This window comes from Brachycentrus maculatus, unplaced genomic scaffold, assembly GCF_059751285.1.
Source record: "Brachycentrus maculatus isolate JH-2025_06_01 unplaced genomic scaffold, ASM5975128v1 h1tg000429l, whole genome shotgun sequence".
In the NCBI taxonomy this organism is placed as follows: domain Eukaryota; kingdom Metazoa; phylum Arthropoda; class Insecta; order Trichoptera; family Brachycentridae; genus Brachycentrus; species Brachycentrus maculatus.
The window spans coordinates 117,697-184,431 of record NW_028281177.1 but is presented as its reverse complement, the minus strand read 5'-3'; the positions used below and the strand labels follow the sequence as shown (position 1 = coordinate 184,431).

The window sequence follows — 66,735 nt, the reverse complement described above, 5'->3', positions numbered from 1 at the left end:
TCCAAACCATCTCAACGCACCTTTCTTAATTTTATTGATAATGGTTATCTCCGCTTTGCATTCCTTCCTTATTTCACTATTCGAACATCTATCATACATCGTTTTGTCGCACATTCTTCTGAGAGATTGCATTTCGACTGCACTCAGTCTACTTTCATCCTTCTTTTGCCAACTCCATGTTTTACTTCCATACATTAGAGTTGGAACCAGGACTCCGTTGTGCACTGCCAGTTTAGCTTCCGCTGATAGGCTTTTATTTGCCATAACTGATATTATTAGAGGGTATTTCTTTTTCATCGAGAATTTTAATGACTTCCTTTAATCTGACTCTATCGAATGCTTTAGTAAGACCTACAAAGCAGAGGTAAGCTGTCTTATTGAACTCTATTGCTTTTTTAACTAATTTGTCTAACAACAAATGTGTTGAACTTATTTACGTCCGAGTTCACTCGGTTTCTCAGCGTCACATATTTAGCATATTCTTCTGGTGACGGTGAGCTTCTGTATTTCAGATGGCTTTTCTTCGGCGAGTTCCTTGACTTCATCAGTAAACCATTTTATCAATAATGATTATCTCAGCCTTGCATTCTTTCCTTCTTTCACCATTCGAACATCTATCATACATCTTTTTGCCTCACATACAAATAAAACTAACTAACCATCACGCCGCTTCGCCGCAGGGGTAGGCAGAGAGAATCGAACGCCACACCACTCTGTCTTTGCAAACATTCTTTGCCTCTTCTACATTCATGCATCTCCTCATACATACCCGACGATTATTACGACTCTTGACCCGGCCGCTTTCAAGTATTTGACATACCTGATTGTGCCAAGTTTTCCTCGGTCGTCCTCTGCTTCTTTTTCCAACTACATTCGCTCCATAAATTTGTTTAACCGTTCTTTCTTCACTCATACGCTCCACATGTCCAAACCATCTCAACACACCTTTCTTAATTAATAATGTAATAAATAATAAATAATATATATAAATAATAAATAATGTATGTAAAAATAAAAATAATAGATCAACCTGGCTGAACGGTGATAATATGCGTGAATAGCCTATAAATAAAAAAAAGACATTCATAATAACAGCAATGGGGGCGCGAGATAGAGACAGGCATGAATATAGAAAGAGGTAGAAAGACATTCGCCGGAGCTAGCGGTTGAGTTCGGCTTCGTCCACAGAACCAAAGATCAATTAACGAACATCTATTTACTTATATTTCTTCTTTTTTTATGGCTATTCACCCTTCTAGCCAGTGCGAGTTATTTTTTATTTATATATTATTATTTTACACTTTTTACAATTTAAAAAAGATAAATGTTTGAGTTTTTATTATTTACAAAAAAAAACTTCAATTTCATACTATTTCTGTGAGCCTGAGCGGCTCATTATTAGAAAGTGGTATGAAATTGTGGTAAAGTCACTGACTCACAAAGCCGGCGAATTGCCGGCTTTGTGAGTCAGTGACAAATTGACATTCTGATTCTGGAGAAGGGTGATTGATGCAGGGGACAGAAGACGATTGAAAGCACGCGTGGAGAAGAATCATTAAAGATATCATGAAATACATTTAAAAAATAAAAAATATAAATTATACATTTGTGGGTTACAATAGTACATGTAGGAAGGCTCAATATATAAATACATAGAAATAGTATGAAATTGAAGTTTTTTTTTGTAAATAATAAAAACTCAAACATTTATCTTTTTTAAATTGTAAAAAGTGTAAAATAATAATATATAAATAAAAAATAACTCGCACTGGCTAGAAGGGTGAATAGCCATAAAAAAAGAAGAAATATAAGTAAATAGATGTTCGTTAATTGATCTTTGGTTCTGTGGACGAAGCCGAACTCAACCGCTAGCTCCGGCGAATGTCTTTCTACCTCTTTCTATATTCATGCCTGTCTCTATCTCGCGCCCCCATTGCTGTTATTATGAATGTCTTTTTTTTATTTATAGGCTATTCACGCATATTATCACCGTTCAGCCAGGTTGATCTATTATTTTTATTTTTACATACATTATTTATTATTTATATATATTATTTATTATTTATTACATTATTAATTAAGAAAGGTGTGTTGAGATGGTTTGGACATGTGGAGCGTATGAGTGAAGAAAGAACGGTTAAACAAATTTATGGAGCGAATGTAGTTGGAAAAAGAAGCAGAGGACGACCGAGGAAAACTTGGCACAATCAGGTATGTCAAATACTTGAAAGCGGCCGGGTCAAGAGTCGTAATAATCGTCGGGTATGTATGAGGAGATGCATGAATGTAGAAGAGGCAAAGAATGTTTGCAAAGACAGAGTGGTGTGGCGTTCGATTCTCTCTGCCTACCCCTGCGGCGAAGCGGCGTGATGGTTAGTTAGTTTTATTTGTATGTGAGGCAAAAAGATGTATGATAGATGTTCGAATGGTGAAAGAAGGAAAGAATGCAAGGCTGAGATAATCATTATTGATAAAATGGTTTACTGATGAAGTCAAGGAACTCGCCGAAGAAAAGCCATCTGAAATACAGAAGCTCACCGTCACCAGAAGAATATGCTAAATATGTGACGCTGAGAAACCGAGTGAACTCGGACGTAAATAAGTTCAACACATTTGTTGTTAGACAAATTAGTTAAAAAAGCAATAGAGTTCAATAAGACAGCTTACCTCTGCTTTGTAGGTCTTACTAAAGCATTCGATAGAGTCAGATTAAAGGAAGTCATTAAAATTCTCGATGAAAAAGAAATACCCTCTAATAATATCAGTTATGGCAAATAAAAGCCTATCAGCGGAAGCTAAACTGGCAGTGCACAACGGAGTCCTGGTTCCAACTCTAATGTATGGAAGTAAAACATGGAGTTGGCAAAAGAAGGATGAAAGTAGACTGAGTGCAGTCGAAATGCAATCTCTCAGAAGAATGTGCGACAAAACGATGTATGATAGATGTTCGAATAGTGAAATAAGGAAGGAATGCAAAGCGGAGATAACCATTATCAATAAAATTAAGAAAGGTGCGTTGAGATGGTTTGGACATGTGGAACGAATGAGTGAGGAAAGAACGGTAAAACAAATTTATGCCGAGAAAGACCAAGAAAAACATGGCACGATCAGGTATGCCAAATACTTGAAAGTGGTCAGGTTAGGAGTCGTAGTAATCGGCGGGTATGTATGAGGAGATGCATGAACGTGGAAGAGGCGAAGAATGTTTGCAAAGACAGAGTGGTGTGGCGTTCTATTCTCTCTGCCTGAAGCGGCGTGATGGTTAGTTAGTTAGTTATAAAAGATCTAAACGAACGAGCGAAGAAAGGATTGTAAAAGAAATTTATGAGGCGAATCTTGTTGGGAACATGAGCAGAGGATGACCGGGCAAAACTTGGCATGATCAAGTATTTAAAATAATTGAAAGTGGTCAATTCAGGAATCCGAATAATCGGCGGGTATGTATGAGGTCCGCCTCCATAGTGTAGCGGTTAGCGCTCTAGGCTACCATGCTGGAGGTCCCGGGTTTGATTCCCAAGAGGGTCGCAATAAATATTATTGATTTTTCAGTCAAATATATATTTAATATGACCCTGGACTGGTACCTGAAGCGAAAGGCTGATCACCTTTCCTTCGTGTATTTAACGATCAAGATAACACTGCTTCTATATAATGCAGTGCCCTATGCACCTTTGGGGTGCGGAGAAGGGTTGGGAGGAGGATGTGTGAGGGGATGCGTAAAGAAGAATGTGTACAAAGACAAGAGTAGCGTGGTGTGGTGTTCTATTCTCTCTGCCTATCCCTGCGGAAGCGGCGTGATGGTCAGTTAGTTACTTTAGATTGCATTTCTGTAAAAAATTAAGGTCAATGTTGTAAGATCACAGAGAGCGGGATAGGATGATACTTTTCAAGGATCTCGGTCATTAATGAACAAAATAAAAACATATTTAAGAGCATAATATGTTTATTTTCAGGGGGGAGAGTATACATATATATTAGTCACGATGAATAACTCCCAAGAAAATTGTGCAATAACACACGTTTCATGGTTATATCATCTATCTGCCTATACATATCTGCAAACACTAAAACAGTAATTACTGGCTACACATCCAAATAAAACAATGCCGAATCGTCCTCTGTAGTTTATATATTCTGATCCAGCGCTAGGAAATGAAACTGTCCAAAGCGCCAACACAATGGGGGAAATGGAACCCTTCTGCCGCGACAAGTCATTTGCCAATAGTTGCAAGAGTCTGAAAAGGTAACAAAGTTACAGAATTAGTTTTTATGTTTGAAAAATAATTGCTAGCATTACGACCCACTGAGCGATCTCCGATGATGAGGATATCAGACACCGGTATACACTAAGATGGTCTTATAAGGTATACAGTGGCAGGCTTCTCGGAGGGGTTGATATGAAGAGTTCCAACCTCATCATAAAACTACTCGTGGAGCACAGATGGGGGCTGGAAATTTGTCAGCAAAAGAGTCCAGTCCGGTTTTGCGATTGCAAGCTTCGTCGGGCTGGTCTTCTTACATCATATATCCAATATTATTTATTAATTATCATCCATACCTATTTCTTTGTGAACAAAACATGGGCAAGCATTGCACCCACTAGTAAATTGACATTTGTAACTGTATAAGTAAAACTGGAAAACCATTTCAAAATCTATACGCCACGTGCTGTAGCTATTTTTTGAATGACATCTTTTGTGTTTGTTGAATCTTATTTTATATGCATATAGTGCAATAAATAACATTATATGACAATAAATGTGCTTGTAACTATGCCGGTTGTCCGTACTTTACCTAAAATATAACATAAAAACAATAATAAAAACAGACTCGCTGTCAACGGACTGTCAAAATGACATTTCACACAAAGAAGATTGCACAGTTTTTCAGGCATGAAAAACAACAACAAAAACAGTTGATTACCTGCAATGCTGTTGATGGGGTCATTCCGGAGGTTATAGAATACATATTTCTTCTAATTAGCGCTTATTTGAGCAGCAGTCGAGACAAATTTCTTGCGTAATTTGTTTGACAGCTGTTTAGCAAACGGCGGAATGAGAGGAAACGCCTTACCAATAATGAAGTACTCACATTTCCAATATATAATAGTTATTTTCAACACGAGATCACCCGGCTTGTCATTTATTGTTTACAATGAATTATATAAATTAGTTTGTGCAATGAATTCATAACGGCCGCCCGGCCAGACTCGAACGAAGCTTATATACAAACATTATATACTAATGATTTCGCGTCATATCGCCAGGTTGGCAGTGAAATCTTTTGTCTTTCCAAATTTCGTACTTGAACGTTAAAAAACCAGAGAAAATGTAACAAAATCTACTATTTTCCTCGTCGTGAGTGACCAGCATCAGGGATATCTCGAATCAGAATAAGTCATAGAAAGTTACCACAGACTAATTGTGAAGCTACGAAAAAATAGAAGAATAATTTGTCGATGGCAAGGGTTACATCAGTGCCTCCTTGATTCCAAATCGATTGTGAAAACATACTGTCAAATGGGGTAAAATATTTATTTACCTGATACTGGGTGTGTCTACAGCAGATGGCTCTGAACATTTTTGAAGCCTGGGAGTACTTTTGATCATAAAGAAAATTCTTAGTATACCAAAACCAAGGATCCAAAAACATACAAACATAACTTTTATTAAAAATAAAACAGATTTATATTACAGATAAGTTAAAAATTCCAGTATTAAAAAAAATATTGACGAAATAAAATAAAATAACGCATTAACTGATTGTATTTTAGCCTATCGTGATGTGGTTATCACTACTTGTAGGCTATAAAATAGAGTAATCATGTGCTATATGGGTATAGACAGTGGCGTGCACATAGTTTTTAATCAGGGTAGGCAGTAGGGTTGGGTAAGGATAAAGTATAGTAGGCACTGGTCGTATTTCTATATTGAAAGCGAGTAATCCAGGGTAGGCACTGCTTTTCTGCCTGTATAGAATGCACGCCCTAGAGGCGCTAGGTACAGGGTATAGGTATCATGTAAAGACTGAGGATTGATTTTATTTAATTGAAACAATTTTTCATATTTTATAAAATATATTTATTTTAAATAACTTGAGTAGTCCTAAACGTAAATCAACAACCGATAAAAAAATATACTTGGCATAAAAAATGGCTTAAAGTACACTTCTTAGGGGTAAGCCTTTAACAGAATATACGTATAAAAATATATATATATATATATATATATATATATATATATATATATATATATATATATATATATATATATATATATATATATATATATATATATATATATATATATATATATATATATATATATATATATATATATATATATATATATATATATATATATATATATATATATATATATATATATATATATATATATATATATATATATATATAATATATATAAATATATATATATATATATATATATATATATATATATATATATATATATATATACATATGTATACAACTTAAATACAATAAAATTAGTTTAAAATTTCCCTACACAGTAGGAATAGAGATCACAGTGATACAAATCTCGGTAAAATTCTTTGAATAATTATAAAAAGACTTTCCCATCATAGTAAGTATTATAATATATGGAATTTAATTTTTAAAAAAAATTGATAAATGCAGAATGGATCCGAAGACTAGTACAGATATATAAAAAAAGGAAATACATTATAATTAATATCATTTTAAAGAGATAATGTGAAAAGTGACTATAAAACTATGTATCCAGCTGCAACATTGCAATAACGCTTAACATTATCCAGAAGGTAATTTGTAAAATTAGTTATTATCTCGTACTACAAGAATCATAAAAGTTGGCTGATCCTCTATTAGGGATTTCTGCAAATTCCCGTTTGGGGGAACAGAGTTTGTTCTTATAATCAATGTTGCGCTTTCTGAAAAAAGATAATACAAAAATATTTTTAATAACGATGCATACTGAGGCATTGCTTTCAAAGTCATATTAAGGTTTAATGCTTTGTAAGATATAAGTAGAGAAAAGGAAATATTGTTTACCCTCTACTTGGTAATTCCATCTCATCGACGCCAACCGATTTTACGTACAGATGATCATTGCACCAGAAAAGACATAGAGACCTAGGTTCCAAAACATTCATATCATACTCCCATGAAAGTTCCACCTAGAATAAAAAAACTCTATTTAAAATTCTAAAGTAATCATATATGCTCCGCTATATATATATATATATATATATATATATATATATATATATATATATATATATATATATATATATATATATATATATATATATATATATATATATATATATATATATATATATATATATATATATATATATATATATATATATATATATATATATATATATATATATATATATATATATATATATATATATATATATATATATATATATATATATATATATATCGATTTTTAAAGAAGATTAAATCTTCTACCGATTTGATTTTTTTTAGAGATTTTTTAATATGAACTGTCGATCGGCATAACGAGTTTGGCAAGAGTAATGATTTTTCTATTCCATTTTATTCCTAACTTAACGAGTTTTGGAAGATTACATAAAACATGGACGTTGATATTTATATTCTTTTACCGAACTGGCGCCATTGCAATGCTTTGGCTTAAAAACTGATTTTTTAAACATAACGTGGTTTGATGGTGAACTACTCATATGTCAGAGTTAGCGATAAATAATTTTATAATCATAATTAAGCACCCCGGAAGTAGTATTTTGCGAAAACGGCGCTGTGAACATTATCCAAAATTCTTATTATTATTATACATTTTTAGGTCCTTCAGATTTGCATATTTAGTTTAACTGGTTTGTCTGTTTTTGATCACTTCAGCTGTCTGGTTAATATAGCCGAACGAAATAAGCAAGGTCAGAATGTTTTGTGAATAATTTTTTCCTGAAAAATATCCTGTATAAAACGATAAAATCATTTTAAAAAAAGTACAGATTTTCAGTACCTTTCTTATTTTCCCTCCCATATCCATCGGATGAGTGACTACAACAGAATGTGTTGTTCCATGCTCCAATCTGCAGAATGAAATTTATATAAATACGATTTAATTATAAATTCAGTCCAATGCATAAATGATTTATTTTACATACTTAACGTAATTATTAGGGGTGAGATCAAGTCCTCTGATAACGCCCTTATCAGAGTGAAGTGTTGCCTTCAGGAAACCCTATAAAAATATTATTTTTATTACATGTATCCACATGAATATTTTTTTGTTGTTTCTTGCAAGGAACTTATGTTGTTGTGTTTTAAATATTTTTTTGCTTATCAAAACTTTAAAAGATCACCTGAACCCACTCTTCAGCTCCTTTGGGATGTGCGAGGTGGATAGTTATTCTATAATGCCTTTCTGGAAAATAACAATAAATTGAACATTGAAATTATTTTACATCTTCGAAAACTGTACTTTATAATATATCGTTTTAAATATATGAAATTAGGTTTCAAATTCGTAAATATTTTTAAACTTTCGCATATGATCTTAAAATATCAAAATGTAAGCGATTTTTTTAAAAAGTAAAAATTTGAATGTTGTTTTGGAAACTGGCTACTGAGCCAACATATTTATCCTTCAAAATCAAAAAGATGTTACGTTACTTACGTCAAAACATAGTCAGTAACATAGTAATAAGCTACATTGTAGACTACGAATACGTTTTAAAACCTTCAACAAATAACTTTAAAAAAGGAACGAGTAAAAATAATTACATTCTCAATATTATTAATATTTAAAGCATTTACTTTGTGGTTAGTCATTTTTGCTTATTTATTTTTTTAACAAAAATGTTAATAAAATTAGTATATAACCACTCACCGAGATTTTTACGTCTACCGGTTTCGAGACGTACCCGTCTCTTCGTCAGGATGGTCACTAACACAGCATGCAAACAATACTACCCTTCACCACCATAGCACCATTTACACACTCAAAACTACGCAAAATGTCTAACACATGCTTTTTTTGGTCGACCCGAAGACCAACATGCACTATAGTTTTCAAAACAGACATGCGTTACGAGCCGAGGTATTATATTGCACGTTTAACCTCGGCTCGTAACGCATGTCTGTATTGAAAACTATAGTGCATGTTGGTCTTCGGGTCGACCAAAAATCGCATGTGTTAGACATTTTGTGTAGTTTTGAGTGTGTAAATGGTGCTATGGTGGTGAAGGGTAGTATTGTTTGCATGCTGTGTTAGTGATTGTCCTGACGAAGAGACGGGTACGTCTCGAAACCGGTAGACGTAAAAATCTCGGTGAGTGGTTATATACTGATTTTATTAACATTTTTGTAAAAAAAAAAGTAAAAATAATAACATTCAATACAGTAAAACATGAAAATGTCATCATCTTGGACTTGACTTGGCACCCTTACTCGTTGAACGACCTCGATCTTCCCAAAGATAGATAATCGTTTATTTTTCTCAACCGTATTGTTTCTTAACATTTTTAAGAAGTGCCTAAAATTCAGAATTTGAATGATAGATAAGTTAATTTCGGTCGAATTATAATATATATTGATATTTTTAATTAAGTACTCACGGCAGTAAGGATAATCTTTTCCTGTTGACATGAAATATTTGGCCCCAACTGTTTCTCTATTAACAGGAGGTGCTACTTCATTTTCTGATTGATTCGTTTTTTGGGCTATAATTCCTGGAGAACTGTCGGAATGAAATCTATAAGAAAAATATGACTTCTAAATCACAACGCTAAAAACAAAATACACATACCATAGTAAACATATTGTAATTTTTATTTTTTTATTTTTTTAAACCCTTATCCGCACCCCAATGGTGCATAGGGCACTGCTTCATATGAACACAGTGTTATCTTGATCGTTTACACACGAAGGAAAGGTGATCAGCCCTCCGCTTCAGGTACCAGTCCAGGGTAATATTGAATAAATATTACAGTGAAAAAATCACTTATATTTATTTGACCCCCCTGGGAATCGAACCCGGGACCTCCAGAACGGTAGCCGAGCGTGCTGACCATTACACTACAGAGGCGGACAAATTGTAATTACATATGTAAAATATTGTAATTACATATGTAAAATAATAAATTTCTTATATTTTTTTACTAATTATCTAATTGGGTTATTTGAATATTTTTTATTATTATATGAATGTAAAATAAGTAAATATTGTATTTTAATGAGCTTTAAAAGGCTCGACATTGTATCACCGTAGAATATTTATTTGCCAAAATAATAAGAACAATCATTTCATGGCAGCTGAAATAATGTATGGTAATTGTTGTATTTACAGATAAATAAATTTTCTTACCCCATAATCGCACAGCCGTTGGCACAATTAAAACATTTTCCGGCCAAAAAATGCTGATACGAAGGACATTGATGACCTTAAATAAAATATAATAAAATTAATCATTTGGTATATAGTAAATTAAAATACAAGCTATATATGTACGTCTGCGTTTTGTCTGAATATATTGTCTGTTGGATATTTTATGGACAACAAAGTGGAAGGTTGATAACATTAAAACAAAACTCTTCTCATGAAAAAAAGTTTATTTTATTTTTATTTTGATCACTCTGTTATGAAATCTGTACTTTACATGTCGTTGTATTTGATTCAGTATATAATTTTAATATTTGTATCTTTAGAATTTATTCATCGTAAATCTGTTACTTTCAAATGAGAAAAAGCAATAAGGTTGGGAACCCCTGAGTGAATAGTTACATTGTATGTTACTTGATTATGATTTTTATCAGTGCTGTATTAGAATATAATATTTTGATTTAAGCAGAAGGTATAGGTCATTTACACGAATATAGAAGAAGGTATACTTATGAATAATGTATTTGGCTGTAAAATGAATTGCCTCCGCCTCCATGGTGTAATTAATGGTTAGCGTGTTTACCTATCGTGCTCGGGTCCTGGGTTCGATTTCCAGGGGGGGGGGGGGGTGAAAATAAATATGAGTGATTTTACACTCTAATATTTATTTAATATTACCCTGGAATGGTCCCTGAAGCGCAACAGTGATCACCTTGCCTTCATGTAAATAATGATCAGGATAACACTGCGTCAATACGATGTAGTGCCCTATGCACAATTGGGGCGGGTAAAGGTAAGAAGAAAATGAAATGCGTGGAATTTGGATCTCGAGTAAGTGGGGAATAGTTACCAATATAGGGGCACTTCCCGTTGATGGAGTCCACGAAGAGCTTGATGGCGCGCACGTGGTTGCAGGCCACGAGCACGCGCGAGGCCTCCTCCAGCCCCTCGCGCACCAGCGTGAGCGGCACGAGCGGGCCGGCCGCCAGGTCGCAGCCGGGCTGCTCCTTGCCGTCGTTGGGGTAGAAGTCCAGGTGGCCCACCGGCTGAGACATCCCATAGCCTGACAGAGGAACAAAGTCTGTGCCTATGTCTATCAATATTATATATTCAGCTGCGCACTTTTGAGATTTGAGGAATGCGCTAATAACTGTTATAAGGACAGAGAAACAAAGTCTGTGCCTATGTCTATCAATATTATATATTCAGCTGCGCACTTTTGAGATTTGAGGAATGCGCTAATAACTGTTATAAGGACAGAGAAACAAAGTCTGTGCCTATGTCTATCAATATTATATATTCAGCTGCCCACTTTTGAGATTCGAGGAATGCGCTAATAACTATTACAAGGAGAGAGGTGATAATCGCTTTCAAAAGCCATACAATTAGAGCTCAAGATAACGGTTTTCATGAGGTTTTAAAAAATAACAGCCGAATATAACATGAATGTGTAACTGATACATCAAAAGTGAGCGAATTAATCGTTTTTTACTCGAAAACAAGTGTTGAACACCACTTAGTAAAAGAGATTTATTTGAGATTGGTAAAAATGTACAACAATAACGAATTAGTTTATATTTATATAAAATTCTTCTGGGATCAATCCTCATCCGGGTAGATATTTGATTATATTAAGGTCAATCTTGAGATCTTTTATATATATATATATATATATATATATATATATATATATATATATATATATATATATATATATATATATATATATATATATATATGTAATATGAATAACGATATTTGATTGTACCTCGGTATTTTTAGGATTTTATCATAAATTGAATAGAAAAGTGAATAGTAATTTACCCAACAAGAAGATGCTTTTCCCGTCCGTGTGAATAATGTCCACGAAGTTGGCGTCACTCGGGTCAAGTCTCACGAGGGGTCCCATGCCTTGGAAGTAAGGCTCTGCGGGATCCAATCCTGTTATTCTACCTAGACCCTGGGTACAATCAAATCAATAAAAATATGTATTTAATAAGGAATATTCGCGTATGCAAGAAAACAAATCTCAAATGGTCAATGCCAAAACCACAATAATGCAAATTAATTGTCCTAAGTAAAAATGACTAATAAGTAGGGGTACCAGATTTCTGAAATGTTCAACCAGGACACCGGAATGCCCCCTGCGTACAGTACAGTTAAATTAATGACAAAGTATTTAACATAAATAATCCTTCACAGTAAATAATTTTAAGATTTGTTATATCATCTATAATTAAAGTGATTTGTTAATGGGACGTGAAGTAAACCAGCTGGGACACCTCGATTTCGTCTGAAAATCGAGACTGTCTCGGTCAAACCGGGACGTCCGTGCAAGCCTACTTATAAGTATTGTATTATCATTTACTTGCACAAAGTTAATTGTACGTTTTTTTAACCTAACTGAGTAGAAATAACAGGTCAATATTGGATGTAGTACAATTATTTATTATGTGCATTTAACTTAAAGCCACCGTCAACTGTGACGCGTGTTCGTAGACTAAATTAATGTTTTATAATAATATGATTATTTACTTCAATTTTTTCGCCAGCATATCCAGCCGTGTGAGCTCCGAGTGAATGTCCTATTATATGAACATCGCCAGGGTTCAAATCATGATGTTTCTGAAATTTTTGTGTTGTTGATTAGTGTCATTTCATATTTTACTTTAACATATACACATACATTTGTAAACAGTTAAAAACCGTGTTTCAGGGGATGACCGCGAAAATTCAAAGAGAGTATTTTTCCAAAATAATCATACCATAGATGGATACTCCACAAGGCCGCTAGTAAACATTCTCCGCCAAAGCTGCTTACCTTTCTTTAGTGAGATGTGGTTCAAAAGTAAAGTTACATCTACGCGAAACATGCTTTTATTTAAGGAAAATCTACAAGAAATAGGATTTAAAGAAGATAATGAAAAGAGGAAATTCATTTCTCAATTCAAGTTTTGCAGTCTTCCCCTTAAATATTTATTTTAAAGAAAAAGGGAAACATTTGAGTAATTAAAAAAAAAAAAATATATATTTTAATATCATACTATTTTATGAGCTTACGTGACCATATTTAAAAATAGGTATAAAATTGTGGTAGGGTGGGTTCGTAGAAACTTAGACTTCGCGCCTTAGTCCGTGACACTAACCACGGGACCCACAACACGTTTTTTTTTAATTAATTTATTTTTCGTGATTGCAATTATAATTAACTGAATTCTAATTTCTCAAAAGAGCAAATCTAAATTTTAATTACATACAATATTTATTAACAATCGCTCCTAAAGTATTGTACACATTCCCAGAAAACGGCATACAGTGAATTTACATACATATCATGAACGAGTGTAATATCGTTAACTTGCATATTGTATGTATGATTTCAGCACAATAATTCAAAAGGCTTTCAAACCACATGCATAAATATTGACGGTGGAATAAATGTACAAATATTTATTTAAATTATGACACCTTTTGCATCAAATTCTCCAGTTTTTTTTTGTAATTATTGCACATATAATGATTTTAGCGATATAAAACATACAAAATTTGGATGTTTTCGCACTTGTCATATTTTGTAAAAACCAACCATTCATTATCTATTTTCATAAACAAAACATAAATGTTTAATAAATCTTACACAATCTTGTTTTGATTTTGTAATTAACCTGTAGTCAATCGTTCATTTCTAAAATGCTTAAAATGGCATCCGAGGTTAAATGGCTTTCAGATCGCGTCGCCTGCCGGTTAGATTGTGATCGTGAAAATACAAGAAGCCATGAAGAGAACTTACTATTAGCTGCTTGAGAAAGTAGGCCAACTCGAGTCCCACTAGGCGAGTGTTGGCCGTTGCCTGCGTGTATAGGGGAAGACTTCCTCCTGCCCAATCCACTATAATTACATTATGGTCTCCATTCTTCACCAGTTCGTCTTTCATCTCACTTACCTAAAAAAATTAGAACATTAATTTAACTTCTTAAATTTTCCATCTTTAAAACCAATTAACTGAAAAGTTGAAAACTTTTTTATAAACGTACCAGCATGTTCTTTACATTGATTAAACTTATCTGTCAAAAAATATTTTTTAAATGCAAAAAGAGAGTATCCATGTAAATAATGGAGCTAAACCAGAGATTCCCTAACTTTTTTGTCTCGTAGACCTCTTGCCATGGTTTTCGATTTTGGGTACAACCCTGCTTTACCTGATATTGATTTTTAGCAAATCCATTAACTTCAAGTTTATTTTTGACAGCTGGTGTATAAAGTGCTGTTTACTTTGGAAAGTTTAAATTTATGACGGTAGTGAAGTGAAGTGAAAATTAAAAATCAATAGTATGAAGATGAAGCCAAAATTCACTACGATATCAATACTCAGTCCAGAGAATTTAAGGTCTGAATGTTAAGGACCGACAAGAGAATGAAAATAATATACAAACAATTATGGAAGAATGTGATCCCAATGGAGAACACATACCTCAAGTGCGTAGGGCTGTCCATAATAGTACTTCATGTTATAGAACTCTCTATGAAGAAATAAAAAAATAATAATAATACAAGTAACTCTTGACAAGTTTATTAAGAAAATATAATTTATATTCAGACGTACTGTGTATTTTTTGGCAAAAGTTTTAATTAAAGTACAATTTTTAGTGTTTTCATAATATTTTTTTACATCCCTCTATTTTCGAACATTTAACTTTCGCATACATTTTCAGGAACCAATCATGTGCGAAAGTTGAGGTGTAGAACACTTTGGGAATCACTGAGCTAATACACGCACGATATAATAATGAACAAGGAGAGGAGTTGAAGGTAATCATTCTACATGAGAAGTAATTGGACAGGTGAATAGTCCGGTTAATGCTTTAGATAGTTGTTATAGTATTAAAGGGAAAATCACCAACTTCGTGTCACAATTATTAATTAATTTCTTGTTTAAAATACATTTGCCATATAATAATACTCAATGCTGAGTTCAATGCTTAGATACAGAAAAATGCAATCTTATTATGCTATTGCACAATAATTATTAACATTCGAACATAATTTCTTTTAAAAGATAAGGTGAAATGATTGCACATAATTAAATTATATTCTAAATCAGGCATGGTCAACTGTTGAATAACTAATTGACGGATTACGTTAGTTTAGAATGACGTTAAAGGGATAGTCTTTATTTAAGATCATAACGTTTGAAAGTTTTGAAAAAGTCACCACGAAAAGGCTCCTATTTATAAGCAGAGGTAAACATTGTACAATACCTAGGCTTTTAGACACATGTCAATCGGCCTGGCAGGACGGACAAAAATCTCACGGGACCAAAGGTTGCCCTTGCCTGATTTATATCCATGTAATCGAACTTTCACATATAGGAATGTATGTATCTACATAATGCTGGTACATAATATAATATATACGTTGGTTAAAGTATTTCAACTTACCCAATTTGATAACGGCGTATCTATAAAACCATGAATGATTATTTTCGTCAACCTTTTAGCATTAAAATTCGATTTCACTATTGTTTTGTTGCTATTTGGATTCATTATTTGACCTTCCAATGGATTCTTTTGAGTATAAAGAATAAATCTGTAATGAAAAAAATTCAATCAATATTTTTTCTCTCAATGTTTGTACAAAAATACATGTACATATTGTTATAAGGTTATAAAAAACATACTTAAAATTATCTACAAACTTAAAAAATGAGTCAAGAACTATATTAAATAATATTTCTTTAAACCATCTATAAAAAACGGAGTTAAAATTTCTATAACTTTTGTAACAACTTTTTTTCACAATACAGTTGAGAGTTTTTCGTTAATATCCGGAAAACTACTACTAACTACCAACATGGGAATTATAAATAATGTGCTTGTATTAATTGATAATGAAAAGATATTATTATTATAAATGTATTTAAGACTTAAACATTATGTAAAATCATTATTTATTATTTATATTTTAAGCACAACAAAAGCAATAAAAAACACCAATACTTTAAAAGGTTACTCACGAGAAATAAATTATACGGGATATAATAATAAATGGTAAAATTCTACCTACCTCATCTAAAATAAAAGGTTATTTAATTTACCTGGTATTGATAACGGATCGTGGAAGTGGGAAGATATTGATAGGCCTGTTGATCAAGTGATACCAACTTCGAGTAATATTAAGACAGCCAATTTCATCGTAGCATCGTGATTCATTTTCAACTGAAAACATGTATTAAAAAAAAACAATGTTTACACAAAATACATGTATTTAAATTCATTTTTTTACTACACACATCAGATGTACATCAGCTCATTACACTTCAGAATCTCTGACCCCTATTCGCAGCCAATGGTAAATAAGATACCGTATCGGATCTATGTGGTGTTAACTTGATCATTGCTTTTGTGAAAGCAAGGTGATCAGACTTGTGCTCTGAAATTTTCGATCTAGCGGTGGAATAAATCATCAATAAGTGTATTATTACTTCAAACTAAGTGAGCTAAGCGGGCTTCAGCAAAATTGAACTTCTGATTTGCTCATGTCTCCGAAGCTTAAAATACACGGTTTTATCCATATTTGATGATTGTTTGATAAAAAAAGTTTTGTTTTTGAACTAGTATTTATATTAAATATATTTTTTTATCTAACTTACGACATCAGTTTGTCTATTAAACCCATAAAATATTATTGATATTTATGGCTTTTTTTTACATATGTACATACATATGTGATCGGGATATTGGTTTATCAGCAAGTCTGGTAAGTTTGTGTTGAAAGTACTTACAGGGAAGCCAGGGCAGATTGACGTCCAAGCGGTCAGCTCTTGCCCAGGTGAATGGATCCAAAATACCAGCAGAGGATAGTCTGCCAAGTAAAGCTGTCCAAGCCAAGAGAGTTCTCACGACACCCAACCTGAATTTGTAGCTCATTATTATGCCTGAAAACGAAAAATATGACTGTGAAACTTAGAAGAACGCGTTAGTATTTTATAATTAAATAAAAGTGGTAAATTTAAAAGAAAGATTTTTTTACATAAACATGGCATAACTACACAGATAATTAAATTATGAGGACTTCAGATCCTTCTTTTATTGAAAAAATGCAGTTTTAAGAAGTTGTATAAAATAAACTCGACTGATCACTAATCACAGAGAAATTTTTGTAACTTCAATTTTTAAAACGGTTAATTCGGCTTATTTTAATAAGTCGCCTTATACTCTGATTTACAGCATTAAACATTGAAAAAGATACACAAATTAAAGGGACCTGTAGTCTATTATTTTTCAGTATTTCAGCAGAGTTATCGAATCATAAATATCGAAATGAAAAAGTACCTATAATTACATCGAAGCATGACAAATACAAATGCCAAAACGAATTGTGGGAAAGTGTCACTGGTGCTTCAATCCGACTGTGTATATTGGAGATGTATATAAATACATATTCATTGTTCATCATTTTTACTTTCTATCTTACAATAAAATATTTTTTTAAGAATTTCATTTATTTGTTAAAAAAATACATTCGTTCACATGCATCCTTTAAATAAATATTATTTTTAACTTTAGATTTTATTTTATATTAATTTTATTTTAAACTCAATATTAGTATACAACACCGTTTATTTATATTTTATAGATTATGGTTGTAATACTTTTCAAACAAATTATGCGATGCACAATGATTTAAAAAAGAAATAATACAAAAAAATCTTTCACAATAACAAATATTTTATTTTGCACAATCAGTTGCAGAAAAAGGTCAAATAATTATTACTCGTGTGTTTTATGTTTATACAAACATAAAACACACGAGGAACACCGGAGATCGATTACCATACGCATTGGACAGCCCTCTCTTTAATTGAAATATATTGTATTAAACGGATTTATTTGTTAATATTTTGATGTATTCATAATAAGAATGACGTTCATATGAATGGCATTTAATTTAATATATCCATCGTGGTTAGTTGTTATTAAAATCATCTCCATCAAATCCCTGTCTGTTCATAAATAAATGCATTTTACCTAAAATTGAGAGAAAAAAAATGCATTTATGCTTTGAATAACAAGTATGTTATGAAAATCAATTCTATTTTATTGTACATTCCTTTTTAAATCTAAAATTTAACAATACAAACAAATAATCTTTTTAATAGTTTTAATTTATGTTTATTTTAATTGTGATCCTTAAGCGAAAAACATAATCAGTAAATCTGTTTTTCTATATATATTTTATATTAAACCATATCCTACTCCTTAGGTGGAGCATATGGAATCCACAAACTGTCTCCAGACTTTTCTGTCGGCTGCCAGCTCCCTTGCATCCTCCCAAGTCAGATCCGCGTCCCGAAGTTCTGACGAGAACTGCCGACGAATTGTCAGCAGTTCTCCAGTCCTGGGCGGCGCGAACCTGATGCCATGTAAAAGAGGCAAGCTTGATTAAGGCTCTCAGGAGGCATGCGGAAGAGGCGAGATTGATTAAGGTTCTCAGGAGGCATGCGGTTTTTGTGTAAGTCAGATAATTTTATTTATGCTGGTAAAGAGTATAAATGATGGCATATTGATACGTAGGAACTACTTGCAGTAAGTACCTACTTTACAGGTGCAATATAAATTATATTAAAGATAATTTTATATACCCGTTACTCTTGTAGTGAGCAATACAGCTTTGTTTTTTTCTTATGCAGGAAACATTGCAGAGAGAATACTTGAAATTTCCCTTGAAAGTATTATAGCCGTAAGTATAACAACTGGTTTTATTTGGTTCCGATGTATTATGTAATCATTTCTTTAGCATTAAAAAGTACAGGGTGTTCGTAGTGTAAACTCATTTCGGTGAGAATTAAATACTTCATGTTTTTAAGAGAAAATATTTTCACTAATGAAAAATATCGATTTTAGTTAAACGCAATCTCCGTTTAAAAGGATTGTAAAAAACGGGAAATAAGTAATTGAAAGTGTTAGTTGTTAACTTAAAATCATCCATTTTAATCGAAAAATAATTGTCAATACCAAAATTAAGATGTATACCACTAATCGTTTACATAGAAGTTTAGAAAATAACCATCACGGGAAGGGTCTGTCATTATTCATAAAAAAACAAATAACCCACAAAACTTCCACATCTTTTGCATAGTTTGGTCCAATTTCATTTTAAACAAAAATTATTTTCATCGTCTTATTTTGTTTATTCATTGATTTATTAAAAGTGTTTAATTTAATCATGCGAATAGCAATAAAAAAATACCAGTGTCGTGTTAATTGAATTCTTAGAACAACATAATAGTAAGTCAAGTGATATTTAAAATACCTTATATATATTTATTATTTTAATACAGATTTTATGAAATAGAGATCACGTCATTAACACGACATTCAGAATAATAAGGTCATTAAAAATAACAGACCCGATTCAAAACGTAGTCAAAATGTCAACAATATTTAATATTTAATATTGTTGATATTTTGTATTATTGGTTTAATATTAATACAGCATGTACTTTTTGAACTTGCGTATGATGACGTCCGCCTCCGTAGTGTAATGGTCAGCACGCTCGGTTGCCGTACTGGAGGTTCCGGGTTCGATTTCCAGGGGCGTTCAAATAAATATGAATGATTTTTTCACTGTAATATTTATTCAATATTAGCCTGGACTGGTACCTTAAGCGGAGGGCTGATCACCTTTCCTTCGTGTGTTAACGTTCAAGATAACACTGCGTTTATATGATGATGTGCCCTATGCACCATTGGGGTGAGGATAAGGGTTCGAAGGCATATAGTTTTTCAAGAATATCTCAGTAATTCCTTCACTGGATTATTGTCATAATGCTCCCAGCACGTATTATAGTTAAAATCCTGCGATTTACACATGTTTAGTATGGACGTAACGCGGCATGATCAAGTATTTCCCAAGTGGTCACAATTATCAGTGGTGCATTAATGTGGAAGAGGCGAACATTGTTTGAAAAGACATATTGGGGAGGCGTTCTGTTCTATCTGCCTACCCCTCCGGTGAAGCGGCGTGATGGTTAGTTAGTTTTTGGACGTACAGCATTGAATTACAGCGAGTCCCAACATTCAGTAATAAAGCCAAAAAAATGTAAATGATAAAAGCGACGATTACGAACGTTTTTTCTTTAAAAAAGATAATTATTTAAATATAATTTATATTTGAAGTACTAACTTTGTGATTTTCCATTTTATATTTAAAATATAACTTTGTTTTAAAATCACTATAAATTGATTTTAAAACATAGTTAAATTTTAATTATAACTATTTGTGTTTTTATTGTTTAAAAAAAGCTAAAATTTCGTACTATTTACGTGAGCGTAAGCGGCTCATTATTAAAAATATGAATTAAATTGTGGTAGAGTGGTTTCGAACCCACAAACTCTTACTCGAGAGTCCACGACACCAACCACGGGACCACAACCCGACACGTTGTGACGCCATGTGAGAGGAGCGCAACAGGAAGTTTACGGTGAGCTGGTAGGTGGTACGATCGGCAAGCGCGGTACAGCGGCCGCGCGCCGCGACCTAGCGCCGAGCGGCAAGGACGCGGCGCGGTGTCCCGAGGTGGCGGGAGGTGGCGGGAGGTGGCGCTACGCCGCAGATAATGGTCGGAATGTACATAATATGGTACTCATTGTGTAACGAATTACGAGAGCGCCAAAAGCGTTACATTAGAAAGAATGCGTTTTCGTTTCGACAATATGTGGCACAAGCCAAATTAATGTTTACTTAAAGCATTTTTTGCTGTCTCACACCCAAAATTATTTCATTATACTAATAATGTTATGCAGACTGAATTTCAGACCGAAATTAACATATATTTTTTTTGTATTTAATAAGAACACTAATATTACTCTTCATAACAAAAATTTTCAAAAGATTTGCAACATAGGTTAGAGCACTCGAAGATGCATGCCCCATGCCGGAATTAGTTCAAGATTGTGTGATTTTGTGATTTGGGGATAGTACTGAGTCCTTTGAGGACATATCGTGTATAACAAAAAAATATTTTATTTTAAATAGTATATATTTTAGGTGGTTAAAGTTGTCATTCTGATTAAGATATTGTATAAACACGTTGGTTTGATCATTCCATAACTGAATTGTTTGTATTATAAAAGGCGTATCAATATTATATTATATTTTATTATTATACATATTGTCCATACAAACTAATAAAGAAAAAAATAATCAATTCAAGTATCTAAGAACTGAGCACCATCACGTGATTGATGGGAAAATAAGAGAAAATTAAAGAGATTAACTACCAAATATCCAACTACCAAAGTCTGAGTCAAGAGATTGAAACCACACATGTATTCATATATAATTTATATATGTCTGGTCTTATTTTATCACAATTTAATGCGCTTTAATACATACTTTATTGTAATTTTATTAATTAAACGATTTGAGAGAAATAAACATGTTTTTTACAAAATGTTTTGAATATTTTTAAAACACATTATGTTTTATGTACCTGCTGTTTAAAACTAACGAATAAAGGTAATAAATATATATTTTTTTTTAATACAATTATTGTTAAGTTAATTTTCTATTTTTACTCGAAGTATTCAAAAATATAATAAATACAATTACTGCAGACTGTATACAAAATATTTGTTTAAACAATAAAATAAACTTGATATACTTATGTACGTACGAATTCTTTGATCAGGACGATAAAAAAACTGTAGGTTACCGATTGAATTTGGATATAGTATGAAATTGAATATTTTATGAAGCGAGTGGGATAATTTCGGGGAAATTACGTAATTATGTCGTACTCGTAGGAAATAATTCATGATTACGCACAACAAAAACATAACATCAAACTAGTTGATACCCACATTTTAGCAGCAGAGCTGGTAGATAGCCCGCCAATGTACTTATTTATTTTCTGTACGTGAAGTTTAAATAAATTTAATAAATAAATTGTGAAATAAGCGGTCCATTTCCAATTCACAAAAAGGCTTAGGCGTTCCTCGTGTTGAGACAATTTCTACGAAAGAGAGAGAAATGTCTCCCGGCATTTTAGTAAACGAGAAAGTATAATACATCGCTAACGAAATGTTACAGATTTAGTAGAAAGGAAATAAAAAAAATAATGTAGGTGCTCACGATTACTTATAAAGCGTTAGTGTGCGAAACTTCTGCATTATAAACACTATTTTAATACTTCTACACATGTTGTTACATATACAATACTATGATTTTGAGTTGTTGAGTCCCTACCCACCCAGTACTCAATTCCGTGAAAATAACACGAGCTTCAAAAATTTTAATGAAGTATTTTTAAACGTCATCACATTGAGCAGAGAAAAGGAGAATGAATTCTGTTTTAGAGTTTAAAATTTACTATTTTTTTCGTAACGCTTAAAGAACGAATATATAAAAATTGATCGCTTGAAAAAACTACTCATAGTAATGAGTCCGGCAATGAATTTAAATGTATACTATTTAATAAGCTTAAATAAATAAAAAATATTGATGTCATGAAATAATAAAGAGTTGGTAGTTGCATGATTTAGAGGAGAAAGTTTGTAAGTATGTGTGTGTTGGAGGGGCTTGTATCTGTCCCCCATCCTCCCATTCTGTTTCCATCTGACATCCTGCACACCTCTCTCATTTATGAGAATTCATATGTTCACAAATAAAGACAAACATATTATTATATTATGTACGTAAACTATGTTCATGTAGAAACTTCCTTCATTGTAACAACGCCATTGTTTGTAAGACTGTATTTTCAGCGGAGTTTGCATGTAAATCGCAAAGTACTACGTGTTTTCTGAACAAAGATACATAGTTTACAACATAAGCAGATGGTTAGTTTGATTTAAACAAACCACAAAGATATCGCTCACTCCTTTCGAGAACGTCGTAAATCAAAAAACTCGATTTTTCAGGAGAACGTTTTTAAAGTTTAAAAATATAATACAATGGATAAAAAAATATCAAGCCACTTATTGAACTTTTCACTGTGCAACATATCTTTTTAGGTAAAACCTGAAGGTATTTTCTCCATTTGAAAAATATTTGGTTTATTAAAAAAAAAATTAAACAATACCTTTTCTTCAAAATGCAAAAACAACATTTTCTACCCTGTAGCGGACAAATATTAAATTAAAAATATGCTGCTTTTGCTGGGATATAGTAAGTTTTTGGGCATTCCGAAAACATACATGTACAACTGAAAATTGTCGATTTTTGATCTATGACGTTCTTGAAAGGAGTGAGCGATATATCAGAATATAGCTGAGTAGTTGGGTGTTTGTTAATATTGTTATCATTAAATGAATTACGTTTATTATTTATATATATATATATATATATATATATATATATATATATATATATATATATATATATATATATATATATATATATATATATATATATATATATATATATATATATATATATATATATATATATATATATATATATATATATATATATATATATATATATATATATATATATATATATATATATATATATATATATATTTATTTATATATATATTTTTTTATATAATAATCACATAAATATAGGAAAAAGGTTGGTAATATAGAAAAAAATTATATACAAAAAATCCACGGAATTGGGTGTCAACTTAATTTTTTTTTAAATATTAAACTACATACCTATAAAAGCATATCGATTCAGTAATTATAATATGAATAGTAGCAGATTATCTTACATAATTTTTTTTAACCATAATAAAAATAATCAAAGTAATTTGTTTTAAAAATGACTGATAGACATATAATATATAAATATAGTGTCATAAAATATCAATTAATTTGAAATAGTATAGGCACAATGAGCCTAAATTGTGACAAAGAAAATTGAAATAATTTTTAATCAGCAGTGGATTAAAAAAAAAACTTTAATTAGCAATGTTCATGGCACTTACTTAAAACTGAGTGGTCAAGTTTGTGATACGGCTGACGCTGTGCGCTCGGCGAATTTATACCACTGTCTGAGTTCATCCATGCATATTGTTAACATAAAAAACGTATATCCTTTATCCGTTGATTATCATCACCATTGAGTAATTATATGTATGAAGAGATGATACTGAATATAAAAATATGTGTTCAATTCGCGGCAGATGGAATAGGTGGATAGGAGTGGGTCTGTGTACATAATGTTAGAGTCAACGCTAGTAATAATTTGTGTGTTGGACAGTTAAATAATATAATTGGAGTCAAAGAGTACCAAATAACAAACATTTGCGATAGTCTAGTAATGTCATATAATAAAGCAACGGCTTTTATTAAATTTTTTGTTGTATCTCTGCTTAATCGAATATGTGTTTTTAATAAAATCGAAAATATTACTTTCATTATATTTTTGAAGCGTTTTGGAAATTTTGTTAAAAATTGATAAATAATGAAATTAATGTTCTCATTTATTTTCCTATCGTTTCAAAATTATTGCCTCTTAAAGTAACAAAAATAATTGTTAACCAAATTAATTTAACGACGACGTTTTAATTACAAATAATATTTTTAAATGTAATAAACGACATAAACGAGCTGTAAACATTTTTTCTAAATTTGTATTCGTCGGCATTGTCGGTTGTACTTTTAGTATGTACATGATCGTAAAGACGTTATCACTAAGACTAGACTAAAGAATCTAAGAAAAGACATTATTATTTTGATTCTGGTATAACGTTATTCTTGATACGTTACGTAATTTATCCGTCGAATACCGTTGAAGAACTTGTTATTCTTATATGCGTGTGTATGTATTTTGTGGATGTATGTATTTTATGGCTCAGCTGTGAATATTTGATAATAAAGGTCATGGTTTTTAATGTACGCGTTGATCAAGACCTACATAATATGTGTGCACAGTAATAGTACGCACCTATTGCCACGATCCAAAATATCATGTATCAATAGGGTTTTTTCACTTAGAGGGTGTAAGGGATTTACTTACTTTATATTGTTAAATAACAACTAACTTATATAGTTTTTTCCCCATTTATTTTATTTGAACAGTGAAAAAAATATGATATAATTACAAAGAGAACCAATCTGATGATGTCGGTAACGACAAAACTCGGTCACTAATAAAAAAAGGGTAAAATCAAAAATCTTATTTTGTAATATAAAATGCAGTTCCACCAAGAAACGTCAGTACAAAACTTACGTAAAATGATCTTCATATTTCAAATTCTATTTCTGTTTAATTTTATTTTTATTTCCTGAAAACTAATAATTTCAGTTGTCATTTTTATTTTCCGAATTCACTTATCGAAATACGGCATTGTGGTATTTTGGCGCATGATTTATAAATACTGCACGTTTACATATTTTTGGTAAGTTGTTACCAACACTGTTGTCTGAGTCGACCCTGGTGATTATGTATGCTCGATACCGAAGATTACTTGCGTATCATCAACCTGTGGTCATAAATGAGTATTTCCTTAATCATTTTATTTATTAAAATTTCAGCCGTTCAATTTTGAAGATTTAGGATTAGTCATATTATATTTTTGACATCTGAACATAGATGAAGAAGAATATGGAAGTCTGGGCTTACGGGGCTTACGACCGTCAAAGGCTAAGCCTATTTAGATTCGTAAGCAGGGCTGTGGAGTTGGAGTCGGAGTTGGAGTCGGAGTCGCGGTGTTTGGGCTCGAGTCGGAGTCGGAGTGGGAGTCGTAAAAAATGAGCGACTAGGACTTTTAAAAACGTTAAAATTTTAATACTTGAATTGTTATAATGAATGTATATCGTGCACGAATATTAAACTAGTAGGCGCAAGTCGCGCCAATATGGTGAGTCACCAAGATCTATTTAATGCATTAAGTCAACTAAGGTAGGAAACAACCTGATAAAATTTAGCATTTTTCAGTCGGAGTCACGGAGTCGGAGTCGTGTTGTTGGTAAATATAGGAATCGGAGTCGTGTTATTTTTCTGACTCCACAGCCCTCATCTTAAGCTCTGTAAATACCCAGACTTCCATATTCTTCTTCATCTATGTTGAGATATCAAAAAATAACATGAAAAGCAACTCCCAATAATTGGAGATAATCCAGATTTGTGATTTATTTGGACACACTAAAAATGTTTTATGCATTAGGTTAAATTGAAGTAAATTTCTTAGCCAGCGATTCGATAATCGATAATTGGATGAGAAGAGAGAGTGAAATTTTAATATCGGTTCACATTTTAGGCAGATTTCGTTACACGAGGTGAAAAGTAACTTGTCAACTCAGGGCGCACTTTTGAAAGCTTACTGGGAATGATTGTAGCGCCATCTGCACACGGCGAACGCAATTACCAATATTGATAACGTATCAGAACAGCACGTTAGCAGTTTTACTAACACAAATTTTGATACCAAATAATAAAAAAAACGCTCATACAACTTGTCGTTGGCTGCTTTAAGTGATCATTTTGTAAACTGTGTAACATGTATCATTTAAGCCGTTCTCACTTGAAAGTTTTTTTACTTTGTTTTTTTGTAAACATGTGTGCAAGGTATTTGACAAAACTCATATTTAAAAAAAAAACGAATTCATACGATCCTCTTTTCTCTTGGTCCTTTTTGATCCGGCTTTACGATTGTATTATTTTTATAAGTAAACACTATCGCCATAATGTTATCTTTTATACGTTATAAGGACGTAATGAGCATCATAGATATTTAAAAAAATATGTTCACACCTAGAAAAGCGTACAAGGGGGGCGAAGCCACTCAGGTTGGGAATCACTGCTCCATAGCTTTTACGTTAAAATGGAACTGATTCTAGTTATTTTTTCCCTTCACCTGATTTGCGTATGTGGTGCTTGTCACTCCGCTCGTCTCGTGAATCAGTAATATTAATTAATGTATTTATACATTGATTGGCAATTACTTTCACCAAAAGCATTCCCTCGCAATCTCTACATTCTTAGAGATTTAATTTATTATCAAGTAGAAGCAGGTACTTTATTTGGAGAAAAAATAAACCAGCCGTAGAAAATGTACATTAAAAAACTCGTAAAACATAACGGGATCCTCAAACTTTTTACTTATTCGTGAAAAATTTACTTAATTATCAAAAGCGAATATACATACATATTAATATAAGAGTTTCTGCTTAGTAAAAAGCTTCTTTACATCTCACCAATAGATGTCTCTAGTGAAGTTCTAGTGATTGAAGAACAAGGTTTCTAAATTGGTTCATGTATAAAGAACTTCCAAGAATTTGAGTAGTGTGGTTGTCAATAATGGGTAGAATTGGTGAATGTTACACGTGTGTAAAATGATCACTTAAACCAGCCGATGACGGTCGTCAGCCCCGTAAATGCCCAGACTTCCATATTCTTCTTCATCTTTGATGAGATGTCAAAAAATAATACATACATAATTTTAATTTCAATAATGCAGTTCTAATTTCATATATTTTTAACACTCTTCTTATTATTCATCGTTGGCTTTGTGTAATACCGCTCTTTGGTATTACACAAAGTGAACGATGAATGATAAGGAGAGTGTTATATTACAATACCACAAAGTTATCAATGCTTGTAGCTTACAAAAAATCATATATTTTTAGCTACCTCAAAATTTAGATAGAAATAATTTTAAAAACTACAAAAAATACACACATACTTATACAAAAAATGGTTTTATTTTTTATGCAGGTTGTGTTTTAAACATAAATAATCGTGCACCTACCATTAAGGCTTTCTATTGCTTGCACTCCACAAACATGTTAAGTTGACCTAACGAAATATGTGTACAAAAAAGGGATTAAGAAAATGCTTACAGGTCCGCATCCTACTCTTATCCATTTACAATTATCATTTCCTCTTGTAAAGTACTATCGCTCAATATCCATGTCCTAAAAAACAGAATCTAACATATTTTTAAGTTGGCGATTGATTTTATGAAAAGAAAATACTCAAAAATTAAGATAAAGAAATATGTTAATATACCACATAAAAACATATTTTACGTCATTACAAATTGTATTTTTGATAAACGTATAGGCATATATTTGTTTCTTCATATTCATTCATCATTCAAATTTCTGACCAATATTAGAAAGGAAAAATATTGCTTATAAAAATTGACAGGTGACAGTAGAAGGTGGGTTGTTTACAGATTAGTACGAGTATTTCGTTGTGTTATAAATTAATCGTTGTGTTTTTAAATAATTAGTATTTAAAACAATCACCATTCTACAGTTTTTAATTCTTGACTTCATTATTCATTGATCTACTTGAGCCTTTTACTTTTCAACTTCAATTTAGGTTTTGTGACTAGCAATTGTTTGGTTTGTCGAAAAGTCACTAGACACAGAAATAGGTTCACTCACGGTAAGCTTACGAGGTAATGAGATTGCATCGTCTATTTCCGTACACAAATACTACTTCCGGATCCACCAAGCCACGCACTGAATGCTTTGAAATGTCGTGACATATAAAAAAGGTTTATTTAAGAAATTAGATATTACGTTATGCTCTGGAATGTTTAAGTGAATGCTCGTGATGTAAATAGCTCGAAAGGAATGAAAAAAGAACGATGTAACCTACAATGAAATAAACACCATTATTTATGTCATGAAAGTATGTTTTTGCATAAGATGTTATCTTTTGAGGTACCTAATAAAATATTAAAGAAATCCACTTTCGTTACGTGTTGAAAGAGTACATAAAAAGTAATTTATATATTTATTACTAAAAGTTAATGAGGTGAATTTTGAAAGAACAACGCATCAACACAGGAAATTTTTTCGTTGTAAAATAATAATTGTTTCAAAAAACTTGAAGGAAAATATTAAAAAATCGTTTTGCTTGAAAATATTTCGTGTATTTGTTTTTATATATTTTTTTCAGAAAGAATGTAGATTTTTAACGGTCACAATTGATTATTATCGATACACTATCAGTATATAACAAATGTAAAAAAGGTACTTTGGACCTCAGTCTCCTCTACTTAATTTTCATACGGTTGATTGAAGTAGATAATGAGCGAGTTTCCCAATTACCTCTTCATTCGCCTTTTGGTACGTCCAAGATAAACGTAACATCCTTCGATACAAACGCATTCCCATGACCTCTTTTTTCACCTTCCTAGAGGGCTTAGGTTTCACATCTAAAGGAAACTATTAGCCAAGTACATACAATATTCTAGGACTTTCAATTCTAGCATATAATTCTCGATTGCAGAGAATTGATTTTATTTTATGAACACTAAGGTAAGTAATATCCATATACGTACATAAAATAAATGAGAATTGAGCTTCTAAAATAAATATCAAAAACTAAAATTATTTGGAAAATAAAAGATGACTAATGTATTTTTTAAACCCTTATCCGCACCTAATGGTGCACAGGGCACTGCATCGTACCGACGCAGTGTTATCTAGATCGTTAATTGCATGAAGGCAAGGTGATATTAAATAAATATAAGAGTAAAATAACCAATATTTATTTTCCCCCCTGAGAAAACTCGGGACCTCCAGCATGGTAGCTAAAAGCACTGACCACTACACTACGGGGGCAGAATGTATTATATTATACATTGTCTGCTTTTCCGGGGCGATTTCAAACTGACTGGATGATCTGCACATATCTATCCCTGAAAATGAAAATGGTTTACATATTGGAGAAAAGTACCAAAATTGAAGTGGTTAAAAACAATATTTTAGTTATAGTCAACAAAGTTTTTCAAAATTATTCTAATGATAATTTATTGTGACCGACGACATTATTTCTTCACGAGTTGAATAAAAAGGCGGAAGATATAATAAGCTAACGGAAGAATCAGTATTGCTGTAAACACTGATCATATTTGCATTAACTTCAATATTTTACAATATTTACCAAGTATACACATTGATGAATTAAAATATATCATCGACTTAATCCGTAAACCTTTTAACTCCATTTGGAAAAAATTTGCAGGAGAGAATATATACATTCTAATTTAACCACCAAGTGAAATTGTTGATTTAAAAAATCCATTTTTTCGTGTTCTATAAATATGAAGAAATACTAGAAAGCGTATTTTTAGAATTGATAAATTCCATTTGATGTTTAAAACAAAACGTTTTATACTTGCATCTCCAAAGTAAACTGAATGGAGTTAGACACTTCACGGATTGAGCCGACGATACGTCAATATATGACAACGTTGTAATAATTTATTCTCGTTCGCTTCAAGTAAAGGTCTAGAACAAGAAGACATGTAATGTAAATAGTCTTAAGAACACTTATTCGTTAGTTGTTTTTATGATCATTATTTAAAGATTAAAGTTGTATATGAGGTTGCAAAATATTTCGATAGTCTTGAAGTATAAATAAATATCTAAAATATCCTGTTTATCAGGAAAGTGATATTATTATAAGTGATATATTAAAAGTTGTTTAAAATTATAAGTTTTCTGGTAAATATGACACTTGTATATATTTTTTTGTTGCATTTAAAAATGTATTTAAGCCTGTCTGGATTTCATTAATCATAGTTTTAGTTTTACTGAAGTACAAATAAATAATGTAGTATTATTAAGTGTTTTTGTGTATTTGAAGTTCTGTAATTATTTGATTACTGACAGGATGCATCAATAGGTAAAGTATGTCTTTGGAACTTAATTATTATATTATGAAAATCTTTAAAAAAAATCAACATCAATAGTACTTATGTAAAAATCAACATAATAGTACTTATAGTAGCTTTTATTTTTTTTTACAAATATTGAAAATTTATTTGTGCGTAAATACTTTGTAATGTTAATTATATTATTATGAGTTTATTATTGCATGAAATTGTGTTTATTTAAAATGATATTTTGAATTCAGCCAGCCAAAGAATCAATGTAAATTCCAGATAACCTTGTGTATTAAATATTTAATTAAAGATGTCAAAATATAAAGTTTTATTATTAAATTGAGTATTTTTACGTGACGTTAATAGAAAATTTAATATGCGAGCTTACTATTGTATGTATTATACGTACTAATGTAGGTAAATATTATAATAAAGGCCTTGAACTAAATTTTAAGTTAAGTTAAAAAACAGTTAAAAATATACATTTAAAACCATTTAAATACTTGATGTGAATGTTTGTTTAAAGTTCAATAATTTCAAAGTATCAAAGCTCATATTATTCTCACCGATTATTTTTTGTATGTATGATCACAAGTACATTGAATTTATTAATGTTTTGTAATTTTTCCCTAAATGTTTACAATTTAATATCATCCGGATAATTAATCCGGGTATAATAAAAATTATGATTATTAATAAATCTCACCATCACATCTGATAATCATACATCGATTTAATAATATAAATTCAAATCAATCATTCAGCTCTTGATGAATTTATGATTTTTTAAAGATGTTGGTTAAGTAGGCGTATTTCAATTCGTATCAAATTCAATTCAGGATTACAGATATCATGATAACTTTAACGCAGAAAAAATCAAGTTTTACCGTTCGCGTTCAAATACGCGACATGCATTTAGTAATGACTGGTCTTTAGTAGTTTAAAGAATATTCATCTGTTAATAATAACTTAACTTTTTATTTTTGTTATTTTTTTATTATCACCTTTTTAATAAATTATCGGTACAAAAATAAAAGGGGCTTGTCGTAATGGAGTTTAAGAGATTTATTTTTATTAACGATTATGTAGGGAGACGATGGATTTTACATTATTTTATAGATATCCCAAATTTGATGGAGTTATTAAAATGGGAATATGAACATGAATATGTGCATAATATTTTTTCTGAAAAAAAAAATTGTAATGTAAAACTGAGAAATGTTCGAGTTCAGTGGTATTTTGACTGAAATTTCACAAGGCTTATCCACAGATAGTTTTAGTATTTTGGCTCAGTGCAAATGATATGGTTTGGAATATTTGTTGTAAGGTTAATGTAAATAATGATTGTGTTTCTTGAATATATGCATGGCGTGACTGCAGCAAGAAGTGAAGCGAAGACTTTTCTCTGAAACGAATATCATAACAATTTTGTCTTGCTCACATAACATAGATAATCTGCATATATTACGTAACCTTTTCTTGATATTTATGAGAGTCAAACTACTGCAATGAATCATAGAATCTTTGATTCCACAATACACATAGGTACGTTTATTTATATTTAGATACCTACAATAATTCTTGTTTAGTTAAGTCCATAAATTTTCGTTGTTTTGCTGGGTTTTCTATTAAGAAATACTGTTTTGAAAGGTTATTTGTCAGAAACTTCAAACCATATATATATATATATATATATATATATATATATATATATATATATATATATATATATATATATATACACATATATATATATATATATATATATATATATATATATATATATATATATATATATATATATATATATATTTATTTTTATATATATTTATTTGACAGCTGACAGTTGATTTGTAGTCAATACGTTTTGCCATTTTACTTTGAATAGACTGAATGACCATTATACGCGTCGTAGGTTCTGTGCACGGGGGAAAACAATATTCAGCTTGATCCTCTTTTTCAACGCAAAAATTTGTTTACCGATGAGACACATTTTTGGTGAAATAGCTGTCACTAAGTAGAATTGCCGAATTTGGAGTGGATAAAACCCAGAAGCCTTTATTATTATTAAAAGTCATTATTTGGTGTGCTTTATCGGCAGGTGGAATCATTGACCCATATTTTTAAAGACGATGCCGGCCTGAATGTTACGGTCAATGCAGAGGCTACAGGACCATGGTTATTGACTTCTTCGTACCTCAGTTGAATGGCATTGATGTGACAGAGCTGTGATTTCAACAATATAACACAACATGCCACACGGCGGGTGCCACCATCAATTTAATGCGGGAAATTTGAATTTGCATACCTCTAAAAAAACACCATAAACATATGCGCTAGTACATGCTTTACTCTTCGTATAATTTTTTAACTTTTCACGACTTTTTAAAAAAATTTTAAACTCAACTATTGTTCAAATTGACTATCTAATCGTTACGCCACTTCTTTGCAGGGGTAGACAAATGGGATAGAGAATGCCACACCATGCTATCTTTTGCAAACATCTTTGCTTCTATAACGTTCATGTATCTCCTCATATATACTCGCTGATTCACCGATAAGCCATCCAATTTAATCTTTTAATTTTAAGTTTCATACTTATTTTTAAGTTGTTTTGTTTTTTTTTTAAACAAAATTTAGCATATAAATAGTACTGTTAAAATCATTAGGGCCGTCAGTAAAATTACTTACGGTAAATTAATGCCCATAGGGCGTTTGTCCACTACACGGAATTACACGGAATTTTATCGTCCCGCACGTCAGTTAGCGTTTTAAAACGATGATTGGCTTGGATTGGCCTGTCCTTTTGTCCATCTTTCTTCGGATCGGTGCCCTTGATCAGTGCGTGAACACATTACACGTAAATTCGATCACGCTAAACTGTCGTAGTCGGTTTTATTTTTTAAGACTGGACTTCCGGACGGTGAAATTCCGTGCCGTGCACAAGCTCACATAGTATGAGTCAGCGATTCCCAAATTGAGTGATATTGTCTTCCTTGAAATAATAAAAAGGCGTAAATGCCCTGATGGCCAGAAAGGGGGTTTTGGAAAATTTATGTTGGGTAAGAAAAAAAAACTCAGAGTAAAAGATTTTAATTTTCTTCCCCCCCATTGCGTTCGATGAGAAATTTTCAACGATGTGAATTACAAATCTCATCAACAGTTTAGGATCCCCTGCTAGGTACCGGTACCAAGAGCGACATTTTCATTAATATCTGTGAATGTTAACAAAAATAAAATAGATTTTGCCGAAAGAAGAAAAACGCTGATGGTTCTATGTATAACAAATTGAACGAATTTCAGTTCATTGAAAGATAATTGATAATTTATTATTTCAGTCGGAACCAATGTGGAATGTTGTTTTCTCGATGAGCTTGAAAAAGTTAAACTAGAAAGCCCTTTCGAAATAAGCAGAAGGTACGAGTACGCCAAGTACCGCAGCAGTGTTTCCTTACTACTCCGTACTTACTGCAGCAACACGTACACGTACTTATGTTGCTATAGTAATGTGCTCTCAACCGGTAGTCTTGATTTCTTCCGACTTATTACATCAGATTCCCAATGCACAAGCGGAATAAAGGTATTATTTAACATCTCGGGCCGATGATTAATTCAGAAAAGTAGAGTAAATACTAGTTACCTATGTTATCTAAGGAAAATAAATATTTCGTACTAAGAAAATACGTATTCGTATTTTTATCAGTGTCGTACATTTTTATCAGATCAATTTTGGATTATATTTTATATATCACACGCAGTTTGGACTTTAAAAAAATCGTCGCCTGTTAAAATTTTATTTATGTTGTAAATTAGAAACTAGAGAATTATTATTATATATATACTTATATATATATATATATATATATATATATATATATATATATATATATATATATATATATATATATATATATATATATATATATATATATATATATATATATATATATATATATATATATATTATATATATATATATATATATATATATATATATATATATATATATATATATATATATATATATATATATATATATATATATATATATATATATATATATATATATATATATATATATATATATATATATATATATATATATATATATATATATATATTTATATATATATATATATATATATATATATATATATATATATATATATATATATATATATATATATATAATATATATATATATATATATATATATATATATATATATATATATATATATATATATTTATAATAGTAAGTTTTGCAACAGTCACAGTTATATTCTTTTAAATTATTTTTTTATTCGTTCCATAATTTTCTAAAAAGAGAACAGAAAATGTCCAAAAATTTCAAAAGCATTTTAATAGCACACAATATTTTAACTTTATAAGACGATATTAAAAAGAAAGCTAGAAAGTTAGAAAGTAAAATACGATATTTTTACGATATCCGCACCGTATTATTTTCAATCAATAAACTTTAAGAATTAACAATGATAAAAAGCAATGCTAAATATTTTTACTTTTTTATTGAAAAACGTCTACTTTTATCTACTAATCTATGATTTAAAAAATAAATGAAAAAAAGCATTTAAGATATTGCAAATTACTCAAATGTCGCCTGTCGGTTTGAGAATTGTTGGCAAAGGTTTTTTTCAGTGGAATAAATTTCTGTAAATATTTTTCGAAACAAAAAATAACATAGTCTAACAATATATATATTTTTAAAATACAAAAGCAGCTTAATTAAGTATAAATATGCTTGAATATATTTTATAGTACGTAAGCACATTCTCTCCATATGGGCATAAGATAACAGCTTTACTGTGATAAATGTTTATGACTAGGTGTGTATAATTTGGGGCAAGTGTAATTATGTAATTTTGCTTACAGTGGTAAGCGTAAACAAAATGTTTTTTTTGTAATTAATGAAAGCTCGCTACGGATCAAGAATAAGTATGTTGATATTTTTTTGAAACCTCGGAATGCTGTTTTGCAAAATAACCGGAAGCGATTATCACGAAGAAGGGGTCATGGCGCCGGTTGGCTGGCCTATACGTAATATAAACACAACGATAAATATTTTTGTTTAAAAGTATAACGTCATGATACTTAATCAAAAAAATGTTGTTTCAAAATATTGAATTAGGTAAGATTTTTTTCTTAAAATGCCAATTATTATGAGATTCCGTTAGGTTAGAGTGTGAACGAGGAAGAACCGTACGAAGAACTGTTCCACATAACTCGCGTAGCGCGTACACTTTTATGTAAATGTTTTCTTTTTCTTCTTCTACAGACAATTATCCGCACTGAATGGTGTATATAGCAGAGGGTAACTTGATTGCTGATTACATAAAAGGAAGGTGGTCGATTCTGATTGATACGTCAGTCCACAGGAGATTATGCAGACAAGTGTTTAAGGTAATCTATAATTTTTAACACATTTCATATCTTTGTAATTTATTTCAATAATCCTAGGTACGAGTATCGAACCAGAGACGCTATGTTTAGTGTGAAAGCAATCTCAAGTAAAGTGTTACTTGAAATATTTCAGAAAGAAAATGAATTTTTCTTATATCGATAACAAAAACCCCACAACGAGAAAAAAGATGAATGTTTTCGTGAAAAAAGTTAAACCCTTTAAGTAATCTTTTATTACAATTATCTTTGACGTATTCGCGTAGGGGGTTGTTCGTTTTGATAGTACATATATTTATATATACCTATAATATATATATATATATATATATATATATATATATATATATATATATATATATATATATATATATATATATATATATATATATATACATATATATATATACATATACATATATATCTATATATATATATATATATAGATATAGATAAAATAAAATATACCTACACGACTTTCCCCGATTATGGTTGACCGAACAATGTAGGTTGGTACCTATTATGTAGGTAGCCGTTACTCATTACTAGTTGCATTCTACTGTACCGATAAACTGGTTAGCTATGTAACATTTACAACTCTACGTCATTAAAATTTCCGTTATTTTTTAATACCGCATCAACTATGTACATAAGATTTACATTAACTTAATTTAGATTTCAAACATGATTTTGGTAGAATCAGAATTCTAAAATACATGTTTATTACCAACAGTGAGAACAAGTGATGTTTTTAATAAATATTATTTTGAATTTGATAAAAAAATCAAGAATATTAAAAAATATACATTGATCGAAGTCTCTAAAAAAAATGACTGAATGTATTATTCTTTATATAAAAACATTGCAATAAACCACACAAAAACTGCTAATATTACGGAAAAAGAGTAACACTAATTAGTTATAATAGTTATAATAATACAAACATATAAAAATTTAAGGTAGCCCATAGCAAAATATTACTTTAAAAAAATACAGTTTTTGTTCGACAAGCTCCAGCACGTTGGATAAACAAGAGTGACGGACCAGCCGAAGGGCGGACAAAAGGGGTTCTAGTCTACGTTATTAATCTCGGCGCTTTCTGGTCCGTTAAAAATACTAACGTAAATATAGTTAACGTATTCACAAATCACATTGAAATTCAATATCATTACGAAAAGTCCATATTACAAAAAAATAACGGTCAGGCCGTCCTCACCCACTCACCTAATTGAAATCTGTATTCGCTATTGATTTTTGACACATATGTAGGTCTAGAGCGACGGTAATTTGATAAAGAAAATTATGATATTAAGTAGGATGTAAGAAGTGAGGATCGGCCGGCCGTTTTTATGTGTGATATTTTCGCTGTAAGGTTAAATTTTAAAGGTAAATATGAATACGTGCTAAGCAGTAGTTAAAGGTCGGTAACTAATTGATTTAAATAGAGGTAAGTAGTCTGTACCTATTTATTGTAACTAAATTATTTACGGCAATGAACAAAGAAAACTGATGTGGAAGGCTCGAGTTTTTTTCAAAAACATTTATTCAAGGTTTTACCGTTACGTTATTTCGATAAAGAAAAATGACAAAAGTTACTCATTCTTCTAATTGCAGCAATGAAATCGGTTTGATTTAGAACATTACAGAATACACTGGAAAATATAAATATTCATACACACTCGGATTGTGCAGATTAATCCACTAATTAGCATCTGAATTTCACTATTTTTTATTGTTTATTTTTCTCACTAAACCGTATAATTTTAGTGATTTTTGACGCACCACAGGCTGATTACAAATTTAAGCAGGTCACATATTACCATTTCTGTTCCAAGGTTCTTTTCCGCACAAATAGCTCACTGTAAAAATCTTCAACGACAAATCTATTCATGTAACTTTATTTGATGTCCTATTGTTTTATTGTGGATGATTTAATAATAATGCATACTTAAACACTAATAGTTATGAGGTGTGATATTTTTCAGTAAAATATTACACCATGCCGATTTTAGAAAACTTGCTTATATTTTCTAATACATACATAAATATATACATATATATATATAGATATATATATAAATATATATATATATATATATATATATATATATATATATATATATATATATATATATATATATATATATATATATATATATATATATATATATATATATATATATATATATATATATATATATATATATATATATATATATATATATATATATATATATATATATATATATATATATATATATATATATATATATATATATATATATATATATATATATATATATATATATATATATATATATATATATACATATATATATTTATATATATATATATATATATATATATATATATATATATATATATATATATATATATAAACATATATTTATTTATTTATATGTTATATTAACGTACATACATATATAATGTGTTGTAGATGGCATTCTGTATAATATTTTGAGCCTTTGATATTTAAATGGCAATTTAGTGATTCATTGTCTTTGAACAAATATTCGAATAGCAGGTGTAATGATCATATAATATATATATGTTCTACTTTCAGTTTGGTAATGAATTATTGCGAGAGGTAGTTTGGTTTCTAGTTTCTATTATTTTTTGTAACACAACAGGAATTTTGCTTTTGATTTAAGATAGATAATTAGTACATGTCACATCAATAATATCATTAATGTCATACAATAAAATCGCAGTTATAAATTCACAAACAATAAGATATTGTCAAAACCTTAAAATTTCTTATTCGGATATAAGCTTGTATTCGTATAGTGAAAATACTTAAAACGATACAGAATTATACTAAAATATCATATGAAATACAAATTATGTCAATAATATAGATTGTCAGTAACATCTGTTTGATTATGTGCGATTTTCTCCCGTGAATCACAATTATTTCATATGAAAAAGTACAATGGATAACTTGAACAGCCAGAAAATCGTTGTTGAAAGCTTTTACGTAATAAATAAAAAAAATGCACATTACATATCTTTAGGGAATAGTTAATGTCATTGCATTATAGTTATTGTCATGTCAATCTTTTCAAATTTTATAAATTGTAGATCAAATGATAACGTAAAATTTGTTGCTATCTGTTATAAACTATACATAAACTTTAGAATAACTAGGTATCTAGTAGAAACATGTTTAATACGTGTGTTGGAGTACATACTCCAGTTGCATAAGGATTCTAGAACCATTCTAGAATAGCTTTGTGTTTTTTAAATTTTTAAAATTTTTCTAAAATTACTTGTGTAATATTATGCTTGTGTGGTATTAAAATAAGATTTTTTCCATTGTTCTTCATATTAAATGCTTTAAATTAGAGCAAACAATAGTATTAAATGTTAGTAATAAGTTAAATATGATACCTTAAAAATTTTCAGGAGTAAAGGAAAATTCTTCTAGCGTTGATCAGCAAAATGAGAAAAGGCATAACCCAAGTCTCGGAAGTAATCCAAACCGCGGTAAGGCAAATCTAGAAAAAAACACCAATGGACAAAAGTTGTAATATATTAATATAACTACTTAGAACAACATATGATACATGGGTATAGATATTCCTGCAATTAAAAACGTCAAGCCTCATGTTATAATTCTTGGGACCTTGTTTTCGCAAAAATAAAAATTATGTCAATCCAACAATTAAAATGATTATTTTCTCTATTTCGTTAAAATCTTATTTAAGCTCTTCATTATTAAAAATGTAATTGAAGTTGTTGAAATATTTTGAGATTTTACAAATGTATATCATTTTATCCCCTGTCTTATTAAAATGGAGTAAAATATAAAGAAATATTAGACGTTTTTTTACTGAGCTATGAAATGATTTTTCCAATACAGTTTCTAACATGTAATTAATATTAAATTTTAGGTACACCGACTAACATATTCCATGTTTTTAATTGATACACGAGACTGGGACAGTGTGTATTTATGTACATGCGATCAAATTTGATTACGTAACAATAATGTAATAAATTGAAGGAATGTTGATTTTGTTGTTACAATTAGTACATTGTATATACTTGACTGCGCCAAAGCTGTATGTATCACCTGATTAAGAAAATGTTCGTAAAAAATAACCTTCTAGCTTCGCCACGTATAATTATTTAACAGAAATGTATTATATATGCAATTATAAATACGCCTATTTGTACTTTGGAATTTGACTTTTAAAGGCTTTTCACCGACGAAGATTACTATAAATTAGTACATTCTTTTGATTTCGCTCAATGTACTCGTATATAAGTAAGTAAAAACAATTTCGTATGTTTTAAAATAAACCAAACATCGGATAATAAAGTAGTTTTTTAAAAACAACGTAACTGTATCTACAAAATCATTTTTCATAACTCATTAGAATTCCCTATTTCCCTACAATATACGAATATAAATTGTAAAAAAAGTGTTATATAAAAAACGAAAATTATAATATAATTAAAATGTCACTTAATTTTAAAATCACTATAAATTTATAGTGATTTTAAAACAAAGTTACATTTAATTATAAAATGGTAAATCACGAAGTAAGTAATTATAAAAACAAAAAATATTAAGTCCACTTTGTAAGGGCATTCTATCGTTGACATGTAGATTACACTATATGATATTACTGCTGTCAACGTTTCTCAATATCCAATTTAATAAAAATATTTAATAATACGTTTTTTTAAAGAGGTAAAAATATTATTTCTTATTCCGAATTTTCTATAATTTGTATCTTTCTTCGCTATTAAATAATGTATTTGTGAAATTGTACCTCGATAGAAATTTTAAACATGGAGGGAACAGAAACTTTTAACTTTTTAGTATCGAGGCATTTATTGGCAACTTAGTCGACGTTTTCCTTTTATTAGGTGCTAGAGCGATGCACGGTGGTGTGAGCAGAATTTCAATAAGAATTTTTATACGGGTACTTCGATGTAATGCTGTACGATGTATTCAGCGTGTCAACTGGACAACTCGGAGCCTTGTACCATATTATCCTAAAACGATAATAATATATTGGGAAATAAATCATGAAACTTTAAGCAATAAAATTCTGAAAATGGGAAATAATTCGTGTCATATTTATTCACAACACATATCGGCAAGACATTATAGAAGAAACATGATCTTACATAATACGAACTGGGTTCTCTTCACAACACATCATTAGAATAAATAAATACGATTAAAATCCTATTGAGTTCAATATCCACACGTCTGAATCACAAATATGCAATTAACCTGGTAAAAATTATAAAAAATAAATAATATTAATCTTTGGATATGAGATTAATTTTTTGTCCGATTTATCGAAGAAATATAATTTAATTATGACCACTGAGCTCAATAAGATACGATATATATATATATATATATATATATAATATATATATATATATATATATATATATATATATATATATATATATATATATATATATATATGTATATATATATATATATATATATATATATATATATATATATATATATATATATATATATATATATATATATATATATAAATAAATATATATATCCTTATAATGATAGATCATTTAATACCCTTTAAAAATCAGCTGTGAACTTGGATTTAAAAAAAAACTGTAATCGCCGAAATCAGTACGATACTTTCATAGTACATGAATTTCGATGGAAACGGATTTAAGATTTCAACAATATCCAGTCATTATAACACGATTATACGAGTCGGATATGCGGAATATACTAAAATGAATTATTTATAATACATCATACGAAATATTAAATAAAATTTATTTCTGACGAAAACTTACTGAACTGGTTACAAATATAATTTTTTTCAAATGTCAAAAGACCTGCCTTTCAAAAAAAGCAAATCAGCTCATTTGAAACGGTTTTACACATTTGTTCAAAGGAAATAAAGTATATAAATGTTGGCTAAAATTTATAGATAACGCTGATGATATGAAACTAACTTCAACCGTGTGAGCAGAAGTGTTTGTAGGTTGTAAATTATTTTCGCGCGAAAATTCGTAGTAAGATGCATAATGATTCACTTGATGCATTTTCCTTTATAACGTATTTTTGTTGTTGTTGTTTTAAAATAAGAAAAATGAAAAATATATCTTCATAATTACATAAATTAATATCTTTTCTACGTGACGTTTTTTTTCTTTTATTACAATATTTTGAATGCGATTTCTCTTAATTTCTGTAGTATTTGATTGTTAACAATAAAATATTTCTTGTTAGTAAATTACTTTTGCAAATTGTGAAGATTTTTAATTGAAAATTTACATCATTTTAATGAATTTTGCACATGTAATGTAGAAAAATAAAATGCATGCCTTTCTGACTGCATTCATTATATATTTACTATACAAAACCCCCTATAATATATTAATACTAAATTGCATTTTAAAATAAATAAAGATTACTAATATAAAACCAGATAACTGGTGATTGATACAAAAAAACAAAACCGTTTTTTGGGAAAGGTTTTATTGTTAATTTTTATAAACATAACAACAGAATCTCACATGCTTCTAATTAAATCCTGTGGTTTTGTATAGTGCATAATATGTAAAACATAAAAGTGAAATGTTTTATTTTAATACAAACAAGTTACTAATCCGACTACGTATGAGAAAGTTGGATTTGTGGCTGCAAACTGTATACAAGTTCATGTTTATAATGTCGGGAGTCGGGGACAATTTGTATTACCGATTGGATTATTGATATGTAAGCAGGCAATCCTACGATCATTTAAGCTTCAAGGCTAACAATACTAATGGCAACATTATTCACCGATTTGCCAAAATATTTGAAATTTGGTAAGGTGAATCACAGTCAATTGTTTCTCTTTACTCACCTATCGAGTTCAGTAAACTCATCAATGTCCAAATATGAGTTCGAGGTGACGATCGTTTAGTGGATTATATGTAATCCATTTTTATGTTGACTAATATATCAATAAATAAGCAGAAAGGAGTTTTTTCTTCTTCTGCGAATCTAGCGAGAAATGATTTTCTGTAGAGATGAACTTATTTTAGTACCGATGGATTTTTTGTAGTCTTGTGATTGTAGCAGTACCTCATTACCCGTGTATCTCGCTTACTTATGTCGGGGTAGTGTAGACTGACAACTCAAAGGTTCATAGCAGACAGATTAATCATAACCGATTTGAGTGAGGTTGCTTTAATTAAGTCGACAGTTTGTTGATGAGTAGCTTACTGTTGTCTTGACACAAGCCAGACATTAAATGACGAGTCAAACAGTGAACAAATACTCAGATTGAATGGTGTGTAATTCTTCTTGTTTTGGTCCTTATCCGAACCACTGGTGCATAGGATACTGTTTCAGATCGACGCAATTCTAACTTGATCTTTAATTATATACAGGCAAGATGATCGGTACTGCAATTCGTGTCAGTCAGGGGTACAATTAAATAAATACTTAAGTAAAAAATCTCTATAAAAACTCATCGTCCGTATGTCCACCCAAAACAAGTGATTACGAAACCATAATCAAATACATTCATAACGATTTTGAATATAGCAGGACGGAGTTGGGTTTGTTTGGTGAGGCCAGGGCTCACAACGAGCTGTTGCGCCATTGATGATGATGATCAGTAGAGTCTAACAAAAACGTTGATGTAATACTAAAAGACGTGGGTTGTTTAATAAATATGATATAAAGCATGTTAAATGACGTTCTTTGGATTTTTTCCACAACGTGATTAAAATTAAGAGCTCTACACTCGATTCACTGATATTCGTATTTTTATTTGAGACAAAAAAAAGTTATTATTAAAAGTACGCATTGACTACGGCGATTGTATTCTCATTCAATGATAATTTCTTTTCGGAAAACGATTTTTTTTATTTTAAAAGTAGGAAAAAGTCACACATAAAGGTGTTATGTAGTTTAGGGAGTAGGGTAGATCGAAAAAAAAATTAATAAGACTAATTTCTACATTTTTGCCATTGCATCCATTGATTTGTGAAACGGCGCCTTGTCTTGGTGATGGTGAAAAACTGCTACATTATATTGTTCAAATTTTAAAAAACCAGAATGATGGATCGCGTCAGCAAGCAATATTTACTGTCTGATTTATAGAATAAAGTTTTACACCTGTGACTACAAAATGAATAGTGGCAACATTTCGTAGACTTATTGAACGACCCTTATATATTTAGTAAGTATTTCTTAGAGTGATCGAATTTAATTTATAAATATTAAGCGATATTTAATTTCAAAATCAGAATTTTTATCTTTTACCTATGTTCATTTTTACAATTTTGTCTGTCTGTAAAAGTCGAATGTGACAGTAATTTCCTTTCCGGTGATTCTATTATAAAATAAAATGGTAAATTCTAATGTTCATATAATATTATGGATAAGAGCTTTTACAGGGGTAAAACACTATGATTATGTATGTATATAATATATTTGTCTTACTATAGACTCTAAGGTAAACGAATGTATATTTTTCGGGAACTACGTACAAAAGAGGTGCTTTCTTTAACTCGTAGAGGAAAAAACCGTACTTCGGATATGTTATTTGGGCCATTACACGGCATCTTATTCGAGTTGTATCGGTTGAAGTCTTTCTGACGAGGTGAATACTAATATAATATTTTAAACCATCGTTATGTATAAAATGTTTGTAAGATTTGTGCGGTTAAATAATATAATGACTGCTTTATTATAATTCCAGCTGCATTATGTTACTACACCTAAGAAGTGGTAACGCAATGAATCTTGGCAGCGGATCGAGAGGGAAGTTGAATAATCTTACAAACCCAAGCATGGATCTGATAATTACTGGTTTTATCACCACCGCGTGGTTAGATATATGGCAAAAGGTACCTACACAGGATAATATGCACACAACTCGAGTTGCCAACGAATGACCATGATGCAATATTTGTTTATGTAGGTGAATTGGCAACCTGACATGTCATGCATATTACACATTCTATTCGTTGAATGTATACTTTAATTATATTTTTAGCACGCATGAGGTCTTTACATGTTGACCTGGACCGGAATCTGAAGTGTCAAATTAAAAGACTTTACGATCAAAATAAACGTTGTTTTTTTTCTAATCAAGTGCCCTATCCGTCACAGGGTTCGCATAGAAAAAAACTTCAACATAAGGTACTTATTTACAAAATCCATCATAATCCTTTCATTACAATATACAATCAAGTACATCGGTAGATAATTTATATTATAAAAATACATATAAAATATTATTTCTTAAGTAAAATTATTATCTATATACAGATTGTTATATTGTGATTAAAACACAGAGAAATAAGTCTAATCCTATTTAGAAAATACAGTTGTTACCAAATTATTTAAGTCTTAAACATATTTTAAAAATAAAATATTATTGTTTCAATCAAAGATTAACAGTAAGTCATGGTTATGTTTTACGAGGAACATTTAAAAAATATTTTTCTTACCCTTATCCACACCAAGTGGTGCATAGGGCATTGCATCGAATAGGCGCAAATAAAATTGGTAATTCTCAAAATTATAGGTGCTTCATTACAGTATTCGAAATATTAGATTTTGCTGTTTCCATCTGTACAATTTGAAAGAATGTTTTTTTGTTTCTTAATATTTTTTTGCATTTTCTCTTTACTTTTATATCCTAACCGACATTATTATTTTTTGTTAATTGATATTTTTGCTGTTATTGTAACTGCAAAAAGTTTTATTTACCACAGAATAATCCATTTACTACTTAAATGATAAGAATGAATTAAATGAGAGTAACACTTAAGTGATTTACTGGTTAACATCAGCATAAAAAATCTGACTGAAATTTTGCATTCGTAAACTGGTTTTTATTTACTGTTTTTGAAATAAAAAGTTTTGTTTCTTTTTCTTAGATTTGTCTCTATATTTTCATTTATCTTAAGAAAATCATAATTTATACATACGCAAGTACAAATTTTCACAAGAATAAAATTAAAGATTCACCAATATTGCAAATACTTTATGCTTGCGTTTGGACGTATGGAATATTGGTTTAAAACTTTCAAGAGGTGAGTCACATTTACCTAACACCATGTCAGGTGGTCAAAAGTAACCACAGAACAGTAATTTATTGGGTGCGAGTTGACCTTTGAATATGGGTATGTAAATACGGTACAGTATTGACATGTGACGCTGGTTATAATTTGTTTTAAACCACTTAGTGAAATGAGCAGATAGGGTCATCGAAGTATCAGTAGAAAAATATTACAAAACTATCAAAATAATAATGTAGGCAATAAAAGATAAGCATTCAATATGCATTTGTTAATATTTTAAAATAAGAAGATTTATATGTGCTTATAATACAGATCATAATTTCATACTAAATCCCAATTTGTGATTAAAGTCATTCAACAATTGAAAGAACAAAAAGAAAAGTAAAAGAAGATTTTTTTAAACCTTAATAAATTAAACTGATAACAATTATAGTTCAAAAGTTTCAACTTTAAATAAAAAAAAGTATTTTTTATAATTATAGTTATTTACTGCGGATAGGATAATAAATTTTAAAATGATATTTAGGTACGAAATTATTTTCTATGATTTAATGTTTTTAGTTAAAGGATAAATTGTATATAGCAGATAAGCGGAAAGAAAGCAAATACATTTATCAAGTATAAAATATCATTATTAATTTTAAATGGAATATGTTTATTTTACCCTAATAAATAAATAAATAAAACTGCGAGATTTTTCTTTTATAAATATCATGTAACTGTGTTATGAATTATAAAAAATATATACAAATATGTTTATGTACACATGTGTTTATGTCTAAAATTTCTACAATTACTTACCAGTATTCGAATTGTTCACAAAAAATAAGCTTCGAGAAAGCTTAACAATTTCTTTTGATAACACTATGTAATATTATATCGCGGTTTCTTTTCTGACAAATATTCGCGTTTTTAGATTTCAGAACACTTGGAAATCAGTCTCCGATGTTCATAACAACGTAAACAAACACGTACTACATGGAAACGATTTCGTTTTCTTTTGGCGTTCGTTGTGTAACGTCGGTTGGTAATGCTAAAGTGATTTGAGTCGGTAGCTGCCCGCGGCACGGAAGGCGGCGGAAGCGCGCTTCTCGTTCGAAAGTCAACACGAGAATGGAGTTTAGTAAGAGCTGTAATCTACAAAGTGTACTCTCTTGGAAAGACCTTCTCGATCGTCCTTCCATGTTACGCGAAGATGGGCGAAGAAAGTTGGTTGGAAATGTGCAGAGTGCAAGATTTGCAGCTGAACGTTGGCGCAAGCCGGTGTAGAATGGTCGACCGACCGATCGGCGCTGACGTGCGAAGCGGCGCGCGGCGCGCGGCGCCTTCTCGACTTCGAGTGCGTTTATTTACAATTTTCACCCATTGCTATAAGAAAATTCAGCCTTTGCTTTAAATAAACATTTTATATTTTATTGCATTTTAAATTGAACCAAGAAAGAGCAAGAACAAAGTTTTTTTTTTAAATTGAGACACATACATCCAAAAGGAAATTCTATCCTGCAACGTGGATTGCACGTGAGTTCTCCTAACTAACTTCTTATATATGGCAGTTTTCATAAATATCGCTGGAGAGCGCTTATTTGTGTATACCGTTATTATCATTCATGTAACCATTCATTCATTTTTATCTATCGATATAGAGTAAAAAAGTAAAGTTTAACTTCATATAATGAGTATGAGATTAAATGACTTTCATGATTTTTAATATTTTGTAATTTACTTGGTTTTAAATATACTACACAGTATGAACTAACTTTACCCTAATAAATAATACTTTAATATTAATAAATAATACTTTAATATTAATAAAAAATACTTTAATATAATAACTTACATAAAATATTGATATTTATTATAAAATAATATTTTTTAAATTTTTTTCAAGAACAATTTGACAAAATATGGTATTTTATAAATGAAAACTACAAATGTGTTCAAATTTTTATTTTTATTTTTAATTTTTAAAGGAATAACCCGCAAAGCGTCTATTTTAGATGCTCGTATGCAGGTAGGATATTGAGGATGTAAAGTACATTGATATAAAAATTACATGCGATTATCCTTGGAAATAAAAACATGGACAACATGCTTCAGAGGAACACAAATGAGATTTTACGTCATAATACTGATAAAGGTATAAAACTTAAAAAAATTATTAGGTACAACCTTCGAGTAGTGTTGAAGAAATTGGTATAAAGTTCAATGTCTCCATCTTGAAAATCTCCAATGACATAGCTTTATAACACACTATATATTACTCTTTTGTTAGTGTGATCTGTTAGCAAAAGAACATCGTGCGTGAAAATAAGTTCTTTAGAATTCAACACGATAATGTAGTCTAGCTACTGATTATACCTACCATACATTAATTTTTGTATTCTGGACCAACGTATTATTTTTACATAAATATATTTATTGTTTTGCATTCAGCATTAGTCTCAGCTCCATATTTTTGAAAATCAGATCAATATGAAGAAGAGAACATTACTGTTGTATTGGAATAAAATTTGGAGAGGAACTGTAGGTTCTTTACTAATAAAAACGAAAATTACATAAAAATCATAATAAGTAAACTTCATAATAAGGTGAGCGAAATTGTATGGTATACGTACGAAATAAAATATTTTCCGCCTTTTTTATCAACTAATTCTGTATAAAATCCATAACAATATACATATGAGGCTATTCAATTGCTTACCTGCTAAATTGTTTGTCATATTTCATGATTATCTTTAAATCACCTCATTTTTTTAATATTCTAATTTTAAAAGTACATCATCATGTTTTATTTACAGGTTACATACGATGTTTAGCGAAATAAAGTTAATGTTTGAGTAGTCGATATAATGTGAGTAAAATGGTATAAACATTCCTGAAAAGCGCCGGACATTTCGAGGTGAAGAGAAAAAAAATACATAGATTAATTAATTGATTTTAAGAGAAATATTTGTGTTTTTATTTTATTATATATATAAATATTTCAATTTTATACTATTTCTGTGAGCCTGAGCGGTTCATTATTAGAAATAGGTATCGAATTGTGGCAGAGCGGGTTCGAACCGAGAAACTCTGACTTAATAGTCTGCGACACTAACCACGGGACCACAACCCGACACAATTTCATTTCGAATAGATAGCAGTTTTCCCTTAAAATTTAAGTTTTCGTATTTGATGCTTACTTGTTTGTTTGTTCAGGTTTTTTGGTATCTTATAAAGCTATTTAAACGATATTTAAAACATGTGGAAGCCGTAAAACTGAATAGAAACGTGAGAAGATAATTCAGATATATAAACAAATAAAAATATTTTACTGTACCTAAACCATAACTAGACAAAAATGTAAGTTTTAAAAAGATAAGTGAAAGCTGCAAAACGAGCTAACAAAATATTTATATTTTTTCGTCACTGCATATTTTTATTTTATTTTAGTATTTAATAAAATTTCTAGTAAATTGTACATTGAAAGAATAAATAATTTGCTATTCTATTTGTAGGAAATATTAATTCAAGTTTACTTTAAATTATATAATACCGAAACTGGCATGATAATTTGGCCAACGACATTTTAGTACTGTTTCAATACAGAGTGAAATAGAATAAAATAAACGCAGTTGACAAAATATAATAAAAAGGAAATGGAAATGTAGCCAAGTAATGTTTTTACTAAAATTGAATGGGTAGAATCATCTTTATTTTTGAATCGTAAAAAGATAAAGGATGGAAGACGAAGAAGTTCATTGTTACATATAAATTTATCACGTGTGACCAATGTTTTCCAATATTTACCAAATCTAGTCGGTAGATTACCTCATAAAGGTAGGGTTTATGAAGACATAATTCTTATATAACGCACTTATAAGTTATACGGCCAGTAGTTGTGGTCAATTAAAATTAAGAGTTAAAATGTAAAACATAGATTTGTTTTTAAAATACAACGGCGAAACTAAATGTCCACTCAAGTCATCAACAAAAACAGCGAGTACAAAAGAAAACTTAAGTCTATAACTTTGAAAGTTTTCAGCGTTTTTGCTTTTGATTCGCTTCGATGATTTTTGGCGAATTCACAAGAAAGTCGTATGTACATATTATAAAAATTACTTTAGCGATTTGTGTTTTTCTCAGTGGATGTAAAAAAAATACCTCGTCAAAAATTGATAGTGAACAAACAATTGTAGGATTAATAAAATTGTAAATATACAATTCTCAAACGAAATCATAATGATAATAAGGACGAAATCATAATAAAAATACAATACAATATTTTCGTATGCTCTTACTATTTATATGGACGGTGTAATAAATACTAATGAAAGAAAAACAAAAGGTTTGTATATACATATATACTTAGCATATGTAACAGAAATTATATTAAAATACCGTTTTTTTATTATTTTAATCGTATACATAATCCTATTTTTTTACCTTGAATATTCATGTGTTTTTGTAAATAATAATTTCAGGTATAAAAGAAAAACTCTCTTATTTGATTTTAAGTTCTTTTCATTTCTTATATTGTACATACATACATATAATACGTATGCCCTTCGTATATAATACGCCCATTTGTAGGCAATATGTATAACATGGAACTAATAAAAATTTCCCATTTTGGTCTATCTACTGAAATTATTGTGCAGAAGAAGTGAAATTATTGTATGTGTCGCCTATTTTCAATATCCACCAGATCCATGTAAGTCGATTTTACAAAAAATATAAATTCTCCGGGTAACGTTTATGTTACAAAGATTTATCTATCTTTAAATAATATATTATGAAATAGAGAAATTTCCCATTTTTTTCAGTATTTACATATAAAAAAAACACGAGGCACAAACCAATAATGACGTCATCTTAATTTTTGACCTATCCCCGCTCTCTGATTGGCCGATACAGGTCAGAAGGCAAGTTCCATGAATATACGGCATTTGAAATACAACGCTGTTTTTAAGTATTTTTTAGCAGGGTTTTGAAGTATATAAATATTTTAAACAGTAAAACCCACAATTTGGACTCCGATAGAGTATTTATTTTAAAATCTTATAAAATTGGATCTGGCGGATTTTGAATGTAAGCGACACGTATATTTGTATCATTTCTCAAGTATTTTATTATATCCTCATTTGTTTTCTTTTCCACAAACATTTAAAACACTACCAATCTAACTCGAGTAATAAATTGATTAACTTTTTTACATAACTTCAAATTTAAATTGAATTTATATGCCTTTAAGTAATTTTTATTGCCTTTAAGAATTCGTAACAGAATTTTAACCAGTTCATTCCTTAAATTATTAAAATATAATTCTGTTAACACATTGTTTGCGGGAAATGGCAAATGTCGTTTATTGCGAACTGTGGGTTAAAGGCGGGACCCGGCAAATGCCGTTGTTTGCGGGATACGACATATTACGGGTTTGTTTGTTGGCGTGTAATAATAACCCCGCAACTAATAATCATAAGTTCTCATTCGTTGACAGATAAAGGTGGAAGTTTGTGTTGATAAACAAAAAATCATCTCATAGACCAATAAAATCAACCCCCGTCATTCGATCCAGATAGATATTAAATGATAATTATTTATCATATATTTTTATTATTATTTATGTTACAAGCAATCATTTAATTATATGGAATGGATAACCATGATATCATTTATTGGGAATATTTCAAATTGAAAATATGTGTAGTGCCATTTACTAAATTGATAACAGGTGTATACATTCAGCTTAGAAGTATGATAAAATTATAACATTATGAGATTGTTTGTTATTTTATCTATGATGACCAAACATTACGCAAAACTTCTTTGAATATTCTAATCAAAAATGTTTGGATTAGAAATTGTGCTAGTTTTAGTAAGTTATATATTTTGCGCTAATTGCAAAAAAACGCCCGCATCCGGCTTAAGTCTATTGTTTTTGGACCCCCCCCTATTACGATGTGTTAATATCTGATCTACTAGCTAATAAAGCAAAGAAGTATATAACATCAAGCTGTAGATGCCAGTACTATATGTTTTATTTTTTGGTATAACTAGGTAACAGTACCCCAAAGGTGACTTATGGTTGAAATGTCGGACACTGTTTTATCCAAAAAATGACATGCCAGGCTAAAATACTCCATGAAAGTCTATATAAAAATCATGCCGGTACATAAAATGTGTTAAGCATGATGCTGAGTAGGGAATGCAATTCAGCGTACATATAACCAGTACTGACGTTAGTTCCTAGGTGGAGGTAACACCATGAAGCCACATTTTAGGCATAACCGATATTTCAAAATGAATTCATATGTAAATATTGTGAAATCAAACATGCAATATTTTGGGTGCATTCAAGTCATGAACACAAATACTAGCTTTAACCACAGAGGGATTGTTTGTAACCAAAGCAGCATTAATAACAATGAAGATTGTAGTAGTTAATCACCCAATAGTGCTACTGAAACACATACATATCATAAAGAGTTAGCTTATGATCGCAGACTTTGCATTAACTTGATTCCTATTTTTAAATACAATCCACTTTAGTCGGCAGATTATGAAAATGAAATAATAGCACATATAACAAGATGGCAAATAATTATTTATGAATAAAAAGAAAAAAGATACATTTTGTAGAAATGTAAATTGTAAAGATAGTATTCCACGTAATAATAACTTCAAGAATGTGTGCAAAGAAACCCACAATGATTATCAAAGATTTTTTAAAGTGCGGATATAACACGGTCATCCATCCTTTGAGATAAATTTTAATTTTAAAATAAAGTGTGTCCACACTCTTGGATAGGTTAGGCCAACAATACACATATTGTCGGCTTGATTCATAAAGTGTCTTACTCCACCTGGATTACGTTGCAGAAGATAAAAATTGTAATAAACCATTGTTTTAAAAAAAAATTTATACAAAAAAAACACTTTGTTGTGTTCAACATGTATGAAGACGTAAATTCTTATTTTCTGTCTTACTCCTCATTACAGAGGGTTGTGACCCTTATGGAAGCAATGTCTCCAGTTATCCCTTGACTGCGCTGCACGTAGCACTCCAACCACCGAGGTGCCTGCTGCTGCCTTAACTTGAACGGCCCATCGTGTGGGGATCTTCCTCTCCCTTTCTTTCCCTTCAGGCTACCGATCACAAACAGTCGTTCCAGGCTATTCTCATTGCCAAGGCATAAATAAAAATGTTTTATTTATTTAATATTTTTTTATATTTTAGAATTCCATTTGGTGAATAAATAATACTCATTATTAAATAAAAGTTTTTGCTCTATTTTGTAAAGTGAGCCGGATGAAGTTAGAAACAACATTTTAAACCGGCTATATTTATTATGTAAATAATTCACAGATTTTTATGTACATTAGTATTTTATTCATATTCAAATGAAGTAATCAAAGAACGTAAACATAAATATTATGGTACATGTAAGTAATTATTTTATGAAAATTATTATCCCAGGGTAATCATACTCTCACTCGACTCAGAATAAATTTGTTGCAGTGCCTGAGTTTTAGGTTGAACTTCACACTGAGCTCCCACAATACAAAGCTTAAGGAGACAGTCTTGTTCGATAGTCGCCCCAGAATATATGACACAATCTTGCAATTGGCATCTGAAATACAAAATGTTAAAAATGTATATTACTTGTGACAACTTTAGGACATAAACCATACCATATTCGTCTTATTTTAATGATACGTCACAAATTAGTTTTTTCACAGGATTCAAAATTTAGCATAGCATATTGTACACACTTAATCTGAGGGACATATTTTTTTATTTTTACATCCATAGTTATTCATAGACGAGGAAACTAAAAATGAAAAATCAAACTTTATTTCAATGGTAACATATAACTATAGATTTTTTTAATGAGTTAGAAGGTTTAATAATGTATCTCTTTAGGCTAGCAACGTTTCAGTAATATTAAGTAGTAGTAGTCCGGGTAATAACTCCAAAGATTTCTATATATTTTACGAGCCAGTACACATTATTTTAATGCAGTAGCCAATTTTTTTGACAAGATATTTTAATTTTAAATGTTACATATAGAAGAAACTGTGCATAGTATTAAAGTTTTCAAATGTGAATTTTATTTGTTGGAATTGAAAAAGAGCATTTTAGTAAAAATGTGAGAAGTATATGATGTATAACTATATAACAGAAAAAAATATAAACGGAATATAATAAATTAATCAATGTCGAGGGAAGCTTAGTCGTAATCGATCTCTGAAAGTTGACTCACATCATGTTCAGAAAAAAATAATCTAGACATTAATGGCAATTCAGGCGATGAAAACGTTCATGATGAATAGATCCCAATTAATCAACGAAGTACATACATTTATTCCTAAAAAAATGGGATTTCGTTTAAGCATTCATTATTTAAATTACCACTTTATATTTTGATTGATTAATATCAAAACATTAGGTTAAATAGTAAAATGATTAGAAACATAATAACCAAAAAATATTTTTACATATGAGAAATACATTATTCAATTCGAAATTAATATTGATTTAATTTCAAAGCAACAACTTTTTTTCTTAAAAGTTGGAAGGCACATCTAAAAAAATTATCTGTACAGGTGGCCCAGAAGAACTAATAATCCAATTTCGTCTTATTTTAATGCTATCTTTTGAGTTATGTATCATTGTAATTTGAATATACATAAAAAAAGTGTATATTCAAGTTCAGTGATTGAAATTATGCTTAGTTATTTCTTTGTGTTCTGTCTTGACTTACGTCAAAATTGGTTTGTTACATATGTATTTCTACTGTAAGAAACTTACCCTTCTTTTACAGTAACATTATTCATGAGAATACAGTTTGCCAGTCGTACTTTGTTTTCGATTTTGCAATGACTTCCTATGATTGAGCACTTTACAGAAGTTTTATCACAAATTGACGTTTGTTCACCAACTACCGATTCATCGTCTATTTGTTTAGATTTAACATCACTGTTTGGGTGAATTCTGGTCAATGTATTTGTTTTAGATATGGTTTCCCATTTTTTCATAATCTGCAATGAAACATGAAAAGTATTGAAATGATAGAATTAGAAGATTATTCAGGATTTAAAATTGGATAAGCCTCATGGCGTGTCTTATACACTGAATTTAATGTTCAAAGTCTGATACCCAGTCTGTAATAATCTAATTTTTTTATTGGGAAATGGGATTGATAGCATGGTGGAAAAACCAAATAGGTCAATGCTAAATTTGCTGCAAACTGAGATATATGTATATACTTCACTTATACAATAGTTGAGAGTTGTATTTCAAAAACCTCTCCAATTCCACCATTCACAATTTTATAGGAGAGCGAAGCATACACAATCTTTAAGAATGTGATTGTTATACGCAGTGCACTCGTAATGTTTTTGAAATACATGAAATAAAATTTTGTTCAACACAATGAATTTTAATTTGTTTTACACATATTATATAACTCTAGTATTTGTTTAATAATTGTTTTTTTATTAAGAAAAAGTTGAAATCTGCATTTCCGTCAAGCATTGAAATCGCTGAAACCAAAACCAAAAACAGCAGCCAATAAAAAACGAAGAGTGATAAATATAAAGCAATTTCACTTTTTAACAACCAATATAACAAGGTTTAATTTATATGTATTTTTTTTTTATATCAGGCGACCAATATTAAAGACCTTATATGGATTCTTCTAACCCTTATACACACCCAATGGTATATAGGACACTGTATCGTATCGAAGCAGTGTTATCTTGATAGTTAAAAACATGAAGAAAAGGTAAGTACTGCACTTCAGATACAATTCCTAAACAAATATTACACTGAAAATCACTAATATTTATTATGATCAGTGTTTTCAAAATGTTTTCAAAATAAAGAGAATACTCGGTAAAATTATTATTGTGAAACTTACTTTACTGTTTATGAGACAGTATGCTGACAATGTGTTAACTCTGATAGCGAAACTATCTTTCGGTGGTATATAAGCGTAGCATCTTATAATGTCATCATGATAGCATCCCTTCATTCCATAAACATGATCATTGTATGTTGATACTTTTTTAATGATTTCATCAAATCCTTCCTGAGTAGCAAAAGTAAAAATATCTCTATGCGTAGTTGCATGAGCAACAGAAGCATTTTTATCATCTACAAAAGGTAGTACCGGTCTGGAAAGCTGTTTCTTTACAATATAAGGTAAAAGTTCCCCCTTTACAGTGGTGAAATGTTGTTCTTCTTGTAAAAACTTAAGCAACCACTTTTTTAACACATACACATGAGAGTCTAGTAGTCTGCTGTGTAAACTAAGGGTTGGATGTTTCTTCAGGAGAACATTCGGAAGATCAACCGTTTCATCAAAATCACTTGCACTGGCTAAAAATACAAGTCGACTCGTTTCTTTATCCAGACCGATTAGATCCCTTTCTGGTTTTTCTTTACTTTTGGGTCCTGGAACTTGAATATATTCCTGCGGTCCGTTATCGAAGAGCAAGGACACAGCAGCGGCATTATGTTTCCTAAACAAGTCCAGAACATTATCCAAGTTAACATCCGTAATGAAATCACACGACAATACAACTATATCCGTTACTATTCGGTCATGGATATGACGAAGAGAGTCGGCAGTTCCCCAGTCCTTTTCCGAAGGAATCAATAGATATTCAATTTTGATCTTTAATCCTGTTTTAGATAATGCAATTTCAATTTCAGTTTTTTCAGTATCTAGAACGATTAACATAACATCTGAAATAAAAACAAAACAAGATTAAAAACAAATATTAATGAGTTAGAACCTTCAAGGTTATATATAAATGATGATAAAAATTAAATAAAAAAAATAATTTTATATAATTTATACAGTGCCATTTTCATGAACTACTAACTACCTCAAGGGCACTTTTATAGATGTGGATTATGATATTTAAATGATAATGATCGATCAAAAAATATTTTAAAGTAGGTCGTCAACGTGTCAAAAACGTGTCTGTGGTTGGAGGGGGGGGGGAAGTGGAGCCACCGCATTATTGTTGTGCCTTCTTCTCGGTCTTTTTGGGCTAAAGCATAGCCAAGATGTTGGGCAGGATGCCTCCCTGAGTGAGAGCAACTTGTTGAACTCTTTGTCATTGTGGATTGCCAACTGTGGATGGTGGGATAGTGATCCTGGCCTTCTTCTTGTCTCTGGCGACACTGCTGGTCAACTCTAACACCACGGTAACTAGGAACTCCATGACGGGGCCCCCTCTCGAACATCCTTTGGTTTTATTCTCACTTTGGTTCCCTTTCCGCGACCGACATGGTGTCTCGGAAATTCTCTACATTTTTTAGCGTTAGGACAGACAGATGCGAGCTGGTATGTTTTAGGTGTTTGAAATTGCCGCCCGGTTCTTGTACGCCATAGTCTATTGTATGCTCTCATTATATTTTTATTTCCATAATTCGTTGCCGAGCAGGCTAAGGAATGCGAGTGTATATACATTACACCACTATGACATCATAATGTACATCGATTCCAGTCATCAGTTCCGATTCAAGTTCTTAGAAATGCACCATGCTAGCTCGGAGGTGCATTGTCGTATGAATCACAGAATGATAACATTGATGCATTTTTCTCAAATAATAGGTAACCTTTAGAACTATTGATCATTTCAAGGTAACACTAATCACATTATTTCTAAAATGTAAAAAATTACGGACTTAAGATGCAAATGTCGTGCAGAAACTAAATAAATGATGGAACATGCTCATTAGCAGCCACTGCTGGCGCTTAATGAACCACTATGATAAGCCTACCGATAATATCTATTTTTTTAATTGGATATTTTATACAATTCTATAAGCTTTTATAGTAAAGTAATATTAATGACACAAAAGAAGATTCCATGGGGTCGATGACGTGTTATGTCAAAAAGTAATAATGATTAACCTTAAGTGACTCCAAAAATAAATATGAACTTGGGTTATTTACAATCAACAAAAAATGAATCAAATCAATGTGGAATTAAGCAAGAGTTTTGAGATGATATAAATAAAATATGCACAAACCATGAAACCCTTGACGTTCGAGCAAATTCAAAGGGTACCAAACAAGTGGATATGGTCCAACAGGCAGGAGACATTTCGGAAGAGCACCTGGAATATCGGGTAAACGAGAACCACGACCACCAGCCATTACAACAGCTTGAAACTCTAACATTTTTGAAGCAGGTTCTAGTTTCATTGATTTAACCTAAAAACCGTGAAGTTATCGTAAATTACACTCGATATAGTAAGTATAAAATTAATATTATATTGCATAACGGTACATTTAGTAGAGGAATTTGAATTATAAAGTATCATTAAAATATAATTACATAAAAGTGAATGCAAAGCCCCAATCTGGCAAACAGCCTGTATGACAGAACTAGAATTCGTAATATTTGACATGACAGTAAATTTTCACAGACAAATAGCGTTAAAAAAGATAACTAAATATTTTTGTCTATGGTTACATACGCATATAAAGTGTGACGTACAAAGTTTTTTTTCGTTTCGAATAAAAATAAATTACATAGGCAAATTCAATACAAAGTATAAATGAACATCATGAACAAATGACTTTGTGGGGTTGCGATGTCAAAGAAATAGTTTTTTTTTCTCTCCTGTAACCAGGATTTTATTTTATTTTAATAATATAATAGTTAGAATAAAAACATTAGCTACAGTCACATAAATGTTAGTTTATTCAATAAAATACCTATTTTTTTTTTTATTATAAAGAAGTATGCGTTCGTCCTATATTGTTTATTATTATTCGCGAGCATCACAAAACAATACCAATAAACAATTTTACCATGCATACTTAGTTATTTTTCAGTAAATAAATAAATAAAATGAGTATAACTAATTTCTATTGATTTAAAAAAAGGTTTTCATTTTTACATTTTTCTTCATTGTTAATTTTTGGAAATAAGAAAAATAAACATGTAAATATATGAAAAGCCAGCGCTGAATTGAGCAAATGTATATAGTTAAACGAAAAATAAATGGTGTAATCAATCTGGAAATGCTCAATTTTAAAAAACAATCAGTGAACACAACATGTATTTTTTATTAAAAATCTTTCAACGATAAATCATAAATAAAACATCTTTGTATACTTATTTATATGAAGAGCAAGAGGATTTCGTCGTAACCGACATCGTCATACTGATCGCCGTTATTAAAATAAATATAAGTGATCAAGTAGATGGCCAGTACTTGTGAATACGAAAACGAAATTCTTCAAGGAATGTTAGTAGACGGACAGTAAAATTATGTAGAACCAGGGTTGGGATTTTTCCGGTTTACACCGGTTCGCTAGAACCGGTACCTAATTTTTTTAAGAGTTCGCCGAACCGGTCCTTGTTGTCACACAATATTCCGATTGAGATTATGTATCGGAGCACGATTGGTTTACTTGGATCGCCACGTAAAAATATTTGAACCTCACGAAAAAAAAAATATTGGTAAAAAAACATTTAGTAAAAAGAATACCGTGAAAGATATACGCATATATAGCATTTAGAGCATTCTCAGTTGTTATGTGAATGTTTTGTTTATGTGCAGAATAAAAATAAAACAAATAAATGAATAAATGTAAAAACTTTTTTTTATAGAGGGTGGGGGGGTAGGGGTAGTACCTAAAGGGCGAACTGGTTTTTGAAAAAACGAACTGGTTTAAATCTCATCACTGTGTATTAATTTATGTTGGTTATTTTTTTTTATAAAAATCTATCTTGTAACAAAATATTGTAAATTAAAAAAAAATACATATTTAATTTAAAATTACACACTCTAATTACACAGCTATATAACAGATAGTACGTAACTAAGAGTTATGTCTTTATCATAAAATCGAAAGGATAAAACACAAACAAACAAAAAACTGTATAATTTAGAAAAAAAATACCGTTCCAATAAATAAATTTACAATCTACCACAAAAATATAAATAAACCAACCATAAATATAAATTTAAAAATTTAATCACGCGCGTAATGTCATTTCATTATTTTTTTTGTGGGAATTGAAATATCGAAATAGGTAGTTATACATAATTTTACATCAAGCCTGTCCGTCTACTCACATTCCCTGGGGAATTTTATTTTATTATATACATAACTACTGGCCATCTAACTTGATCACATATTTATTTTGATAACGACGATCAGTCTGACGATGTCGGTTAAGACGAAACGCTGTTGCTCGTCATATAAATAAGTGCGCAAAGCCAAAGATCTATTTTGTTTATTTTTTGTTGTTGAAATATTTTTTGATTAGAATACATGTTGTGTTTACTAATTTTGTATGAAATTGATCCTTACCACACTAGTTTAATCAAATTGTTTTTTTTTTGCGATTAATGATATTCATTTATTCAAGTCAGCACCGGCATTAACTATTATAAAATGTTTATTTTTCTCGGGAATTTTCAATCGTAAAAAAGCATAATCTATTGTTAAGTCATTAGATATTAGGTTTACTTATTTTATCTTTTTATACAAAAAGGAAATGGTGTATAGTACAATTTTTTGTTGCTGTTATTTAGCTAGGCTCAAGAAAATTTACTAAAAAAATATAGAACGATATATTAAACAAAAAAATATCAATCAACACATATATTTAATATGAACACAACAAACTCAAATACACAAATAAATGCATAAATAAAATATATTACATATAAACATACTATAAATAAATAAGAGAAAAATATTTAAAGAAATAAAAATAAAATAAATAAATACATGTATACACAGATATATTTATATTATTAGGTTCCTATATGGTTATAAATTTCCCAGATATTATTATATTTTGTTTACAAATTAAATAATGTATATAACTGAATAAAAATGAACGAATGGTTTTAATGGGTAAAATTATTTTGACAGATAAAAGGGATCTTGATGAAATTACATTTTCCAATCTATAAAACATTGAATAACTTCCTTTTGAAGTATGGTAGTCCGGTCCTAAAAGTGTCGAGCTGACTAAAATATTCATTGTTTTTTGAACAACTGCGGTGTAGTAAAAGGAGTTTTTTGTTTATTTATTTAAAAAAAAAAGTGTTTTGAAATCGATGCGCTAACCTAACACATGTTACGTAAATATTTCGTAACAAATATAGAATGCTATTCCTCTTTACGTGTAACGACCTGAAATGCTACATAGGTATATATGAAAACATACTTCAACTTTTATAAAATAAACGATAAAAGATCACCCATCTGTAAATACCCAATGATAGTTTTTTCAATTTTTCTAATTTGAGGATACTTCTTCCAAATTTTTTTTTAATAAGGGCAATTTATTGACCCTATTTAAACTTTTTACCAAAGCTACACACATCTACCTGTGCTATGAATAATATATTGTTTCGGTATAGAAACGCCGTTGGAGCTAATTAAAGAGCATGCAATGGTTGTTGAAGACATAATGAAAATTGTACGAATGGATAAATAGTTTATGAGGGGTTAGAGTTAGGGCAGAGTAAGGCCCGGTGTACACTGTGAAATTTGGCATGCGATAGAGACAGTCATTATACATAATTGTATTCGACTATTGGACCTTCAAGCGGCTCCATCATAATTAACTTATTAGAATGGACAGTAAATCGATCAATCTGTTTACATAGAGATCCAGTAGCTGGAGTAAAGTAACTATTTTTACTCACGTGACACACACACACACACACACTCACTCACTCACACACACACACACACACACACACACACACACACACACACACACACACACACACACACACATGTATTTAGCGGGTTATAAATATTAAAAAAATATGTGGTGGTCACAATTTATTTGATTAAAGCACAAGTCTAACCATATCTTTACTTTATTCCACATTCTAATACAAAAGTAATGCTGTAGCGATAGCGGACAATTCCTTGGCTCAAAGACAAAACAGTCATACTGGTTAAGACAGCCATGCTAATCATTCTAAGGAAGTTGTTGGCATTGTTTCTTCGTGGAACTTTTTGAGCGAACGTTGAAGAATTGATGACTGTTGACGGTTGGCTCAAAGTACTATTGATGGTTGTCAAATATGTAATAACATTGAAAGAATTTTTCCGCCTCCGTGGTGTAATGGTCAGCGTGTTTAGCTACCGTGGAGGTCCCGTGTTCGATTCCCAGGGGGGTGAAAATAAATATTAGTGATTTTGCACTGTAATATTTATCTAATATTTTCCTGGACTGGTTCCTGAAGCGCAAGAGTGATCACATTGCCTTCATGTAAGTAATGATCAAGATAACACTGCGCCAATTCGATGCAGTGCCCAATGCACCATTGGGTGTGGATAAGGGTTATAAGTAATAAGTAAGTAAGAATGCGAGATGGTGATATCACAAATACAATGTTAGCAGAGATGGTTGTTTCCTTCCTTGTTTTAAAGGAAGCTCAACACCTAAACTCGATCAGAAACTTACATTCAATAGTAGATGAATACGGTGAATAGGCTAGTATGAAGAAACAAAGAATCTTGACTAAGAAGGTAAAATAATTTGACCAACTAAAGGACTTGCACATCACTGAACTGACGATGTTGGATAGTGGCCGGTATGCATATATTAAAAAAGGACCAAAAATTATAAGCTTATATAGAACGTGTGGTTAGGAAACCGTTCGTTTTTAGTAGTTGGCGAAAAGGTATTGATGTAGTCCTTGCTAAAGATAAACAGCGTGATAAACCAGTGTTTATTAATGTACATATCTAGGTACTATTTACAAAAGTATTTCAGTTAGCTGCCAGTATTTCAGAATTCCAGCTGCCTCTTATTACTCGATGGAATTATTTATCGTCGAAACCACTGACGCATAGATATAAATTTTTCAGTGTTTTACTGAAACAGGCCGAAAGTTTTAGGGGTGGAATCATGAACACTATCGATGTCGAGAAAATTCGTGTTGGTAAGCTCAACTTAATAGTATTTCTAACAACTTGTGTATTTCGAAACCGGCTGCCACGCGTCGCGGCTTCACCATCTTGAGACCCAATTACGAACACCATTGACATTCGATTTAATATCGTGACTTTAAGTTTTACTATTTCTTTTCGTACAGAAGTTTACGCATTATAGTAGTCATTTTAAGTTCGCGCTGTACTCGTACTAGCGGGTTTTCTGCAACACATCATTAGACCACACACTATTTTTTACTTTTACCACTTCTATTAGGGGAAAAAAGAAATGGTTATTTCATTTGAATGTCAAATTTCACTTCTAGAAAATACGTGTCGACGCGTCGATCAACTCTCTTAAATTACGAACGTGCTAGTAATACTTTTTAATATTTCTTTAAAATCGGCCTAAGGGAGCATCTTCACAGCAATTTTTTAAATGTATTTAGAAGTTTATTTAATGCTGAAAACATTTTAATGATTTTTTTGCTGACTATACTGAAAAAAAAAACATTTGCATGAACGATACCACATAACGCATTTAGAGATTATGTTTGATAAAAGCATTTATCGCTTTATGTGCCTATTTTTTTATTATTAGTTTACAACATTTTAAGTGTGTCCAAATACTTGTTCACAAATCTGGATTTTCTCCAATTATAAAGGCTATTTTTCATATTATTTTTTGACATTGGAGATAATTCGGATTTGTGAACATTGAAAAATTAAATTCTGACGCCAGCTGGTTGCCCTCTTCAGGGTAGAATCTATTATTTAAAATGATGTAACTTTTACAATAGTTTGTGTGAATTAAAACCTTTGTTAACAAACATGGGTTTTTCCACTAAGGAGTTATCACATACATACTGATGCTTTCATACTTCTTTTGCCAACACCATACTTCGCTTCCACACATATCAGTTGGAACCAGGACTCCGTTGTGAAATGTTATTTAATTAAAAAATGTTGTAAATAAAAAGAACAAAATAAGTTCAAGATTTTTAAAATTTCAGCATTCAACTATCAAAGTTCATGTAAATTGGATTCTGGTCACCCTAGAACAAAACGAAAAGAAAATCTACCTACATAAATCCTATCCATTCAACTGCATAATTCATCGGCTCAGATCTGAATGACTCTTTACTGTAGAGAAAAGTAAAAGAAATTCAGTCTCAGTGGATACTAAAAATAAACAAAACTTCAAACATCCCTTTGGTTCTGGGCCTGTACGGGTATTTTTCATTAATATAAAGAGTTTTTTTTATACTATTGTAGACGGTTTTGAATATTATAATAAAATAAAAGTATTTGAAAAAAATACCAGTTTATTATTATTTTAATAAACTGGAATTTTTATTTTTATTAAGAATCATCTTCTTCTGACATAGGTCACCACTTTGAGTCGATGTAGTGTAAACTAAATTATTACTTCATGCCTTGGGTTTAGGTAATAAACCAGGAAAGCATTCAATAAGTATTAGATAAAAATAAATAAATATAAAATCAATTTACTATCGTCCCCCGTGTCATCAAAATTAAGACCTTCATATTTTTAATAATAACCACATTATATATTTTTATGGTAATTTATTTATCATATTTGTTGATCGGTAACAAAGTTCATCGTATAAGCATTTTGTTAATGGGGAAAGATAATAAAATAGTATAAAATGTCCAGGAGTTACATATTGGAATATTGGTTTATTCGATGTTTAGTTCATTACAAATAACCAAATTTATCCTGTTGATTTTTAGAGGGTTGTAAGAAAAGAAATGGGATCCTTTCCACAAAATTTAATTTGAATTTGAATAAGTTGAATGAAAGCATAACATCCTTTAGATAAATTATTATCTTTATATAATATCCTGGTAGGTACTTAACGATAAAGCAAATTTACAATAAAAAATATTTTCATCGTTTCTCCAACCTCTGTGATTTCAGTAATACGCGTATTAAAAAAAACCTTTTTAAAATAAAAGACTAAATTATTGAATTTCTTTAGAAATATTTCAATCACAAATATTTTTGTTTTTCCAGTAAATACTGTTTTTTTTCAGTAAATACAGTAAATACAAATGCTTTTTTCAAACTCGAAACTTGTTATACCCGCTTCGTGTTGCTATAGATCAGTCGGGTTGAATAGAAATGAAGGAAAAAAGAAAGCACACATTTCTAATGAACGCTAAAAATAAGTTAAAAACTTTGAAAGATTTTTTAAGGATCTTTTTATTTATTTAGGTATGTGCGTTAAAAATTCATTAAATGAATGTATTTAATCGATACACATACATATTTTGGTGTTCGGTTAGACAGTGCCCATTTGTATTTTCCTTCATATTTTACTCCAGTATTTTGATATTGTAAAGATATTCAGTTTTAAAGTGCTCACTTGACTCGGTAAAAGCACGATTTTCGAACTTAGGGTTGGGACATGGCATGTCGACGTGTTCATAGTTTACATATATACGAGTAAACTCGTATATGCAGTACGTGTGAATTGTAAGAAATAGCTATTACATGAGTGTTAAACACTAACCCGTGTCAACGCAGCGTGACTTAAAGAGTTCTAAAGTTAAAAGTACTGTTAGACTGTTGGTTTTAAATCGAGGGTTAAGTTACATAAACGTATAATATGTAGGTACGTATACTCACTTATATGAATTTTCTCGTTGATTTAAAAAATACATTATAAACAAAAGTCTAAATAAATTATATTTATAATGAGTAATATGAATTTCTAATATGAGGATGATTTGATTTATGAGCATGTACATATGTATACAAATACCAGTTCAATAAACGAGTATGTACGAATGTATACAAATACCAACTTAAAATTCAAGTGTGCACTTAAGTTTAGAAATACCAGTTTTGAATTCTTAGTTATACTCAATTTTTCAAAAAATTAGTTTTAAGACAAGTTTAAAAACGAATTAAATCAGACGCCTTGCTGCTATGCCGCCACACTGTGGCGCAATTGGTAGACGCACAACTGCGAAGTTCTTGCCAACGACAATTTGAATTCAATTAAGATTTGATTGGACTAGATACCAATGATATATTTTGGAAATCTTTCTTCCCTAAATTATTTTTCCTACATGCAGACAAACCTCTAAAATTGCTTAACTCGTTTATCTATAAAAAAAATATTTTTAAATAAATTAAAATGTTGTAAAAATAAAAATAAAAACTGTAACGGTTAAAAAAATACACTTATATTTTTGAAGTGGAAGATCAAATTCAATCTTAATTTAATCATGCAATGTCAGAAATAAAATGATCGACACGGCAGAGAAATTACATAATGAAGGTTTAATTGTGTAGTTTATTTTTCCTTGAATTCTAACCCTTAAAAAACATTTGCGAAAATTTA

General features: G+C 30.3%; 2 protein-coding genes and 2 long non-coding RNA genes across 6 annotated transcripts; 1 reads left to right on the top strand and 3 right to left on the bottom strand.

The window, feature by feature from the left end:
• Positions 1 to 3,925: 3,925 nt before the first annotated feature.
• On the bottom strand, positions 3,926 to 5,228 carry LOC148302636 (uncharacterized). Its single transcript, XR_015838618.1, has 2 exons — positions 4,924 to 5,228; positions 3,926 to 4,794 (listed from the first exon to the last, which is right to left on the bottom strand). It is a non-coding gene; the product is annotated as an uncharacterized LOC148302636 (long non-coding RNA).
• A 1,297-nt stretch (positions 5,229 to 6,525) lies between these two features.
• On the bottom strand, positions 6,526 to 47,545 carry LOC148302634 (pancreatic triacylglycerol lipase-like). 3 transcript variants are annotated; one of them, XM_088271314.1, is made up of 16 exons: positions 47,235 to 47,545; positions 39,783 to 39,889; positions 17,155 to 17,307; positions 16,468 to 16,588; positions 15,812 to 15,959; positions 14,164 to 14,316; positions 12,909 to 12,998; positions 12,198 to 12,333; positions 11,224 to 11,454; positions 10,359 to 10,434; positions 9,610 to 9,746; positions 8,356 to 8,417; positions 8,158 to 8,234; positions 8,013 to 8,082; positions 7,052 to 7,176; positions 6,526 to 6,930 (listed from the first exon to the last, which is right to left on the bottom strand). In XM_088271314.1, the coding sequence occupies exons 3-16, from the start codon at positions 17,297 to 17,299 to the stop codon at positions 6,822 to 6,824; spliced, it is 1,680 nt and encodes a 559-aa protein (XP_088127440.1). In that variant the 5' UTR covers positions 17,300 to 17,307; positions 39,783 to 39,889; positions 47,235 to 47,545; the 3' UTR covers positions 6,526 to 6,821. The 3 variants fall into 3 exon arrangements, with proteins under 3 accessions (XP_088127440.1, XP_088127442.1, XP_088127441.1); XM_088271316.1 differs by having other exon boundaries at positions 11,224 to 11,436; positions 47,235 to 47,538; XM_088271315.1 differs by lacking the exons at positions 39,783 to 39,889; positions 47,235 to 47,545 and adding an exon at positions 24,310 to 24,372.
• On the top strand, positions 30,599 to 47,030 carry LOC148302635 (uncharacterized). The gene is made up of 3 exons (XR_015838617.1): positions 30,599 to 30,793; positions 36,250 to 36,374; positions 45,104 to 47,030. It is a non-coding gene; the product is annotated as an uncharacterized LOC148302635 (long non-coding RNA).
• A 6,161-nt stretch (positions 47,546 to 53,706) lies between the features above and the next one.
• Positions 53,707 to 58,854, bottom strand: LOC148302633 (translation initiation factor eIF2B subunit gamma-like). Its single transcript, XM_088271318.1, has 5 exons — positions 58,776 to 58,854; positions 58,468 to 58,651; positions 56,339 to 57,168; positions 55,228 to 55,457; positions 53,707 to 54,046 (listed from the first exon to the last, which is right to left on the bottom strand). Exons 2-5 carry the CDS (start codon positions 58,640 to 58,642, stop codon positions 53,884 to 53,886), a joined length of 1,398 nt encoding a protein of 465 aa, XP_088127444.1. The 5' UTR covers positions 58,643 to 58,651; positions 58,776 to 58,854; the 3' UTR covers positions 53,707 to 53,883.
• Between the last annotated feature and the right edge of the window lie 7,881 nt (positions 58,855 to 66,735).

Coding starts and splice junctions, on each gene's coding strand:
- LOC148302634 (XM_088271314.1), bottom strand. CDS start 17,299: ATGAGCTACAAATTCAGGTTGGGTGTCGTGAGAACTCTCTTGGCTTGG. Junction 12,999..14,163: donor ACTTTCTCAAGCAGCTAATA/GTAAGTTCTCTT, acceptor CAAAAATTTCAG/AAACATCATGATTTGAACCC. Junction 10,435..11,223: donor CGGGAAGTGCCCCTATATTG/GTAACTATTCCC, acceptor ATTTTATTTAAG/GTCATCAATGTCCTTCGTAT.
- LOC148302633 (XM_088271318.1), bottom strand. CDS start 58,642: ATGAAACTAGAACCTGCTTCAAAAATGTTAGAGTTTCAAGCTGTTGTA. Junction 57,169..58,467: donor CGAACGTCAAGGGTTTCATG/GTTTGTGCATAT, acceptor TTTTTATTTCAG/ATGTTATGTTAATCGTTCTA. Junction 55,458..56,338: donor ACTGTCTCATAAACAGTAAA/GTAAGTTTCACA, acceptor GTTTCATTGCAG/ATTATGAAAAAATGGGAAAC.